At 34.7% G+C, this 72089-nt stretch overlaps 2 protein-coding genes across 3 annotated transcripts; both read right to left on the bottom strand.

The window, feature by feature from the left end:
• Positions 1-39112: 39112 nt before the first annotated feature.
• Positions 39113-42836, bottom strand: LOC120085444 (uncharacterized). Of its 2 annotated transcripts, XR_005483935.2 has the most exons (3): positions 40791-42836; positions 40638-40684; positions 39113-40536 (listed from the first exon to the last, which is right to left on the bottom strand). XR_005483935.2 is itself a non-coding variant. In XM_090317890.1 (2 exons), exons 1-2 carry the CDS (start codon positions 42817-42819, stop codon positions 41190-41192), a joined length of 1428 nt encoding a protein of 475 aa, XP_090174016.1. In that variant the 5' UTR covers positions 42820-42836; the 3' UTR covers positions 41184-41189. The 2 variants fall into 2 exon arrangements, 1 of the variants encoding a protein (XP_090174016.1); XM_090317890.1 differs by lacking the exons at positions 39113-40536; positions 40638-40684 and having other exon boundaries at positions 41184-41261; positions 41464-42836.
• Positions 42837-52155: 9319 nt separating this feature from the next.
• LOC120084482 (uncharacterized) lies at positions 52156-54277 on the bottom strand. Its single transcript, XM_039040275.2, has one exon. It carries the CDS (start codon positions 54142-54144, stop codon positions 52240-52242), a length of 1905 nt encoding a protein of 634 aa, XP_038896203.2. The 5' UTR covers positions 54145-54277; the 3' UTR covers positions 52156-52239.
• Between the last annotated feature and the right edge of the window lie 17812 nt (positions 54278-72089).

The following is a 72089-nucleotide window of genomic DNA, read 5'->3' as shown; positions in this document are numbered from 1 at the left end:
TCTTGGTAAGTCTAGGGTCGAACACAGGGACTTGTGAAAATAGATTGCTTTGAAAATTTTGATGAAAACTTTGCAGTAACCGGGTAAATAAATAAAGTGTTTGGTTTGTTGATTGCATTGATTAAAAATAAATAACAAATGCGGCGGAGTTTGAAAAGAGTTGGTAAACGGGAAATGCGATGAATATGCAGTGAATGGGTTGAGAAAGGCTTCGGTTAACACTCTCTAGAATGTGTTCATGCTTTGCGATCATGCAACATGCATACAATAGTAAACCACCTCTCGACATGAATGCTACGGCTTCTAATATTAGAATGCATGCGATATATATGTGATAAGTCTATAGGGTTTACACATAAACCTCTATTTTTATTTATGCGATGACGAAATGACATCCACACAAATATGCGACCACATAATATCATACCTACTCCTAGGGTGCATACGATGTAGTGTTGACAAACAGAGCTTATCTCTAAGTCCCTATCTCTTGTTTATGCAAGCTTAATCTTGCTCTTTCGAGTCCAGATTCTAATCTAGATCTCTCGAGACATTAGGTTATTTCTTTAGACTCTTTCTCGAGTAACTCTAAAGGGTATTTTGCACAGCATAAAATAAGACAATCGCAAGCAATGAACTTCCTAGGTCATGTTAGCTTAGTTCTTCTCAACCCATTCAACTAGTTTAGCTACTCATGCGTATTAAGAGAGTGAGCAGATGTAGAAATACAACTTCCATTGAATAGATATGAAGATGAAGTACAAATAACAATGCAAGTATAATAAAGAGCCTGGTAGCAATTTCTTGCTGCCAGGCGTTTACACTGTTTCTACTCGTGCTCTAAAGATAATCTCGCTCTCGCGAGAGTTAGCCTGCTTTCTGTTCTTATGCCCCAAGTTTCTCTCTTGAGTTGCGCTGAGTGATCTCCGACACCACCACTCTTCTTTTGCTTCGCCTTAAAATGGAAAGAAAATTATGAACAGAAGCAATTGGTTGTAAAAACGGTGAACCCCTCTTCTAAAGAATGCACTTGGTATTTATAGAGCATCCATGGTAAAAGGCGGCTTCTCTCTCCTAGTTGTACAAATGGGACAACTTTAATTCCTGATTGACGTGCCGAATGATTGTTACTGATAAAGCTGAATGTACTTTGTGACCGTTATCGGCTGTTAACTTAATTTGGATTCGACTGTCATCAGCTTTCTGTCCCATCGCTCTTAATTGGCCTTTCACCCAGATGCGCCCACCATGTTGCACTGACCAAGTTGTGGCGATCCTTCTCGAGTGAATGTTTGCGAGCACGATTAATGCAAAGCCTTGCGGTGAAGTTGCGTTCGACTGATGAATTCCTATGATCGCAATCTTTGCATTGCGTTAACGCATATTCTGCATAAAAATACAAAAATCAATAGTTCTAATGCGTTGAATGCATGTGACCGCAATATTTACGAAATTGATGCTTAATGGACGCAAAGTAATATATTTCATCAATGCAATCTAACATTGTTTAAGAACTTAGAACTATGATAACGTGCATTTCTGCCCATTATCAATTCACTAGTTTGTGTTTCCTTCGGGATTCACAAGTTTGTGTTTCCTTCGGGATTCACAATTTTGTGTTTCCTTCGGGATTCACCAGTTTGTGTTTCCTTCAGGATTCACTAGTTTGTGTCTCCTTCGGGATTCACCAGAGATAGTGGGCATATTTAAGTACAGTAGGATAGGACTCATTCTTCTTTTTGTTTCATGTGTATATGTGTCCCATGAGGACTAGAACAGTGTATATGTTTCACCAGAGGTGGGTATCTAGAGGACATAGATGCCCAGCCTGACCCTAGTAGTGGGGTTACTTACTGAGTATTTTATACTCATTCTTTCTCATGTTGTTGTTTCAGGTAAGGGTAGAGATGCACCGGCGATGGACAAGCGAAATTCGTGATCGAGCCGCTGGGACTAGTTTTTACGCTTCCGCATCATAAAATTTAGAGTTCTTTTCATGTTTCTCTTAACTTTTAGTTTTGATGTTTACAACCTACTTTTAAGAATCGTTTTTCAGACTTATTTACTATCCTTTATGATTTCTGGGTACCCTACTATTTTTTAAATATTTGAATTTAATGAAAGTCTTTTAAACTTACCATATTTAATTAGCATTTATTTCACCATAACAGAGTGTCGTTTAGAGTTCCATGCATGCATGTATTTAGTAACGGCCTAACTTAAGTCCTAGGGGGTCAAGTGGTTACATTCGTAGCGTTGCAACGCTGCCCTGTTCTTCATGGAATGGTTGGCTACTGTCTTTCAGCATCATGCAACACTTAATTCAAGTGTTTCAACGCTCTGGTTGAGCAAAATTAAGCCATTTCTTGGCCTACTTTCTCCATTTGTGCGATTTAACTCCTATGTTGGCCATTTTAACGTCTTTTTGTCCCGAACGCTTCATTTAACCACTTGTACACTTGAATCATACAAAACCATCAATTTAAAAACATTAAATAGGTTAACGATCCCGAATTAAACAAAGGAAGTTAGAAAATTTTTTGTGCTATCAAAGGTTCCAGTCGAAGAGCATTGACGTTGATTATAGAACACTTACTTATAGAGTCATTAGGAGCTATAACTTGTAAATTTCTAATTAGCTAATGATGGGGCGCAAGTGCACACGTCAAATTATAATATAGTAAAACGGAAAAGAGACTGAGTATCGTCCTCTAAGGAATTGGTTTCACTCTTTTACCTATTCAGAGATCCTTCTAATTTTATTTAGGGGACTACACTGTGATGAGATTTTACTAATCTAATCCTAAAAAGCAAGAAAAGATAACACTGGGGTGAAACTAGACAAAGACACGTTCTATGGTATAATTTCGTTAAATGGATTAACCAAATTAATTATTTTGACCTTAGATTGATTTCATGCAAATTATAGACCTAAGAGTCTTTTATCTAGGTATCCTCTCTCGAACTCAACCCTTTCTAATAACTAACCATCGACCCGAATCTCTTCTATCGCTTGATTAGCTATAGCATTAAGTTCCTCCATCAACAATCTCTATTAATCTCTTGTCACTCTCGTGCATACTTGATTAACAGTTTAGCACGCTAGGTCTAACCCAACGTCCTCTCTCTTGGGAAAGACATTATGTAAAGAACATTCAAACAATGACCAATTGCTCAAAAACATTTAGAACAAGCAATCTAAAATAATTATGCATAAATTCAATCCAAGAAATAACCAAATAAATTTTTGCAATCCATAAAACTAAAGCAACATCTTAGAAACACAAATCAGTCACTCACTGTTACAACACAAACATAGACAATTCATAAGGTTTTCAAACACAAAGGACAGAAAATAAAAGAGGGAATAAATTGCAAGTCATGTTCTTGTCTCTCGTCCTCAAATCTGGAATCGCAACCCAACGAACTCTCCAAATCTTCGATCCTTTGAAGCTTTAAGATGCTGCCTCTGTCCAGAATTACACTCCCCAGGGAACCCTCACCGAAATATTGAATTATACTCTCAACTTAGCCCTAAATTTTCCTCTCCAAATCAGTTCGCCACAAACTGCTAATATAATCATCCGTAGCGTGCCTCTTCTAATTGTAGCGTTGCAACATTGCTCGCTACCTTATCTTCAAATGGTCTCAGGTCTGCAACATTGCAATGCTCATTTAACTTTACCCTGCCTCCGATCTCCACATTTTCTTTCCTTTTTCTCCATTGATCATTACCCTAGGTCAAAACTTTGACCTTCTTGAGGGTATTTTGGTCATTAATCTTCCAAAATTGCTTGTTCTCATCCAATTGCTCGATTTCCTACAATTAAACAATAAAAGATCTCAAATTAAGTATAAAATTAACTAAATTCTAAGCCCAAAAAATGCACTTTTGGAGTGTATTTCACCACCCTAAATTTAGAACTTTGCTAGTCTCGAGCAAAGAAAGAACAAGACTATAATGAAATTTAGACAAGCCTCATCATTCATAATAAGCATATTAGATCCATTAGTAGAAACTTTCAAACACATCCCATCATTAAAAGATTTCAAGGCCAAATCTCATCATCTCCCACATGTGTGTGTGCAAGTCATATTTAATTCAAAACACAAAAACTAAAATTTGGTTCAAGAGAGCTTCTCCAGTTTTTCCCCTACTCTAGCTCATGCACCAATCATCAAGCATCCACACATTCAAGAATGTAATATGTCCACTAAGATGCCTTGTTTTTATTATTTTTTTTTCTTAACAACAAAAAGGGCCCTAAACTTGCATCATTTTACCTAGGGGCACTAGCTTTTGCACATCTAATGCAGGAACTATACCTAGTCAATTCTCAGGTGTCCTAACTTATCACAGAAACGACAACTCTTTTTATCCCCATCCATGTATACACATTACAAGTTTAAACAATATAAAGATATTTCTTTCAAGTGCATGGGTATATACTCTTTTTTCTCTCAAAGGCAATAATAATATTCTTCTCTTTTCCTTAGTCTAATATTACAAACCATCATGTACATCAACCCTCAAACTGGTACAACCTTTCGAGTTGACAACCAAATACACTCAACCCAATCCTACTTTTAGTTAAAGTTTCTAAATTAAAGTGACTACATGCTCATGCTATAGGAGACTCAAAGAGGGACTTAAAGATAATTTATTCAAGAATATGCCATCTTATTTCCACAGTATATCATCTAACATGCAAATTTAGAATAACTCATAGGCAAATATAATCACTACATCCTCAGCAAGTTTCACAACTAAAGTACAAGATCATCTTTTCCATTAAATAAAAAATAAAAAAATTTCCTCAAAATGCAGCCACTCAAAACAATTGATCAATAATGATGCATAAGACAATTGTTTCCTAAATAGTATGCAATACGTCCCCCACCCTAAACTTAGAAACATGCATTGTCCTTAATGCAATAAAATAAAGCACAGGGAGTGAGCGAAACTGGCCTAATTAATGAAGTAATCCACGTGTGTCAGGCTTGCAAACCACTGCTTTATTTCGAGGGCTCCTGTAAAATCTGGACCAGAAAAAGATAAGAATTCAAACCATGAGCGTTGAACCTAAAAAAAAAACTAAAACATCAAAAGGAAAATAAAAGCTTGGGTTTCCTCCCAAGAAGCGTTGAGTTTAATGTCCAAGCCAGACGACATGGGAGATTGTCCATCAAGGTACATAAAAATTCTCCCATTTTTTCAGGCCCCTTCTTGCTTGAATCAATATAACCTACAAAGTCTTGTAGGCTTTCCATCTTTTCTAGGATACCTGAAAGCAGAAAATTATTTTTAGTATTTTTAATCTTTGGAAAATAAAAAGACTGAAAATTAAAAGCAGAATCAAACTAACAAGGCTCATAAGAATATAAAAGAGGAAGATCAATGGCAAAAGGACTCTCAAGTGATGGAAAATAAGGCTTCTCAACCTCAACCTTAATCACTTGAACTTAAATTGGGCACAACTTCTCTCTCAATCTCACAAACCAGCTCTTGATATGACTTTAATGCTTCTAACTCATTCCCATCATTAGAATCTACAAACGGACCTCCTTACCTCAGTGGCATTGGAAATATTCTTCTCATACAAGGCTCTAAATGCATCAACCATCAGACTAAGTTGATCTCTTAAACGTTTCAGGGCTGCCTCATTCTCTACCAATTGGGCTTCTATCTTGTCCAACCTCCTCCTTTCTTCCATACAAAAAATCCTAAATTAGGACTCTAAGATCAACTCTTTTAATTGGTCCTCTAAAAAAGGTTTCTCCTCTACTGGGGTTGGATAAACATAAAAATTCCTATGGTCATGGGATGGTAATTGATGGGATATGGAGATGGGTTGAAAAACATTGGTGGTGGTAGTGGTGTTGAACCTAAATTAGGTTGGTAACCCATGAGGCCACCCAAAATTATGATAAGACATTATAAAGCAAACACCATAACAAGAAATCACACAAGAGAAGACTCAAAATACAAAAATCGAAACAAAACAAAACAAAACAAATAAAAATAATCTACACCCTAAATCAAGATCAGTAAAATCTCTTAAATATTTAAAGAAATCAAAACACAATTCCCCGACAGTGGCGCCAAAAACTTGATGGGGCACAAGCGCACACGTCAAATTATAACATAGTAAAACGGCCAAGAGACCGAGTATCATCCTTTGAGGAATTGGTTTGACTCTATTAGCTATTCAGATATCATTCTAATATTATTTAGAGAACCGGGGTGATGAGAATCTATAATCTAATCCTTAAAAGCAAGAAAAGATAACATTGGGGCGAAACTAGACAAAGACACGTTGTAGGATATGATTTCGTTAAATGGATTAACCGAGTTAATTATTTTGACCTTAGATTGATTTCATGAAAATTATAAACCTAGGAGTCTTTTATCTAGGTATCTTCTCTTGAGCTTGACCCTTTCTAATAACTAAACATTGACCTGAATCTCTTTTATCGCTTGATTAGCTACAGCATTAAGTTCATCCATCAACAATCTCTATTAATCTCTTATCACTCTCCTGCATACTTGATTAATAGTTTAACACGCTAGATCTAACCCAACGCCCTCTCTCTCGAGACAGACATTAAGTAAAGAACATTCAAACAATGATCAATTGTTTAAAAGCATTAAGAAAAAACATGCTAAAATATTTATGCATAAATTCAATCCAAGAAATAACCAAATCAGTAATCCATAAAACTAGATCAATAACCTAGAAACACAAATCAGTCACTCATGGTTACAACACAAACATAAACCATTCATGAGGTTTCCAAACACAAAGGATGGAAAATAAAAAAGGGAAGAAATTGCGAGTCGTGTTCTTGACTCTCGTCCTCAAATCCAGAATCGCAACCCAACGAACTCTTCAAATCTTCGATCCTTTGAAGCTCTCAGATGCTTCCTCTATATAGAATTACACTTCCCAGGGAATCCTCACTGAAATATTGAATTATGCTCTAAGTCCTAAAATTGCCTTTCGAATTCAGTTCAACCATAAACTGCTAATACAGATAGTAGTCGCAACGTTGCAATGCTTCAAGGCAGCATTGTAACACTGACGTTAAATCATCCGTAATGCACCTCTTCTAATCGTAGCGTCGCAATGCTGCAAGTGGCGTTGCAACGTTGCCCTGTTTCTAAATGGTCTTAGGTCTACAGCGTCGTGGGGCAACGCTGCAATGCTCGTTCAACATTGCCCTACCTCTGATCTTCGCATTTTCTTTCCTCTTTCTCCATTGTTCATTATCCTATGTCAAAACTTTGACCTTCTTGAGGGTATTTTGGTCATTAATCTTCCAAAATTGTTTGCTCTTATCCAATTGCTCAATTTCTTACAATTAAACAATGAAAGCATCAAAGATCTCAAATTATGCATAAAACTAACTAAATTCTAAGCCCAGAAAATGCACTTTGGAGTGCGTTTCAGCTACAAGAAGGAACAATGCATCTTTTAATGGGCTTGCTAGGTTTCCACTTTTTTCCCTCTCTATTTCAATTCTTTTTCTAGTAGATCGTTTGCCTTTATAGACCTTTTTGCCTTAATTTTTTGAAATGTGTTATTCGAGATTTTGGAGGATCATGTTAATTAAAAACAGGTTTACCTGTTGGGGTTGGTGCCTAAATCTCATGGGTTTCAAAGTTTGTAAATTCTTTGTACACAAATTATTTAATTAATAAAATGAAGTGTTATTTCATTTCACATTTAGTTTGCATTAACTCAAAGATCGAAGATTATTTGATGTGACTTAAAAATGTATATGGTGGACATACAAGTGGATCTTGTTTAAGTAATAATCTAAAAGGTGTTGGAAAACAGAAACAAGTAGTGGAAGAATACAGAATCATTAAGCATTCTAATTCTTTAATTTTGACATCAAAATAAGCATGTTCATAAGTTATTAAGAAAGTTTCAACACATACTTTTGAAGATCCTCCAAATAAAGTTGCTCCTCACGAATCCTCAGCTCCAAATCTTCAGTGAACCACTAAGAGATCTTCTCTACTATTCTCAGTCTTGAATTTAAGTGGTGGAACTCACAATTGAGCTGAATTTGTGAAGGGAAAGGGATGAGTTTTCAGGTGAAGTAGAAGAACTCAACTAGATCTTTTCCTCTAGCTCTTCCAACCTCTTCCTCATCGAATTCACATAAATTGGAGTTGTTTTATTCTTCAACTACATGCAGGCATCAATGAATTCAGTCAAGACACCTTAAGCTTTGAAGATCAAATTGAGATAGATGTGTGAATTAGAGAGTTCCACCTCCTAGTTGGTGGAACATTGGATTTTTCCATTAAATGGAAAAATCCAAATTTCAAACATAATTTTAATTTCAATTAAATCAAAATTTCAAAATTCAATTTCTTAAATTGAATTAAATTTTAAAAATAATTTGATATTAATTAATTAAACAAATTTAATTAATTAAATAATAATTTAATATCAATATTAAATTAATCACAAACCTAATTTTAAACATGAATCCTATTAATGTAATTAATATTTAAATATTATACACTCTCTAATTTCATTTAATTTCAATAATTTAAAAATTAATTAATTATATCAAATATAATTATATAAACTCTAATTTGAATTTGAACGATTCAAATTCAAACCCTAAATTCAATTTGAACACTTCAAACTGATATCGTTTCAAAGTCATTCAATTTATTAATTTGAGATGTTCATGTTTTATGAGCTAGTAGAGGGACCTTATGGACCTACAGATCATGAGCTCCAACAATTTGAGATTAACTGGCTAAAGCTCTTTAAACCAAATTAATCAATATTCGTTAACTACCGAGTTATACCACTATAGCTCAATAGTTCCACTCTCCTCACTATAGATATATTTATGTCCACTTGATTAAACCATAATCAGTAAGTCGACCCTTCACAAGTTGTTTGTAATAACGGCTGGGTCAAATGCTACTTTACCCTCGAAATTACGTCTTGCTCCTTAAGTTCCACTAATCCTCTAATGAACAATTGGTTTGTGATCCAATCACTAAACCGGATCCCTCTCGGTCCAATGAGAGGGTAGGGCCCCTTGTTCAAAACCTGGATTCAGCACTTAAGAGAACAACCTTCCTTCTATCCCTTAAATCAGGTAGGTGTGAATTTCATTTTGCAGAACTATGTCCCCAGCTATCTATCTAATCTTATCCCTAAAATGGGAGGCTTACTGAGCAATGATGTTGAACTACTCTCACCTATGCAGATCAAAGGATAATCCCGAATAAACAGGAGTTCATAGTTAGCTCAAGATTAAGATTCAGTTACCTAGGTCATCTAAGCGAAATAGTCAGTCTTAAATAGTAAATAGCGTTATAAAGTAAGAGTGACTTATTTCTTGTTCCGATCTTATGCAAACTCATTGCATAGGATGCCCCCACTTCTCATGTCATTACATGAATGAATCAGGATCACCTAGTTTGTAGCATCTTACAACAGATTGTAACAACTATAGAGTGGGCCATATCCAATAGTGTTACCAGAATGAGGCACTCAACCTTATTCGTATACTATAGATAATTTTGATTATTTACTCGAACTTGATCCACTTTTATGTCTCTACATAAAGTTCAAGGATTTATATGATAGCCATCGATCTTTAGTTTATTGGATTTAGTCTTGACAAGTGCAATTTACAAATTCAATAACAACTTTATTGAAAAAATGTTAAAAAAAAACATCTTTATTGATAATAGAAAATGTTTAACTCTACAATCTGCGAGTTTTAGGACATACAACCCAACAAAGGGTCTGTAGTATATGGATAAGGTTGCCTTATCTTGGTGATGCTACGGATATGGCCCACTTTATAATTGGTAGAAGAGTTGTAAATTGTTACAAATGATTCGATCCTAATCGTTCATGTGGAGACATGTGAGTGGGGATATCCTATGTAAAGAGTTTGTATAAGACCAGACCGCAAAATGTTTAGTACTTCTGTTGGAATGCCTTAAATTTTTTTGCTGGCGCTTCAAACAATCAAGTACAGAGGTCTCGCTATATTTACGATTATGACCCTCGGGCTTAAATTAGTACGCTATATAAACTCTCTAACCCTAGAGGCGCCATTGGTGTATTTAGAAAACATTCTCTCTAATAATATTGTTCTCCATTTGCTTCATGAACATAGCTATACTGCTAGTGAACCCGAATATCTGTGTGTTGATCTTTTTTACATTTTTATATTTTTTAATTGTTGATTTCGTAACACCTTCTTTATAACACCATTACTAAAAGAGACTAACACTTCAATAGGATGAACATAGGTGACTTGACCTTAATTCTGATTGAGTTGTGAACTTTTTCCTATGAAAGCAATTCTCTTATCTATATGGGTGAGAGTGAACAATTTTGGTGACTCAATAAGCCCACTATTTTGGGGATTTTTTCGAGTGGGGAGCTAGGAACACGGCTACACAAGATGGAATTCACTTCTTCCTGTCTTAAGGGTAAGTAGATGAATTACTCCCTTAAGGGCTTATTATGAGTCTTGAGCAATAAGGCGTCTCACCCTCTCATTACTAAAGATGGGTCTAGTTTATAAGCATACAATATATGATCATATTTATTAAAGTGTTTAATGAATATTAATCATATATTGTTAAACTATCCAATATAAGAGTTATATTGGGCTTATTTAACAATTCACTTAGATAAATTATTAGTCAGATTTACCCATGTAATAAACTCGAGGGTTGAAACACTTAGTGGAGGAAAATGATATATATGATAGGTCAATTTTCTTTTCATGTTCTCCCTAAAATTTCACACCGTGAGATCTATGTTCGGCCTCGTTGCATCATTTTGCTTGTGTTCTCCTTCAGAATGAGTTTGCATATGTCAATATCAAGGTAAATGGAGAAATTGTTTATAATAAGTGGAAGAGGGATGTGTATCAACATACCCCACAGTCTCTTTTATTAGCTTGTAATGAAGTTTCATGCTCGACTTCATGGCACTATTTGCTTGTGTTCCCTTTGAAAAGTGTTTGCATGAAATTGATCCCAAACTCCAGAAATAGATAGGATCACTTTAGTCTTTGCCCCAATCGATTTTTTCCTTTGGCTGGCTCATTGGGGCGAAACTCTGTGGTCTAAAATAAGAAATTGTTAATTAAGTCATTAATTTCTTGATCGAAAAATGCTGACTAATTGTTATAGGAATAAGAGTTATTCTAGTGTAACAACTGGTTGAGAATGTCTCAATTCAGTGAAAGGATGACTGACCACAAACCACCGAAGCATCATTGCAAAATTAGATGTTACATAGGGTTTTGCTAAACTTGCTTGGTTTTAAAGTGTTATTCAAGTATCTAATATAAATAATTTGTATGGTTTCAATGAACTTCAAATATGACAAGCACTACAATCAATCTACTTAGTGCTGATAAATTAACTCGTTATATCTATACTAGCTTGAAAAACATGATTACTGCTATTCTTATTCAGTTGTATTTCCTAAAACTCACAGTTTGTAAAATTAAACATATTCTATTAGTAATAAAAGTGTTATTGAGGTTTATTCAATAAAGTAGTTATTGAATATGTAAATTAAACTTGGAAAGCCTAAAAACAATAAACTAACGACTATAGCATGAACGCTTGAACTTTATGTAGAGACATAAAAGATGATCAGGTTTGAGTACATAGCCAAAATGGTCTATAAGTGTAACGACACACTTTGTATTTGATACAAACGATGTGATCCCGAAATAGTTTATGTAGAGACATGTGAGTGGAGGCATCCTACGCAAAAGATGTTTTCATAAGATCAGACCACGAAATAGTCATTTTTCTTTATAATGATCGTTTATTGTTAAAACGAACTATTTCAATCTGACGACCTAAGGTAATTCAATCTCAATTTTGAGCTAACTATGAACTCCTGTTTATTTGGGATTTGTTGAGTTGTATGTCCTAAAACTCACAGTTTCTAAAGTTAAACATTTTCTATTATCAATAAAGATGTTGTTCAACATTTTTCAATAAAGTTGTTATTGAATTTTGTAAATTGCACTTGAAATCCAATAAACTAAGATCCACGACTATTATACAAATACTTGAACTTTATGTAGAGACATAAAAGGGGATCAAGTTCGAGTAAATAGCCAAAATATTCTATAGTATAGGAATAAGATTGGGTGCCTTATTTTGGTAACACTATCGAATGTGGCCCACTCTGTAGTTGTTACAATTTGTTGTAAGGTGCTACAAACGAAGTGATCTTGATTTGTTCATGTACTGGCATGAGGAGTGGGGCATCCTATGCAATGAGTTTCCATAAGATCAGACCAAGAAATAAGTCACTCTTACTTTATAACGCAGTTTACTATTTAAGACTGACTATTTCGCTTAGATGATCTAGGTAACTCGATCTTAATCCTGAGCTAACTATGAACTCCTGTTTATTTGAGATTATCCTTTGATCTGCATAGGTGAGAGTAGTCTAACATCACTGCTTAATAAGCCTCCCATTTTGGGGATAAGACCGGATAGATAGTTAGAGACATAGTTCTGCAAGATGGAATTCATGCCTACCCGATTTAAGGGATAAGAGGAAGGTTGTTCTCTTAAGTGCTGAATCTAGGTCTTGAACAAAGGGCCCCACCCACTCATTAACCCGAGAAGAAGTTGGTTTAGTGATTGGATCACAAACCAATTATTCATTAGAGGATCAGTGAAACTTAAGGAGCAAGACATAATTTCGAGGTTAAAACAACATTTGACCCAGGCGTTATTACGAACAACCTGTGAAGGGTCAACTTACTGATTATGGTTTTATCGAGTAGATATAATATATCTATAGTGAGGAGAGTACAACTACTGGGCTTTAGTTGAGTGACCTGGTAGTTAACAAATGGGGGTTAATTCATTGTAAAGAGTTTAGCCAATTAATCTCAGATCGTCGGAACCCATGATCTGTAGGTCCATTAGGTCCCCCTACTAGCTCACAAATAGATTAAGCCTTAGAATAGCGTGATAAGTTAATTTGAAATATTCAAATTCGAATTAATTGAAATTAGAGAATCGATTAATATTTAAATATGATTTAAAATTAATTTCATGAATAAAGATTCATGGTGGTGGAATTGGTGTTAAATTAATTTGATATTAAATTAATTGAATTAATTAAATTGTTTAAGTAATTTTAATTATATTAGAAAAATTAATTAATTGAATTAATTTTTGGTAAAATTAATAATTTCAATTTCATTAAAAATTAAAACTGAAAAATATTATTCTCATTTTGAAAATGGTTTATCAAAATAAAGAAAATCAGATTTTTTTTCAAAAAAAACATAAAAGTAGGTTTTTCCCACTTTTAGCAACACCTAACAATCCATTTATTTTCCACCCAATTAGTTAAGTAGGTGGTGTCTTCTTAAGAAGAAGACTCTAAGCATGATGTAATTGAATAATATGTTCAAGATCAGGTTGAAAATGTCATGCAATTTTGACTGAAAAAATGATTTTTCAAGTTTGAAGAAAGAGTTCTTCAACTGCTGCAATTTTCAACTTCTTCTTTCATTTTCTTCCTTTATTCCTACTTGTTTTGAGTCCCACAACTCAATCTAAGGCTCCTAGAGGTTAGTAGAGAAGCTCTAGCAGTGGTTCACGACCAGAAGAGTAGGAAATTACTGCTGATTTCATGGATTCAAAAAGATCTTCAAATGTATTCACTAAACCCTATTTATATTTGATGAGCATGTTTAATTTAGGGCTAAAATTGATGAATTAGAGTACTTAATAATTCCGCTTTCTTCCGCTAGATGTTTGTAGAAATTAACAATTACCCAGATTTATTTTAGCTAATTAAACAACCCTAAGTCTATGTGGTTTATCCAAGTATAAACGCTTATAAATGGATTTTAACCTACAATGTATAGGTGATAAATCGTTTTATTACCTCACACCGCTCACGTATTCTTATAAAACCAGTTAACAACGCTTAATTATTCGACCATAATCCCTAGGTAGGAGGTGTTTCATAGACCGTCAACTTAAAGACCTCCAACCTTAGATAGGATTATATACTGGTTGAGTTTGTAAATGTGTTTAATAAAATAACGACCTATTTTACTATTAAAATAAGTGTTTAACCTACATGAGCATGCAATTTATCTTTGTTATGGATTTTAATGTTTAATTCAATTTTATAACAACTTATAAAAATAGGCATGCTTTGTATCCATAACATATATCAGATATCTCATGGTTTAATATAACACTTATATCAAAACAACCCTAAACATGCATACTATATATTATAACACCATATAACATACTCTCAATACATGTAACATGCTTCCTATGGTGGGATTTTAAATCTATATAGCATACTATATACACATACAAGATTTATTTAATTATAACATAATTCACATGCATAAATAATTAAACACAAATTGATGTGGTTTAGTTTTGGCATTTTCAAGCAAACAAAGGCTTAAATTATTACATAAATCAGCAAAAGAGGCTCCAAAACCCTTTTGAACTACACGAACTGACCCGAACCGGACTTGAACTGCTCGAACTGGACCTCCAATGCATCAAAAGTGGCTGAATTGGACCCCAACTAGTCGAACCGGATCTCCCAGACCCGAATCAACTAGACTGGTTCACTTGGACCACCGATTCAGATTCACGCGCGTGTTCTGGGCTAGAATAAGCAACAATGCAATGCTCTCAACCCAGCGTTACGATGCCATGGGTTCAGATGAGTAGTGTTGTAATGCTCTAAGGGCAACGTTGCAATGCTGCCTGATAGTGTAGACGATGAGATGCTCGTGTATCGTTTAAAACACGCATGCTAGACGATCATTTAAGTCAACAAGCTTCATCGCCTAGTAACTGACTAAACGATAAAAAAAAAGAAAATCAATTGAAGGATCTCATACCGAGAGTTCCATGAGTGCGTTCGGATCGCTCCAATCTCACAGTGACCAAAATATAATATTATACATTCAATACATACAGTTATGCAAATAAATTCTAATTAATGGCATGCTACGAACAACAAAATAACACAGGGAGAGTTTCATACTAGTTGAAGACAACCTTCACACTTCAGAACTCCAACGCAGCGGAAACCTTTCACCGATCTACCAACGGCCAGCAACAGGGTCAACAAAATCAGCATGTAACCGTATGAACACGAACGCCGCGGGGACAACAACACCACTAAAGAGCCCCAGGTATTCTCAGAGTGAAAACCCAAAGGGTGGGCTTTGGTGAATTTGGTAGAGGAAGGAGGACACACGAATCGTGTAGGCGATAAGCAAGTGGGAGAGCAACGACGCTATCGCATAGTAGAAGTGCTTATCGTCCAGAGGAACTACATGATAGTGTAGGATTTACTGAACGATCGTTTAGGAAAAGGTGTATAATCGTTTAGTTAAATCGGCACACTATACGATCGTTTAGAGAAGCTATCTGATCGTGTAAGCGAGAGTGTGCAATCATTTAGCGCGAGGTGGATGATCGTTTAGGCGAAGAAGCGACTATCGTATAGGCTCTTGAGCGATCGTTTTCTTTTACCAATGCGAGCTTCACGAAATCTTTTGGGCGATTGAACTCCTCAAAATGGAAACATTTTTCATTTTAACTCATCGGTTACAATAACCGACCTTGCCCATTAACCCACGTCCAAACGTGAAAATTGGCTTAATTATCATACAATTAACCAATTAATTAATAAATAAATATAATCATATTATATTTTTAACTTATAGTTTGATATCACATATCTACTATAGTATTTTCTCCTCTACTCGATATAAATCATATTTATATCTAATTTCCTCCAAAATGATGTATCTCATACATTTAGCCAATTATATCATATATAATTTATCAGTCCAATTATATCATATATAATCGAACTTCCTTTTGTTAATTTGAACATTTCAAATTAACCCAAATACTAGTTCTCGACTTTATCCAAGCTACCCAGGGACCTAATGGACCTGTGGCTCGAAGCTCCAATGGTTCGTGAATAGCTGACTAAACTCTTTAGCCATGAGATCCACCATCCGTTAACTGTCAGGCAGTCCACTAAAGACCAACAGCCTAACTCTTCTTACCACAGATAAATTTCTGTGTCCATCGAATATAACAAATCATGAGTACGATGACCCTTCACAGATGATCGTAAGTACAGCTGGTCCAAATTACCGTTATACCCTTGTAGTTACATCTCACTCTTTAAGTACCACTGATTCCTCTAATGAACAATGCAACATAGTCCAACTATGTGTGAACACCTCTCGGGCCAAGAGAAAGTGTGTGGCGCCACATCGTTCAAGCCCCGAAATTAGCCCTTAAGGGAGCTATCTATCTACTTACCCATGCCTTGGGGAAGGAGTGAATTCCATCTTGTGTAGCTGAGTTCCCAACTCCCAAATCAGACGAATCCCCAAAATGGTAGGTTTGAATCGGCGAACTAGCCACTCGCACCTATACAAATCAAAGGACTGCTCTCAATGGCAGGAGTTCCCAACTCACTCAGGATTGAGGTCATGTTACCTATGGTCATCCTAGTGAAGTGAAGTCTCTGTCATGAACGATGTTATATAACGAGATGTTAACACTTCGTGGTCAGGTCTTATACAAACTCTTTGTATAGGACGCCCCCGCTCGTATGTCCCCAACACGAATGATCAGGATCAGACCATCTGTGACAAGTCATAACACTTGTGACCATTCCACAAAGCGGGCGCATCCGTAGCGTTATCAGGATAAGGTTTCCCTCCTGTATCCATATACTACAGACCATTTTGGTTATCACTCAAGACATGATCCACTTGTATGTCACCACATACATGCTTGAGTCACATACAGATAACTATGGATTTTATGTTTATTGGTTTGTGGTAAAGCAAATAAAACAAGTAACTGAGCAAAATTACAAGATGTGAAGTAAATATCATATATTAACAACACCAGCATTCGTACAAACTGTTTATAAACTACAGGACACGAGACTTTAGGACATCAATCCTAGCACATATAGTATGCCATGTAGATTTAAAATCCCACTATAGAAAGCATGTTAAATGCATTGAAAGTATGTTATAAGGTGTTGTAATATATAGTATGCATGTTTAGGATTTCAATTGTTTTGATATAAGTGTTATATTAAATCATGAGATATCTGATATATGTTATAGATGCAAAGCACGTCTATTTTTAGAAGTTATTATAAAATTGAATTAGACATTAAAATCCATAACAAAGATAAGTTGCATGTTTACATAAAACACTTGTTTTAATAGTTAAAATAGGTCGTTATCTTATTAAACACACTTAAAAACTCAACCGGTATATAATCCTATTTAAGGCTGGAAGTTTTTAAGTTAACGGTCTACAGAATACCTCCTACCTAGGGATTATGGTCGAATAATTGAGCGTTGTTAACCAGTTTTATAAGAATATGTGAGCGGTGTGAGGTAATAAAACGATTTATCACCTAGACATCATAGGTTAAAATCCATTTATAAGTGTTATACTTGGATAAATCACATAGACTTAGGGTTGTTTAATTAGCCGAAATGAACCTGAGTATAAATATACCCAAACAAAATTTAGAACAATTGAGTGAGAGATTAACAATATATACAATATATCATTTTTAGCTCTCACGTCCCCAAAAGTTCACACCGTGAGATCCATGCTCGGCTTTGTGTCGCTTTTACCGTGACTGCTTCATTTGGGAAGTGTTTGCATGGTTCAATAACAAGGTGAATGGGGAAGTAGTTCATAGTAAGTGAGTGAAGGAAATGTGTCAACATATCCTACGGTCTTCTCCATTAGTATGAACCATGAGATTCCTATGTTGCGTCTGCTGTCAACTTTAGGCAACACTAGCTAGTCATTAACCGCAGTGATCCCTCCGAAGGATTGTAACATAGAATTCAAAACAACCCAAGCTTAAAAAATGAATAGGGTTTTATAGTTTCGTATTGAACATTGTCCTCCAATTCCGGAGAATGTTCATGTCGTTCTATAAAATATGAAAATGGTGGGTCACACTTACAAGAGTTACTAAATGTTAGTGAAGTTCTTGACCGAAAACGGTAACCAAACAAACTATAGGAATAAGAGTTATTCTGGATATAGTATTTAGTCAAGATTGTCTTGCTTTAGTGAAGGAGTATTTGACTACCCCTCGGTAGTACTTATTCTGACTCACTATAGTATCGTTGCAAATAAATAATGATTATGGGTACATTATTACTTTTTTCCTAAAACTTGATTTTGATTTAGTTGTGATAAGAATTTGTTTAAAATTTCAGCATGTCAAATTCTTCTAAAATACTCGCTCTCACTTTAGTTAACGATAATAACAATTCAACATGCAAATTACTAGCAAAAAATGATTCAATTATCCTTCATCTCCCAACTCATCTTAAGTTTTGAACTATATAGATGAGAATGCGAAAATTGAACGATAGAGTAAATAAAATTTACTTGTCATCGAAACATGCTTAGTGAAAACGATAAAAAGACCTGGATAATAGATTCATGTGTCATTAATCATATCTATACTTTCTCTCAGGAAACAAGTTCTTGGAGACAATTTACAGAAGGTGAAGCAACCTTTAAGGTAGGGACCGAGGAGGTTGTTTTAGCTAAAGTAGTGGGAGAAGTTATTTATAGTAGATAAATACATATTTACTTGAAAATTTTTATTACATTCCTTCTATGAAAAGGAATTTAATATCTGTCTCATGTTTGCTGGAACAAAAGTACAAAGTTTTTTTTTGAAAATAATGAAATGTTCATTACTTCAAAAGATATCAAAATTTGAACATAGAGATGTTTAAAATAGTCGAGACTCAAAATAAGAAACAAAATATTTTTCCAAATGCCTATCTTTGGCACTTGAGACTTGGTCACATAAATCTCAACATGATTTAGAGATTGATAAAGAACGACCATCTAGATCAGTTAGAAGACAGTTCGTTACTTCCATATGAATCTTGTCTTGAGGGTGAAATGACTAAAAGATATTTTTTTGGAAAAGGCCTTAGAGCCAAAAAAAACCCTTGGAGTGGGTACATTCATACCTTTGTGGTCCTATGAATGTTAAAGCTAGAGAAGGGTATGGATATTTCATCCGCTTCATTGATGAATATTCTAGGTATGGACATATTTACCTGATACATCATAAGTCTGAAACACTTGAAAAGTTCAAGGAATATAAGACTCAGGTTGAGAACCAATTAGGTAAAAGGTTTAAAACACTTTGATTAGATCGAGGTGATGAGTATATGGACTTAAAATTCCAGGACTATTTGATAGAACACAGAATCCAATCTCAACTCACAGCACTTGGCACACTTTAACAAAATGATGTGGCGGAAAGGAGAAATAGAATCTTGCTAGATATGATTCGTTTTATGATGAGTTATGCTTGGGTTATGCAGTTTAGACTGCAATATATATTTTGAACATGGTTCCCTAGAAAGTTTCTCTGAAACTCCTTATGAGCTATGGAGATAATGCAAAGGTAGTTTACATCACTTCAGGATCTGGGGATGCTCAATAAATGTGTTGGTGCAAAATCCTAAGAAACTAAAACACCGTTAAGAAAATATGCCTATTTGTAGGCTACCCTAAATAGACAAAAGGTGGTTTCTTTTATGATCCTCGGGAAGATAATATATTTGTATCGACAAATGAAACTTTCCTAGAGGAAGACCACATTAAAAATCATCAACCTCGCAATAGGCTAGTAGAAGATGAAATTACCAGAGAAATGACAAATGCATCAATAAGAGTTGTTGATCAAGCAGGCGATCAACAAGAGTTGTTGATGAAAATAATACATCACATCCTTCTCAGGAGTTAAAAATGCCTCAATGTAGTTAGAGGGTTATGCAACAGCCTGACCATTATATAGGTTTAACTGAAACTCAAGTCATCATACCAGATGATGGTTTAGAGGATCCATTGACTTTCAAACAAGCAATGGATGATGTGGATAAAGACCAGTGGATTAAAGCCATGAACCTTGAAATGGAGTCGAAGCACTTCAATTCAGTCTAGGATCTTATTGATCAACCAGAGGGGGTAAAACCCATTGGTTGCAAATGGATCTACAAGAAAAAATGAGACTAAGTTGGTAAGGTACAAACCTATAAAGCTAGGATTGTGGCAAAAGGGTTTACCCAAAGGGAAGGGGTAGACTATAAATAAACCTTCTCTTCGGTTGCCATGATAAAGTCTATTAGAATACTCTTGTCCATAAATGCATTTTATGATTATGAAATCTGGCAAATGGATGCCAAGACAACCTTTCTAAATGGCTATCTTAATGAGAGTATCAAAATGTCTCAACCAGAAGGGTTTATTGAATGGGGTCAAGAGCAAAAAGTTTGCAAGCTTAATCAATCCATTTATGGATTAAAAGAAGTGTCTCGATCTTAGAATATGATATTTGACATTGTGATGACGGGCAAAAATGCACGTCATTATAGGCCTTTTATTTAGAATTATGAGGGCTATTAAGTAGAATATGTGGCGATTATATTAAGAATTCATGAGAAAACGAGTTTGCGTCGATCGGCATTACGAATCTCAGCTAACCCACTTTTATGCATTATTATGCATTCAATTGTTTATCTTTGTAGCTAATGCAGAAAGTGGTCGCATGTGCGGAAGCCAGGCTATCGCAAAAGATGATCGCATGTGGGGAATCTCTTCATCGCAGAGGCGAACGCATACGTTCGATGCATGGATGTTGCGACCATCAAGAAAATGCGGTTATTGCAGAGAGTTTGCGGCTAAAGAATAATAACCATAACAGAGGGATGATCGCAAGGGTGGTGGAATACGTTGATACTCCAGAAACCAAGCATGAACGCATATCTCGGGAGTATCAAAAGGTGATGTTGACATTTCATCTACCACGTCGTTAGCTGCAGAGATTCAGAAAAGAACCATCACGCCGTGAGTGTCAGATTCAGAGCAGGTCCATAAATGTTGTCGGCGATCAAGCTCTATAAATAGAAGCTGTAGAGCGAAATTTCAAATTATCCAAGGTTTTCTGCCTGAGGTTCTCTGCCTTAGGGGATCCTTGTGATCCAGACCAAAGCGTGAAAATATAGCTTGAGAGTTCTTCATCCCCTCAACCATTCCAAGTGACGACCGGAGCCTTCGCTAGAGTTAGAGCTCAAGAGAGTCTACTCAACCGCCCATCCATGGCACCACTGGCAGCCTTGACACACATCTGCTGGAAGCAAGACATTTCTTCCAGCTAGCCCTTCATTTCTCTTCTTTCCTTGTATTGTATTACATTATGCTTTAAGAGATTAATACATTTTGTGATCAATGCATTTCTATATTTTCCTTCGATTCCATCTCCATCTTCTTTTACTTAACATACTTTACTTTCATTCCATCACTGAGAAAGATTATTAGAGTATCGCATATTTAATCATGCGACATAGAAATATGAAGCATGTAGCAAACCACCGGGAGGTGTGCGTTGCGCGAGTGTTGTGAGAAAACCTTATTTTCTTAGTGTGAAGCTGTAGCAACGCTTGTCTATAAGAGGATGCAATGCTTGTCTATGAGTAAAATCAGCAGCAACTAACTACCCGGGAGGGTAAGTGGTTGGTCGCATTAAGCAATGTAAGCAAGTGTTCACTAAAGATAGGAATAATCTTACGTCAGCCAGGTTTATGTGATTACCTTGTCTTATGAGCGCATCATTCATCATTTAGTCATACTTGGGAGAGTAGTCTAAAAGCCAAATCTAAGTCTCCAAAGAGCGGATTGGATCGCATAAGCAAGATTGGGGAATGTAGGAATAAGCTTCGTTTGCTACTACACAGCGTATGCACCCTTTAAGTAGGATATGGTGGTATGCGGTCATATAGAGACTTAGAAATAGGCTTCTCGACACTATTGCATATACATCGCATGCGTCTACGTCAAGTGTGTATAGCATGATCGCATAGCTTGCATTGGCTGGGGTTACCCTTGCGGTCAAGCTTAGTGTTGCAGTGAAGACATCCTCACCTTTTCATCTATTTTTCCATGCATTTTACTACGCGTTAACAGTTGTCACGTCTCTACCTCTCAGTCATACTTCCACCACTTAATCTGTTAGTTAGGAGTAGAAGTAGTGCTTAGCCCATAACCCTCATCATTCTTTTATTTATTCGTCGTATACACATTATCGCATAACATTTAGCTACAAGCCCCTGAGTTTGACCTCGGATCACCCGAGAAACTTGCGATCTCATTATACTTGGCGAGAGTGCAAGAAAACTTGTGACAGGAACACATGGTCATTGCATATGAGATCAACGCATACATTTCATTACAACGCATGACCACCGATGCATGAGAACAAACGCATAACTTAAGACATGCATCGCATAATTGCATCCCTAATTTACATCACCAAGTTTTTGGCACCGTTGCCAAGGACTTGGCAGCTAATTGTTTATTGAGTTTTGTGTTTTCGCAGGCAACCTTTTTATCTTGGGAGTATTGTAGCTTGTGCAACCAAGTTGCAAACCGTATTGAAGTGTAGGCGATATGCCGAAAGCCAATATTGACCCCAATATAGAAGCGCGATCAGTCGCATGAGCTGAAGTCAATTCTAAATACATGGTGGCCAACATGTTCCCAACAATTGTAGGAAGTTCTAATGGTCAGGGCGAGCTTCTTGACCTAAGTAGTTGAGAGAAACTCCTGCATGGAAGACTCCTTGTAGTGACATCACTCCAATTTCTCCAAGGACGTCTTCTACTCTATCTTTACCTTGCTTTCTTAGTTTAGTTTATTGTAATTATTGTTATTTTGGATATGCGGCTGCTTCCTTGGTTGTGGTGCATTTGCTCCTTGTAGGTGCGACAATAATTCTTCTCGGTGCACAGCTACAACGGAAGAATCCTCTTCATCATTCAACGCATGGCTTCGACCACATGAATTCCAAGCATAGTTGCAAGCATTAGTCTACTCAAGGTTCTTTTCTTGTTATCTTTTATGCATTATCCTTTTGAAATTCTCTTTGTTTGATTGCTTGCCTTTGCAATGCATCTATGATGGTACTTATAATTGATAACAGGCAGAAATACACGTTATTACAGTGCTAAGTTATTGAACAATACAGGTTTGCATTGATAAAATATATGAGATTGCGTCCAAAAAGCATTAAGTTTATAACATTGCGGTCGCATGCGTCCATCGCATAAAAACAATTAACTTGTGTATTTTTGTGCAGAATATGTGTTGACGCAAGGCAAAAAATGCGATCACAAGAAAGCAACGGTCGAGCGCAGCATTATCGCAAGGCTTTACGGTGATTTGTGCTCTCAAACATCTGCTCAAGAAGGATTGCCGCATAGAGCCGGCGCAACTTGGTAGGCGCATCTGGGTGAAAAGCATAATTAATCACAACGGGACAGAAAGCTGATGACGGTCGAGTCTGAATTAAGTTGACAAGCTGCTAACGATAGCAAGTACACTCAGCTTTTCGGTGACAAATATTCGACGCATCAGACAGGGAATTAAAGCCATCCCATCAGTGCAATCATAAGAGAGAAGACGTCTTTCACCCCGAAGCTCTGTAAATACCAAAGGCAACCTTCAGAAGAGAAGTTTGGATAGTTCGGATAGTTAGAGAATTTTTCCTTAGACAGATTAGCCTTGTTCTTAGATTTTCTTTTATTTAACGCAGGAGCGAGAAAAGTGAGATTGTGCCGATAGATCGTTCCGGTGAACTTAAGAGAGTTTCAGAAGCGTCAAGATTAGAAAGAGGGCCAACTTCTGCAGAAGTAGGAATATCTTTTGAACAGAATAGAGTTGATAGTGTAAAAGCCTTGGGAAGCAAGGGATTACTGCCAGGCTCTCTATCCTTATCTTCCATTGTCATTTTGTACTTAAACTCATCTATAGAAATGGAACTTACTTCTTTATATCTATTCACTCTCTGTTTATTACTCATGAGTAGCTAAATCTATCGAATGGGTTGAGAAGTACTTAGCTAGCATAACTGGGGATATTCACTCTATGCGATTATCTTATATTATGTATGCATCATTCGTTCATTAGAGATACTCGGGAGGGTAGTCTAAGGGCAGAATCTAGGCTTGAAAAATTCAGGTTAGAATCTAGGCTCGGGAGAGTCAGATTAGAATGCATAATCAAGAGATAGGAGCTTAGGAATAAGCATTATTTGCTATTAACGCATCGAATGCATCCTAGAGATAAGATATGATTGTGTATGCTCACCTTGTCTTTGTGTGCATCTTGCATCATCGTATAGGAAAAGAGTAAAGACTTAGGAATAAGCTCTATGAACATTTTTGCATTCAACACATGTGTTCTAGAACTAGGAGCACCGCATTTGCATTGGAAAATGACTTGTTGTCGCATGAGTGTAGCATGATCAATTAGTTTGACACATTCTCGGGAAACGCTAGCTACGGTCCTTCTCAACCCGTTCCTCCGCATACTCAGTGCATCTACCGCATAATCGATCTTTTCTCAAATCCACCACATATATTTATTTTTATACCACAAACAACAACCCAAACAACTATTTGATTTATTTGGTTTCCGCAAAGTCTTCTTAGAAATTATCACCGCATACTGTTTTTCCTAGTCCCTGAGTTCGACCCTGGACTAACCAAGAAACTTAGTGGGTTTTATACTTGGATTTTGCTGAGAAAACTTGTTGCTCAACGCATTCCATCACCGCATCTCGTTCCATAATTTCATCACATAAAAAAACACATCAATAATTCTCTACATCCGCTAATTAAACATCGCAAGGCTCTCCTTAATTTTAATAGCTTCTTCAAAATTTGACAGTCTAAGTTTTATTATGTGCAAACCTCTGCTCAAACATTTGTTACCGCATTTCTGTTGAATTTTCCTTTAGCTTTCCAACGAGAGCACTACCAATTTCTAAGCTTGGGGGTGGCAACGATCCTGGAGAATTGCATTCACTACATTGCGATGTTATTCTATAAAAAAAAAAATGGGAATAACAACTCCACTGTCAGCACAATGGAAAACCCATGCTAATAAGAGTTAAGTTGTGAAAGGCACTTACCTGTAGTTGGATGTCCGCAAGATACCCGTGGGGTCAAGCCAAAACGAAAGTAAATCGCCAGGATCAACGCATAAGCGCAACTCCTCTGTCTGGAGCAAGCCAAATTAAGCCAAGACAAAAGTTGAGTTGAATATGACACGCAACCGAAGCTGGTTGTCCGCATGACACACGTGGGGGCAAACCAAAACGAAGAGCGTAACCAGGTTCAATGCTGCATTCTAATAAGAAATCGCAAGGCTTTGAATTGTCTTAACGAACGCATTCTTAAAAGTTAAACGCAAAGTTGCGGGGAATGAATAAAAAGTTTTTTAGCAGAGGCTTGTCGGATCTAAGCTTAGAAAAGATCTCTTTCAAGAAGTAATCGAAGTGGAGGAAAGCGTTGTTGCCATGGTTAGAGGTAAGAGTAAATTATATTCTGAGAGGCTAGTCATCGCAAAGGAAAGTCAGAGGGTGAATATTGAATTTCTTAAGTATAACGCATGCTTGAGGACAAGCATGATTCTAAGTTTGGGGGTGTGATGACAGGCAGAAATGCACGTCATTATAGGCCTTTTATTTAGAATTATGAGAGCTGTTAAGTAGAATATGCGGCGATTATATTAAATTCATGAGAAAACGAGTTTGCGTCGATCGACATTGGGAGCCTCAGCAAACCCACTTTTATGTGTTATTATGCATTCAATTATTTATCTTTGTAGCTAACGCAGAAAGCGGTCGCTGCGCTGAAGCCAGGTGATGCTTGATTTTATGAAATGGAAATGTGGATGATATGCGTTGATGAAATTGCGTTGTGCACTCAAGTTTCCCCAGCGGAATCCAAGTGTAAATTCCTCTGAGTTTCTTGGTAAGTCCAGGGTTGAACACAGGAACTTGTGAAAACAGATTGCGCTGGTAATTTTTATGAAAACCTTGCGGCAACGGAGTAAATAAATTATTGGTTTGTTGTTGACTGTGTTAATGAGAAAATAAACAAATGCGACGGATTTAAGAAAAGGTAGTTGTGTGATAGATGCAATGAGTATGCGATGAACGGGTTGAGAAGATCTTTAGCTAGCATTACTTGAGAATGCATCAAACTATGCGATCATGTTACAACCATACACATCAAGTCATTTTCCAATGGAAATGCGATGCTTCTAAGTCTAGGACACATGTGTTGAATGCAAAAGTGTCCATAGAGCTTATTCTTGAGTCTCTACTCTTGTCCTATGCGATGATGCAAAATGCATGAAAGCAAGGTGACCGCATATAATCATATCCTATCTCTAGGATGCATGCGATGCGTTAATAACAAATAGTGCTCATTCCTAAGCTCCTATCTCTGGTATTATGTGTTCTAATCTGACTCTCCCGAGCCTAGATTCTAACCTGACCTTCCCAAGTCTAGATCCTGTCCTTAGACTACCCTCCCGAGTATCTCTAATGGACGAATGAAGTATAATACAAGATAATCGCAAAGAATGAAGATTCCCTAGTTGTGCTAGCTAAATGCTTGTCAACCCATTCAACTGATTTAGCTACTCATGTGTAAATAACAGAGAGTGAACAGATATAGAGAAGGAAGTTCCATTTTTATAAATGAGTTTGAGTACAAAATAACAATGGAAGTTAAAGATTGAGAGCCTGATAGCAATTCCTTGCTGACCGAGGCTTTTACACTGAAATCTCTATTCGGTTCTAAAGATGTTCCTGCTTCTGCAGGTGTCAATTATCTCACAATTGTTTGATTATAAATAAATATAATAACTAACTTATCATATTATATTTGTAACCTATAGTTTTAATATCACATCATATGCAACATATAAATCATAGTCATTTTCTCCTCCACTAGATACAAATCATATTTATATCCCTTTCCTCCAATTAATGTATCCATACATCATGTCAACTATATCATATATAATTGACTAGTTGAATCATATCATATATAATCAAACTCCCCCTTGTCAATTTGAATACTTCAAACTAACCCAAAAACTGATACTAAACTTGAATCCATTGAGCTACCAAAGGGACCTTATGAACCTGTAGCTTGAAGCTCCACGTGAATAGCTGACTAAACTTTTTAGCCACGAGATCCACCATCCGTTAACTACCAGGCACTCCACTAAAAACCGAAAGTTGTACTCTTCTCACCACAGATATATTTTTGTATCCATCGGTATATCCAATCAACAATACGATTACCCTTCACAGATGCTCGTAAGTAAAGCTAGACCAATTTACCGTTTTTCCTATGTAGTTACATCTAACTCCTTAAGTACCACTGATCCCTCTAATTAACAATATCTCATATGATAAAGCACGAGATATACGCAGTGGAATAAGGATCTAATTACACTCTAATTTCTTTTAATTAAAAGGAAAAAAACATGCAAAAAATAGGAAAAACAGTAAATTAAAAAGGAGTAGAGTACAACCTTTGTAGCTCCCGAAAAAAGCTTTTCCTTGCTGAATCTCGACTCGAACTCTTTCGGACCACCACTAGAGTTTACCCGCTATTCTCTGGACTCAGAACCGGGTTGTGGGACCCGGTGAATGAAGGAATGAAAAGGGGAAGAAATGGTGGTTCAAGGTTAATGTGTGAAAGAAAAGAGAAATTTTGGTGAGAATTATTGGAAACCAAAAAAATAGAAAACTTTTTTCAAGAAGAAGAGAAAAAGATTTCAAAAACCTCTTTTTATTAAACAATTACATGCATCTAATGCATGTAAAAACTCACCAAAATTCAATACCTCACAAAACACTAAACCAAAGTGGGCTATGTGTCATTCTATAATGTTTACACATAGTCCACTTAAGTTAGTGGGATTATCCAACATAACTCTTAGTCAAGGGCAAAATGGTCTTTTTCTATTTGGTCAAAGTCAAACTTTGACTTTTAGCGAAAAAGTTAACCCTTTGACTTTTTACAATTTTGACCCTCTTGACTAATTTTGACCTCCCGAACATGAATCTGCATTCATATTTTCGAAATTCAAATCACATTTGAATATAGAGCGCCATACAAAAAACTGATAGCGATATCGCATATACTTGTCAGTTTTAATCCCTTTTCCTAATTCGAACAATTCGAATTAATCCAACATACTGTTCTAAGTTTAAGACTATGAATGGACACCTCTCAGGCCATGAGAAGGTGTGTGGCACCACATCATTCAAGCCCCAGAATCAGACCTTAAGGGAGCAATCTATCTACTTACCCCTGCTTCGGCTACTGATTTTATCTAAGTGTGTTTAATTTGCTCAAAATCAACTCTTGTCTTTGATATTAAACAAGTTCAAGTCAAGTCTCATTAAACTCTTTAACGGATTATCCTCAAATTTGCATGCATGCATCAAATCTATCTAATTCACCTTTCTAGGTAGGTTCCCAGGTAGGGTGTTCCGTTTCCGTCAGCTTAAGTACCCCAGCCTAGACAGAACCCGCCTTAAACAAAAGGTCCCTTATAGATTGATTTGATACATATTTAATCTTTTATTAGTCAATTTAATCCTATTATACTGATTAAAAGATTAAACTTTAGGTTGCTAATCTCATTAGAATCGTGATCTTAGGTCTATCTCCATCAAGTTTTAAAACTCTTTTAAAAGCATGATTCAAGCTTAAGTTTGCATGCATGTCTTTCTTATTGATTTTAGTTCTAATTTCCCTTATAACACTTATAAAAGAAACACCAAAATCATTCCCATTGCTAAGCAAAACTAGGTATTTTAACTCTTATAAATTTAACCTATGTGTCATGCTTTATGTAATGTCCATTCATTACTATATATAACTCTTATATACTTGGTAATGAACTAAACATACATGCTTTCATACACTCTTATACTATAACACTTATAATATAAAGATGATGCATGAATATGCTTAATGCAAGCATAAATATAACTCTTATATTATATGATGCATGAGCATGCTCTTATGTAATTTAAATCATGCAAACTACTATATCATAACTCTTACAATATAGAGATGATGCATGACCAATGCATAACTTATGGTGGGATTTCAACTGTATGGCATACTATATGACATATAATAAAACATACATCTTATATACATTCACAAAATTAATGAACCAAGATGATTAGCCTCAAAAACCGAAAATAAATTATATCTATTACATAAAACCATCGAGCAAACCAGTTCACAAGCGAACTGGGTCTTAACCCGCCCGGGCGAAGTCTTCCTTGATAGTTTAGTAAATTGGGCGAGTAACCACGACTACTTAGCTACGATCGAGTACCATTTACAATGCGATGAAGCATGAGGTCATTCAATCGTTTAGCGCACTAAATTTAAACAGTGCAAGTCTAAGCGATCGTATAGACAACTATAATGTTGTGAGGCATGATCGTCTAGTCGATAGAATAACAAGCGTCAAGTAACGATTACTATGTGATCGTGTAGTCAGTAACTAAGCGATGAAGTTTGCTGAGCTACACGATCATTTAGTGCGTGTGTGTCCACCTTATAGCCGAGTATCCCATACCCAACAATCACTTACCCCCATCATTCACCCAATCTAACCAATGCTTGGTCTTCTTCTTCCTCGAAGTAATATGCATCACCATGCCTCGAAGCTTCATCATGAGCGACTCACACTGACTCAAACACTTTAAAGTACAGACTCGATAGCAAGTTAATATGCCCAAAAACATAGAGACCCTTACAATTAACTTTGAATGTAAAAGAATTCAATAACCAGAGGCAACCATCCCAGAAACTCCATTAATCCACATCCACAAACATATTTAACATTTGAATAGAATGTAGACATCTTACACCCACCAAGAATGTAAATGCTATTATACATCAATGGATTTGGAATATCAGAACCTGGCTCTAATACCAACTGAAGAAACTCTTATCAAAGAGAACCAATGAGTGGAAGCACGATCGATCCAAATTCATTGTGAAGGAATTACAAGCATTTACAAACATACAAACCAGTTATGCATCTTCTAACAAATTACGGCATGCTTTAGAAAGTAAATACAAAAGAAACAAGGGACATACTTTTGAAGAACTCTTCTTTTAAAGACCTCTCGCTCTCGTGAAGACTTGAACCAGCAACCTCTCGCTGTCTTTATTGGGTTTTATGTCCTAAAACTCGTGGTTTGTAAACAATGGAACTTATTCTGAAAATTCAATAAGTTGTTATTGAATATATTAGAAATCCAATAAACCTAAAAGTCCCTTGACTATTACATGAATACTTGAACTTTATGTGGAGATATAAAAGTGGATCAGGTTCGAGTAAATAGTAAAAAATGATCTATAGTATATGAATAAGGTTGGGTGCCTTATTCTGGTAACACTTTTGGATGCGGCCTACTCTGTAATTTTTACAAAGAGTTGTAAAGTGCTACAAACGAAGTGATCCTAATTCGTACACGTTATAAAATGAGAAGTGGGGCCGACCTGTGTAAATGAGTTTTGTACAAGATCGGACCACGAAATCAGTCACTCCTACTTTATAACGTTGTTTACTGTTTAAAACTGACTATTTCAAAGCGATGACCTAAGTAACTTGACCTTAATCCTGAGCTAACAGTGAGAGTAGTTGATGCGTAATCTTATGACGTGGAAAATGGATGATATGCGTTGACGGAATTGCATTGTGCACTCAAGTTTCCCCAGCGGAATTCAAGTGTAAATTCCTCTGAGTTTCCTGGTAAGTCCAGGGTCGATCACAGGGACTTGTGAAAATAGTTTGCATTGATAGTTTTTAAATGAAAACTTTGCGGTAATTGGTAAAATAGATAAGTTATTGGTTGTGGTTGCGTTGATTGAAAATAAATAAAATGCGGTGGAGTTTGAAAAGAGTTGGTAAAGGAGAAATGCGATGAATATGCGGTGAACGGGTTGAGAAAGGTTTCGGCTAACACTCCCTAGAATGCGTTCATACTTCGATCATGCAACATGCATACAACAGTAAACCACCTCTCGGTGCGAATACCACGGCTTCTAAGGGTAGAACGCACACGATAATTATGTGATAAGTCTACAAGGTTTACACATAAACCTCTATTCCTATTTATGTGATGACAAGATGACATCCACACAAATATGCGACCACATAATATCATTCCTATTCCTAGTATGCATGCAATGCAAGTTGACAAACAGAGCTTATCTATAAGTCCCTATCTCTTGCTCATGCCGATTTAATCTTGCTCTCTCGAGTCTAGATTCTAACCTAGTTCTCTCGAGTCATTAGGTTTTTTCTTTAGACTATCTCTTGAGTAGCTCTAAAGGGGTGTTGGGCACAACATGAAACAAGACAATCGCAAGCAGTGAACTTCCTACGTCATGTTAGCCTAGTTCTTCTCAACCCATTCAACTAACTTAGCTACTCATGCGTATTATGAGAGTGAGTAGATGTAGAAATAGAATTTTCATTGAATAAATATGAAGATGAAGTACAAATATCAATGCAAGTAAAGTAAAGAGCCTGGCAGCAATTTTTTGCTACCAGGCAATTACACTGTTTCTACTCGTGCTCTAAAGATATTTCTTGCTTTTGCGAGAGTCGCCTGCTCTCTGCCCTTACGCCCCAAGGTTCTCTCTCGAGTTGCCCTGGGCGATCTCCGACACCACCGCTCTTCTCTTGCTCCGCCTTAAAAATGAAAAGAAACTATGGACAGAATGTAAGGTGATCTAATCTACTGCTTATTCTATGTTGTCCTTCCTTTTTCTGAAGAATGCAATTGGTATTTATATGGCATCAAAAGGTGAAAGACGGCTTCTCTTTCCTGGTTGTTCAGATAGGACAACTTTAATTCCTAACTGATGTACCGGATAATTGTCACCGATAAAGTTGGATGTACTTTGTGACCGTTATCGGCTGTCAACTTAATTTGGGTCCGACTGCTGTCAGCTTTCTGTCCCATCGATCTTAATTGTCCTTTCATCCGGATGCACCCACCATGTTGCGGTGATTCTTTTTGGGAGAATGTTCGCGAGGACGATCAATGTAAAGTCTTGCGATGAAGTTGCACTCGACCAATGTATTCCTATGATCGCATTCTTTGCATTGCGTTAATGCATTATTCTGCACAAAAAATACAAAAATCAATAGTTCCAATGTGTTGACGCATGCGACCGTAATATTATAGATTTTATGCTTAATGGACGCATTTATCATATTTCATTAATGCAATCTAACATTGTTTAATAACTTAGTACTATGATAACGTGCATTTCTGCCCGTTATCAGTAGCCCAACGTCACTGCTCAATAAGCCTCCCATTTTGGGAATAGATAGCTAGGGACATAGGGTGCAAGACAGAATTCACTCTTATCCGATTAGGGTGAGTAGAGAGGTTGTTCCCTTTAAGTGTTGATTCTGGGTCTTGAACAAGAGGCCTCATTGTCTCATTAGCTCGAGAGGGATTCGATTTGTTAATTGGATCACAAATCAATTGTTCATTAGAGGATCAGTAGGACTTGAGAAAAAAAGGTAATTTTGGGGGTAAAACAGAGATTCGACACAACCGTTATTACGAACAACCTGTGAAGGGTTAACTTACTAATCATGGTTGTATCGAGTGAACATAATATATGTACAGTGAGGGGAGTTCAGCTATGGCCTTTAATGGAGTGACCCATTAGTTAACGAATGGGGGTTAGTTCAGTCTAATGAGTTTAGCCAATTAATCTTGGATCATTGGAGCCCATGATCTGTAGGTTCGCGAGGTCCCCCTACTAGCTCGTAAATGGATTAACACTAGAGTAGCGTGATAAGTTAATTTGAAATGTTCAAATTAGAATTAAACGAAATTAGAGAAATATATTTAAATATGATTTAAATATTTAAAGATGGAATTGTGTAAAATTAATTTAATATTAGGTATTAAATTAATTAGAATTATTAAAATTATCTAAATAATTATTTATTAATTTTATTAAGAAAATTAATTTATGAAATTAATTTTGTAAAATTAATAATATTTTCAATTTTATAAAATAAATTGATTTATGAAATTAATTTATCAAAAGTTGAAAAAGAAGGAAAAACACAAAATGAAAAATTGACATTTTTCATTGTCTTCTTCAAGTTGCTCACACTAAACCTACCATCTTGGTCTTCATTTACTCCAAGCATGAGCTGCATCTCATGCAGCTATACTTATTGCATGATGTTCTACAATATATTGAAGAGATTGGAGTGATCTTGAGGCAATGCAATCAGTAGAATTTCTCTGAAAAATTCGTGAGAAGAAAGAGTTCTTCCTTGGGTTGCTGCTATGAGCTTATCTCCATATTCCCTTAATTCAGGCTTATTTTGAGTCTCACAACTCAATCTAGAGCACCAAAGAATAGTAGGGAAGATCTTGGGGTGGTCTACAACAAGATTCAGAAAGATTTGTAGTAGGAATCAAGCTTTGAAGAAGTTCTAAAAATGTATGATTTGAAACCCATTTATTTTTGTTATAGCATGCTTTAGTTTCTGCCAAAATTAATGAATTAGAGTGCTTATGGATCCTTGTTGCTTCCGTTACGTGCTGGTACATTCCAACAATTGGTATTAGAGCATCATATAAGCATTCAATTTGGTTTAATTTTGGTCTGGTGGGTGTTTTATATGAGTTATATGAAACTGTTGTACTGATATGGTTGTTTAAGTTTTGGCTTTTATTTTCTCTTTAATTTCTTAATTAAATTTGTAATTGGCTCTTCTTTGATGAGCTTGAAGCTCCAATGGTACGTGAATAGCTAACTAAACTCTTTGGTCACGAGATCCACCATCCATTAACTTCCGGGCACTCCACTAAAGACTAACAACTACACTCTTCTCACCACAGATATATTTCTGTGTCCATCGGATATAACCAGCCAACAGTACGATAATCCTTCACAGATGCTCGTAAATATAACAGGGCCAATTTACCGTTTTGCCCATGTAGTTACATCTAACTTCTTAAGTACCACTAATCCCCCAAATGAACAATACATCATAGTCCTACTATGAGTGGACACCTCTCAGGCCATGAGAAGGTGTGTGGCACCAAATCGTTCAAGCCCCAGAATCAGCCCTTAAGAGAGCAATCTATCTACTTACCCTTGCTTCAGGGAAGGAGTGAATTCCATCTTGTATAGTTGAGCTCCCAGCTTCCTAATCAGACAATCCCCAAAGTGGTAGGTTTTAGTCGGCAATCTGGCCACTCGCAGCCATGCAAATCAAAGAACCGCCCTCATAGGCAAGAGTTCCCAACTACTCAGGATTAAGGTCATGTTGCCTATGGTCATCCTAGTGAAATGAAGTCTCTGTCATGAACGACGTTATATAAAGAGACTAAACACTTCGTGGTCCGGTATTATACAAACTCCTTTGTATAGGACACCCCCGCTTGCATGTCTCCACATGAATGGCCAGGATTAGACCGTCTGTAGCATGTCACAACACTTGTAACTATCTACAAAGTGGGTCGTATCCGTAGTGTCACCAGGATAAGATTTTCCTCCTATATCCATATACTACAGACCATTTTGGTTATCCTTTAAGGTATGATCCACTTGTATGTTTTCACATACATGCTTAAATTACAACGAGAACCAGGGATCTTAGTTTATTAGTTTGTGGTAAATGCAACTAACATATCTCATATTTCATAGACAACAGTGAAGAAAATATCTCATATTATTATATCACAAGCGTTTGTTCATACAGGTGTTGACAAACTATAGGACCCTACAAGAATTTAAGGCATCAACGCCAACAAAAAGATGGCATGGAAGCCTAAGCCTGCTAAAAAAGAAGACAAAGACTTTTCTCAACTTCGACAACCAGTAACTTTGGCAGAATTTCTCCCAAGAAACTTCCTCGATATCATCAAGAAGAAGTATCAAATGATATTGTATGTCACGCTGTTAGCATAGTAGAAGTCTACAACAATCATATAACTACTAAAGAAGTCAACAACTCAAAAGAAATGAAACAAAGAGTTTCTGTCTTCGATCGTATCAAGCCTTCAACTACTCAATCTTCAGTCTTCCAAAGATTGAGTATGGCCACGGTAGAATAAGAAAACCAATGTCCAACGTCTACTGCAACTCGAACTTCAGCTTTCAAGAGGCTAAGTATCTTCACATTAAAGAAAGATCGACCTTCAACGTCTTCTTTTGATCGTCTCAAGACAACAAGTGATCAACATAAAGGAAGGATGAAAAGTTTGAAGGCAACATCATTTCATGAAGAAAACAACAACGATAAGATTCATAGTCGTATCACTTCACGCATGAAAAGGAAGTTACCTATTGATATAAATACAGTAGATTCCTTGATGGTGAAGCCAAAACTCATCATATTATGAATCCTACAAATGAAGAGGATGATCAAAGACATTATGAAATAAGAGCTTCTGATATTTAAATGCAGTAGTTCCTCATCGCAAGAGTCTAAACTGCATGTTGCTCTTGGCCCGCATGAGCTTAAAAGGTGAACGGCTAAAAAAATCAATAAAAAATTATTTGAACTACATTATGACTTGATCCCTGTCAATGTAAAAGGTACGTAGGCAGCTTGAAAAAAACTTCAAGTTCAGTCCAGAAAAAAAAAAAATTTGAACTACGTCATGACTTGATCTCTTTCTTCAAGGGCACGTAGCCAACTTAAAGAAATTTAAGTTCAGTCCACAAAAAAAGAGTACCACAATCACCCTACATATGACGCTACATGACAGATTGAAGATGTTCATCCCTATTAAGGGCAATACAACAAACTGAAGATGTTCATCCCTTTAATGAGCTAACACAGTAAATTAAAAGCACACAATTGGAATAGCGCTTCACTTCCTCTTTGAAGTCAAGTTCGGAAGCTTCATCACTTCCTCATTGAAGTCAAATTTGGATGTTTTGTTTCTTCCTCTTCGAAGTTCAAGTTTGGTGCGCCTGCTTCCCCTAAAAAATATTATTCCTTGCAGCTCCACTCCTTCTCTAAAAGTTGTTGCCGTTCTGCCTCCTCTACAAAGATATTGGTCTGATGTTTCTTCATCTCCAAGTTCGAGTATCAATCTGCTGCTTTGACGGTTGCACCGCTGTTTCTCCATCTCTGAATTTGATGGACGCACTGTTGCTTCCCCATCTCCAAGTTCGACGGTTGCACTATTGCTTTTACAACTCTAACTTCGATGGTTGCATTAATACCTCTCCATCTCCAAATTTGATGATTGCACTGTTGCTTCTCCGTCTCCAAGTTCAAGGGTTGGATTGCATGCCACTTCATCTTCAAGTTCAGAGGTTTTATCGATGTTCCTCCATTTTCAAGTTTAGAAGCATCGTCAATTTCCCTCCATCTTCATGTTCAGAGGCTTCTTCGATGCCCATCTACGAATTCGAAGGCTTCGTTGATACTCCTCCATCTCCAAGTTCAGAGGCTCCATTGATGCTTCTCCATCTTTAAGTTCAAAGGTTTCATCGATGCTCCATCTTCATGCTTAAGTTTGGAGGCTTTGCAATGCCATCTTCATGCTCAAAGTCGCAAAGTCAAGCCTACTGCCAATGATTCATCGATGCTTCATCAAACTCAAATGTGGAGCATTCGCCAATGTTTCGTCAAACTAAAATGCGGAGCATTCGCCGATGCTTCGTCAAATTTAATTGAAAAGGATTCGTCGATACTTCAAGCTCAAGTGTAGAGGATTGGTCGATGCTTTGTCAAGCTCAGATGTCGATGATTCATCGATGCTTCATCAAACTCAAATGCGGAGAATTTTCCAATGCTTTTTCAAACTCAAGCGCGAAGATCTCGTCGATGCTTCTCCATCCTTAAGTTTAAAGGCTCCATCGATGCTTCTCCATCTTCAAGTTTAAAGGCTCTGTCGATGCTTCTCCATCTTCAAGTTCACGATCGTCGTACATGGCCCGCTTCCATCTTCAAGTTCAAGATCGGTGTGCATGGTTCCACTTCCATCTTCAAGTTTAAGATCAGGGTGCATGGTTCCACTTCCATCTTCAAGTTCAAGGTCGATGTGTCTGGCTCCGCTCCATCTTCAAGTTCAAGGTCGGTGTGTGTGACTCTGTTTCATCTTTAAGTTCAAAGTTGGTGTGCATGGATTTGCTCCATCTTCAAGTTCAAGGTCGGTGTACATGGCTCCCTTCCATCTTCAAGTTCATAGTCGGTGTGCATGGCTCGGCTACATCTTCAATGTCTCCGTCTACAAAGTCATGACGGGGCTTCTCTTCATCTCCAAAGTCGTGACATGGATTCGCTTCATCTCAAAGTCATGGCGTGGCTTCGCTTCATTTCCAAACTGATGGTGCGGCTTCACTTCATCTCCAAAGTCTAGCGTGACTCATTTCATCTCCAAAGTCTAGCGTGGCCTACTTCATCTCCAAAGTCTGGCAGGGCTCACTTCATCTCCCAAGGCTGGCGTGGCTTGCTTAATCTCCCAAGTCTGATATGGCTTGCTTCATCTCCCAAGTCTGGCATGGCTCCACTTCATCTTCACAATTTATGTCAATGTAGCTTTTCTTCTTCTCTAAAAGGTTGATACAACTTCACCCCTTCTCCAAAATGTTGGTGCAGCTTCGCTTTCTCTCCAAAAATATTGGTGTGGTTCCACCTTATATACGAGATCAAGTTTGGTCTGCTAGCTCCACCTCATATGCAAGGGAAACTTTGGCCCATCCAACTCCGCCTCATATGTGAGATCGACTCTGATCAACCTGACTCCACTCAAAAGCTTGATAGCATATATACCTCATCTTCAAAGTCAGATCAAGAAGTGATATAATAAGGTAGACCTTTCTGGGGCCATCCCTAAGTTGATTGAATGGGAGGGTTGTAAGCATTACCAGGGCCCCCCATAAGGATTAAAATGTGCAAGGGTAGACCTTTCCGGGGTCATCTCTAGTTGATCAAATTGGGGGAGGGGGGGGGGGGGGTTGTAAGCCTTTCCGGGATCCCCGACATGACGATCAAAATGTGCAAGGGTAGACCTTTCCGGGGTCATCCCTAGATGATCGAATGAGGGAGTTGTAAGTCTTTCCAGGGCCCCCCATGATGATAAAAAAGGTATATAAGTAGACCTTTCCGAAATCGTCCCTAGGAGATCAAATGGGAGAGTTATAAGTCTTTCTAGGGCCCCTCTCATGACGATCAGGAAGCATAAGCACTAGCAACGATACAATGGGTAAACCTTTTTGAGGTCGTCCCTAGGAGATCGAATGGGAGAGTTGTAAGCCTTTCTGGAGCCCCTCCCATGACAATTAGAAAGCACAAGCACAAGCGACTAGACCTTTCGGTGGGGGGGTTCTTAGGTGATTGAATGGGAGAATTGTAAGCCTTTCCATGGCCCCTCCCATGACAATCAGGAAGCGTGAGCACGAGCGACGATATAATAGGTAGACCTTTCCGAGATCATCCCTATGTATGTCAAAGAGACGGTCACGCAGAGAGGCATTGCTACAAAAAAGAAAACAAAACAAAAAAGATCAAAAGAAAGAAGAAAAATAAGGAAAAGAAAAAAGAAAAGAAAAAGAGAGAGAGAGAGAAAAGGAAAAGGAAAAAAAAAAAGAAAAGAAAAAAACGGTGGGAAAAAAAGACAAGAAAGAAAGAAAATATTAAAAAAAAAGTTGGAAAAATGAGAGGAAAAGGAGAGAAAGGAAAGTGTAGAAGAAGATAAGAGAATGAAGATAATGGAGGAATTTAGGGTTTTATTTATAGAGGTTTACAGGTTACATAACAAATTAGGAAATCCAAATCAAATAAAAATTTGATTAAAAATATTAGATTTTTATTATATTTCCTAGTTTGATTCTATTCTAATCTCAAATTGAATTTTTTTAAAAAAATTGAAATTAAACAAATTCTCTATTTAATTCAATTTTATTAGATTTTGTCCTTAAATTTATTTTCAAAAAATTTGGACATATTCCAATTTTGTTCAAAATCAAATTAAATTGGAGATAAAATTTGAATTTTTCTCTTAAATTAAAAAATTGGTCAAATTCCAAATTTCATACTAAATTCAATTTTCTAAGCTTTTATCTCATAACCAAATTAAATTGGTTTTGCGACTTCTTCATTTGCTAGACACAAAGGGCACATGGAGGGAGATAAACAATGATCCCAGAGTTGGTAATGTAGAGTGGCTCAACAGTTTAGCCAAGAAAACAGAAACCATATCAACAATATGTTCCTACTGATTACTAAGTGTGCAAAGGAACCTAATTTATTCCAAATCTTTGAAATGCTGAATCCAAGGGCTTCTCAAATCAACCCAAGCTTGCCGGAAATGTGCCAATGGTGATTATCTGAGCCGAGAACACTTTAACAACCCAACACCAAAATGAATCTTACTCTTTGATGAATCTCCACTTCCATTTAAACAGAAGTATTACAATGTTTCTATTTTTTAGATTGTTGCCTTTTGACCTTCCCACAAAAAACGCGCTAAAACCGGATGTTAAATTTATAAGAATGACTTCAGGGCTGACTTCTTTAATTTATCATTAAGGCCCCTAGTGTTCCATGATATGATCTTCAAAATTAAGCCACCTCCTGAGGAGATGGAGATGCTATGTCCTGCAATTGGAAACCCCAAGCCGCAACTAACGATGTAAACTTGGATGGAATTTGAGAAAGGGATAGAAGTGATACACTTACTGGAAACCACAAGCCGCAACTAACGATGTAAATTTGGATGGAATTTGAGAAGGGGATAGAAGTGATACACTTACTGGGCCTTGTTGTTGCATAAAAAGCGTTCTGTATGCTTCCCCCAAATCATCTGTATTAATTTCTTCTTCAATCATAATGTTTTCTCTGTCGAAAGTTTCACTACTGACACTAACATCGGACTCATCTTCCGATTCCCGATCCCAATGCTTCTTGTAACCTTGAGAAAATGTACCTTGAACGAAGGAATTTTCGAACCTGGAATAGTGAACTTAAGCTATGGATGAGTGTCTTGACTTTGGATTCTTAACTTCATGAGGAATGAGGGCTCGAACAAAGTTGTCCTCTAAAAAATCCGGGTCTGATGAATGATGTACCAGAGCATTAGCTGAATGTTTAAACCTTTGAGATCTGAGCTTTGGTGTCAAGCTCGGAGGAAAAGTATTTTCCACCACCTCAACTGTGTCCTCAAGGTACAAATGGTCTGACTCTTCCTCTACAACCTGTGGCGAGGGATATTCCGATTCTTTCTCAACACCAGAAACAAAGTGAAACTGAAAGGACGGGTCTTCTACATTCAAAACGATCGCCTTAAAGATGTCCTTTATCCAGCTGTAAATGCTATCTTAAAGATGTTCAGAAGTTCTATCGGCTCAATTGATTGGTCATTGGCACTGGATCTTGTCCTTTATCCAGCTGTAAATGCTGTCTTAAAGATGTTGGAACCGTTTCAACTTCCTCCTAGGATAGTTGTCTTGTAACTGAATTTGAATGCAATGAATCCCAAACTGCAAAGTTAATTACATAAACAATCAATCACAGTTCGGTCAACTAAATTAAACAAACAATGAAGAATATAAACACAAATTCAATGACTAAGAGAACACACTAATCTGTTCCATGTTGGTTTATTTGCTCTTGATGAATTTGATCCCCCTGAAACTCCAATAATGCATGTCAGAAAATCACAGCAAAAGGATATATAAAGGCAAACAATCTACAAGAATAAAAATTAAAACAGAGAGGGAAAAGAAGTGGAAACCTATCCAGTCCATGAAACGATGTGTCATTCCTTCTTGAAACTGATTAGAAATTTCCAAGTCATATAGCTCCTAATAAGTCTATCAATAGATGTCTTATTATCAGCGTTGCCGCTTTTGGATAGGAAACTTTCGAAGCAAGTCTAGACATTCTTGATATTTTTCATCTTTGCAAACCATGTCTACGACTATGGTGCAAATGCCAGCTTCTGGCAACACATCCTTCTGAACCATCTGTTGAACCACCTCATCTGATTTATTACTCTCGCAGAAACCACACAAAAGGGTACTATACGTAATTATGTTGGGAGTACAACCGTTTTCTTTCATCTTCTGAAATAAAATATTTGCTTTATCTACTTGTCCCCCTTTACAAAACCCATGGATCATAATGGAATAAGTCACAACATCTGGTTGAAGACCTTCCTGGGATAGTTTTTCGAATTGCTCCCAAGCAGTTTCAAGTTTCCCCGCTTTGCATAGGCCATCAATTAGACAACTAAAACTTTCAATGTCCAATTTCAAGTTGTATGATTTTAGCTCATTAAAAAATTCTATCGCTTCAAATAAACAGCCATTCTTACACAAACCATCTAAGAAAATACCATATATATATGAACCTTCGGGAATACCATAAGCTTTAATGACACCAAATAGTTTCTTTGCATCACCAACCTTACCTGCCAGAAAAAGCCCTGTTAACAAGGCACCATATGTTTTCACATCTGGCCTCTTTCCCACTTGAAGCATTCCATTATAAAGTTTCATTGCTTCTTCCACCTTCAAGGATTTACAATACCCATTGATTAACACAGTGTAGCTAATCACATCAGGTTCACATCCCTTGCTTGGCATACTAACGAATAGCTCATTGGCACCATTTAGGTCACCAACCAAACAAAACCCCTCAATCAGTGAATTATAAGTAAACAAATCAGGAAGGGTACCTCTGTGAGTCATAATCTCTAGCAATTCCTTAGCCTTGATAACCTTTCCTGCCTTGCAAAACATATCAATCAACACATTGAATGTGACCACGTTTGGTTGAACACCTTGATCCACCATCTCATTTAACAAACGTTTAGCCTCCTTCCAGTTTCCACTACAACAAAAACTATGAATCAAGGAGTTATAAGGAAAAACATTGGGAACCATTCCCTGAGCTTTCATTTTGTCAAGAAGTTCTTTTGCCTCATCTTCCCGTCCATCCTTACAAAGTCCATCTATAATTATATGATAGCAAATAACATTAGGCTTACAATTAATCCCATATTGACCAGTGTCATTGAGCATTTCTTGATGCAACTTAAGTGCAATGTTAACATTCCCCGTTCGACAGAGCTCCTTGATTAAAGTCCCATAAGTAACCACATCAGGCATACAACCTAACTTTTGCATTCTCATAAACAGTCGTGTCGCTTCATTAATCCTAAGCTCCATACACAAGCCCTTAATCAAGGTCGTGTAAGTCATTTTATTAGGAACATAACCACACCTGAAAATCCTCGCCATGGCTGCAAGACCTTCGCTAACCCGATTCACATTACAAAGGCAATTCATCAAAATATTGAGCGTGAAGAAGTTAGGGAAAAATCCAGCAAGGTGCATTTTATAATACAGCTGAAAAACCTGAGAGTAGTGCTTAATCTTAGCAAGTCCACCAAGTAAAAGATTGAATGAAGACATGGGAGGAGTAGGACTGGAGTGCATCATTAGGTCAAAGAAATGTAATGCTTCAGTTGGGGTAATCTTACCTGTTCTGCAGTTCTGTAGGAAGGTGTGAAGCCGGCGTTGAAACAAAAGCCCTGTATTGAAGTTTTGCGGCGAAATTTCCGGTGATGCGAGGGGTTGGGGTGGGCATTTAGGATGATTTGATGATGGAATTGTTGGAGAGCGAGTAAATAGAGAAGAGGAGAGCTTACCTTTGGAAGAAACTGAAACAATGGAAGAAGCGGAAGCCACACTCTTCGAAGCCATGTTTTGATTTGAATTGGGGTTTTTGGAAGAAATTGGCAGTGTCTTCCCAACCATCTCCAAATTTTGCTTGCCCCAAAAGTATTTTAAAACTTTTCATTTTTTTTATTATTTTTTTAAAAAAAATAAATAAATAGTGGCATCGATGGAATTTTCCAAATATGATGTGCCCCGTGATCTTTGAGGGTTGGATCACCCCTATCTCCTTCCATGAATTTTGAGAAATAGGTGCATTAGCGCCTAATGTTTCGAGTTTTCAACACTCGACATACTGTCCGACTTGTCCCATTCGTTAGTCACTTTTGATTGCCTTTAATCCGCATTTAATCTTCCCAATGCTTCACCTACACTCACATGCACATTAATCCCTCCAACTTTTTAAACCCCCACATTAAGCTTCCCAAATCACATTTTCTTCTGCCTTCCGTTGCTCTTTGCCGGTCTTCTTCTCCTTCCAAAACTTCTCAAAAGTTTGTTCTATGCTCGTCTCTCTTTTATTTTGAAAACTTATAAAAAATCACTTTCCCTTTCTAGTTCTTTGTCTCTTAGATCATTTTTTTCCCTTTTTCTTCTTCCAAAATTGTTACTAAATCTTCTTATTCCCCACATTTGTCCATCAATTTGTGAGGTTTGTACATTTACTATACAAAATTTCAATTTTTTTAATATAATTGTAAATTTTGTTCCTATTCTCGTACTATTATAGTTTTTTTTATAGTTTTTGTTGCTGTTTGGGAAACAAATAACAAAAAGAGGTAACGTTCACTCAACAAAATTCTTAGTTTTTTTAAAAAAAAAAAAATTAAAAATAAGTTATAGATCCATATTCTCATTTTTCTTTTTTTTTTTTTTTTTTTTTGTAGTTTTTGTTGACAGATAACAAATAATAAAGAAAAGAGGGACCACTGTCACTTTGAGAAAAAAAAGTAAAATCGCTATTAAATTTGTGAGTTTACTTTTTATTTATTCTAGTTTTTTTATATTTATATTATTCTAGATCTACTATCTTAATTCCTTATATATTGATGTTAGTAGATATATCATGTTAATTTTTTAGTAGTTGTTGAATTCAAGAATATTTACATATTGATGTTAGTAGTTTTTTCTCTATAAAAGTTTTTTTTTTTTGTTATTTAATATATATTTTTATAATACTCTATTGTTTTAATATTGAAGTTTGATGTTTAAAGTTTTTTTTATTAGTTTTTAATATTTTTAATATCTTGTTTATATTTTTGTTTGTATTTAAGTTTGATAATTAGTAATGTTTAGTAGTTGGTTTTTTTTATATATAATATTCTACTTTTTGACTATTATTGCATTTTAAAAGTTTAGTGGTTTTTTTTATTATTTAATACAAAATTACTAATTTTACTGAATATATATATATATATTATAATATTCGATTGTTTTAAGTATTTAAGTTTGTTGTTCGATTTTTTTTAATTAGTTTTTAATATTTTTAATATATTTTGTTTGTTTTTGTTTGTATTTAAGTTTGATAAGTATTAAACTAATTAGTAATGTTTAGTAGTAGTTTTTTTTTTATAATATTCTACTTTTTAAGTATTATTGCATTTTAAAAAGTTTAGTGGTTTTTTTGTTATCTAATACAAAACTTTTTATACGATTTGATTTTTTTAGTATTAACTTTAAAAAAAATAGTTTTAAAAATTTTAGTATTAATTTGAAGTTTAAAGTTTTTCAAGTATAAAAAATTCTTTTATTCGATTCTTCTAGTTTTTAATAATTTTGATGTTCAGTTTTAAAGTTATTTTAGTATAAAAAGTTTTTTATTCGTAGTTTTTAATAATTTTGATGTTGAAGTTTAAAATTTTTTTAATATAAAAAGTTTTTTATTTCAATTCTTCTAGTTTTTAATAATTTTGACGTTGAAGTTTCAAACTAAGTTTTGTTTTTAATATTTTTTAATATTTTTGTTTGTTTTTTTTTTCATTTAAGTTTGATAATTAGTAATGTATTGTTTGTCTTTTTTTTTTTTTTTAAATGGTGGACAACCACCACAAAATTATGTTGTTTACAAATGGTAATGTGATTGATGGTGTCGATGGAGTTGATTATGATCAACCACCATGTGGGGGTTTTAGCATAAATGTGAATAGTAGACTTGTATTTGAACAATTCATTGAAATGGTAGGGATGTCACTTGGTGTAGATATGAGAACAAATCAGTTAAAAATAATATATAGACATCCTAATCTAGCACCATCAGGATCTATGTCATTCCCTATTCCAAATGAACAAGCAATGAACTTAATATTCTCAATCGCGATGCCACTCCCGAATGTAGTGCATTTATATGTTAATGTAAATATGACATGGTTAGATATAAACTTGAATGCACCCTTTAGTCAGTTTGAAGATCCAACTCAATGTATTGATCCGGAATCAATTGCATCGCCATGTGATGATGAAGATATGGTGACTAACAATCAGTGCAGAGATTTTAGAACAGAAACAGATGATGAATTTGAAGAGTTGGATTTTGATAATCGTGAATATGAGTTACCTTCACATACATTCAACGATTGGATATGAATGTAATAGATAGCATTCGAGAACACGACCCAATTGTAGCCCCGTGGATGTTGGCAATACTCAATTGTAAAAGGGGATGATTTGTCAAGATAAAGAAATGCTACAACACGCGGTCAAATGTTTTTCTATTAAATGTCACGCACCATATGAAGTTGTGGAATCGACATCGACGATTTAGACAATTCGGTGTAAGAAGTGAGAAAAATGTTGCAAATAGAGACTTCGTGCAACAAAGAAAAAGTTGTATGGCTTATTTGAAATCACTAAGTAAGCAACATACATGTTTTTATTAAGAACTGAGTCAAAGTCATGTGCAGTTAGATTCATTAATGATTGCACTAGAGTTTTATGATGCCGTAAGAGAAAAACCATTTATCAGCGTGACACAACTGACATAAAATCAAAATTTGGATATCATGTTCCTTATCATAGGGTGTGGGAGGGCAAAAGAAACGCGTTGGCTAAAATGTTCGGTGACTGGGATGAGTCATACAAATTTTTACCCAGGTGGCTGTATATGGTTAAGCAAATCAATCCCGGAATACGTATAAAGTAGAGAATGAAAGAAATGTCTATTGAAGGTCATGTCATCATAACTTCTGTATTTTGGGCATTTGGTCCTTGTATATAAGCTTTTAATAAATGTCGGTTGGTAATTCAGATAGATGGAACCCACTTGTATGGCAAATATCGAGGAAAGTTACTGACTGCTATATCAGTTGATTCAAACGGGCATATTCTTCCACTTGCATTCGTCGTTGCAGATAAGGAGTTTGTAGACTCATGGGGATGCTTCTTGAAACAGTTGAGAGAAATTGTAACACATGAAGAGGTGTGTTTAATTTCAGATCGACATATTAGTATCATCGCAGCAATGAACAATCCAGCAAATGGTTGGACGGGACCAAAATGTCATCATCGTTTTTGCTTACGATATATCATCAACAACTTCAATAAAAAAAAATACAAATTTAACACTATAAAAAAAATTATGTTTATCGTGCTGGGTGTCAATTTTAAATTTGAAAGTTGGATATCAAAGGAATAAATCAGAGCTGTCTGAGTTTTTTTTACAACATTGGTATAGAGCAATTGACTCAAGCACACGATGGAGGGTTCAGATACGGGTGCATGACGACAAATCTATCAAAGTGCATAAATGGCATCCTCAAAGGAGCTTGAGTGTTGCCAATAAATGCTCTTGCTAAAATAACATTCTTCAAGTGAGTAAATTATTTCGAAAAAAGAAGTGAAGAAATAAGAGCTGCTTTAGAGCGTCAAGATAAATACACCTGGTAATATTAACTTTTTTTATATATGTTATTAATAATTTCTTTCAAGCATATTTTATAATACTAAGTGCAATAAAAGTTCAGGTATGCACACGAAAAAATTAATAAATGGACTGCAAGATCTAGTTAACATGAAGTACAGTCATTCGATCGATATGAAGGTATATTTCATGTGAAGATTGGACGTCACAGCCTCAATGCTAAAGGAGACAATGTTCAAATATTAAGGCTAAATGTGTCCGAGTGGTACTGTTCATAGAACAAGTGGCAAGCCTTCGGCATTCCATGCTTGCATTTTATGGCAGTTTGCTCATATTTTAACATGAACTACGAAGATTTTACTGAGGACTACTATAAACTGTCAACGTATGTTGCATGTTACTCTCCTCAATTTCAACCTGTACCACATGAAGATTACTGGATCACGCACCCTAATATGTCTGTCTTACATGCTGACCCATCGTTCTTGAGGAAACCTGGTAGACCAAAAAGTTCACGATACCATAACGAGATGGATTGGACAAAACCAAGTGCTCGACTATGATGTGAGTTTTGTAATCAACTAGGTCATAATCGAATGAGTGTCCTTTGTTACTAAGACAAACTCCAGACAGATAAGGATTTTTATTATTAATACTTTTTATCTTGTAAAACTATTTCAATTGTGTAGATGATACTTTTTGTATAGTTAATTTTTTTATTATAATTTATAAAGTTGTACAATATCTTTTTAATTAAGTTGTACATTTTTTTTAATTAAGTTGTACATTATTTAATTGATAAATAAATATTTTTTTCCTTTTAGATCATGGCTTTAAATCCAAAACTTATTGATCCCGATGTTATGTACGACCAATCAATTCATCGATCATCTGTTGTATGGTAAGATCGTACCACTGGCGAAATATCTTGTAGACGTCGAGAGGCCGTTATTCGACACACTATCCCACTTCACCCTCAAATACTACTACTACTTCGTACATCTGGATTTTATGAAGTTGCCAGATTGGGATTCATTCAGTTAAATTGACATCTCATCACAACATTGGTCGAAAGATGGAGGCTTGAGACACATACATTTCATATATCATTGGAGAGTGCACTATCACTCTATATGATATAGAAGTGTTGTTCGAGTTACCTGTTGATGGTGAGCCGGTCTCTAAAGTGATGTATGATGACTGGTGACAAATTTGTCAACTGTATCTCGATGTGACCCCACCTGTCGATAAAATTAAAGGATCGAGGTTAAGTTTAATATGGTTAGGAACACAATTCCGTGAGCTCGCTGATGAAAAGTCATTTTGTTCACTTAATGTTCCTGTCACTGTTAGCTAACCTCTATGATGCGGGACGGTATTCTTGGGGGTGGAGCATGTTTGGCATGGTTGTATAGACAACTGTGTAAATCAACAAAACCTGAAGTTTGCGAGATAGCTGGGCCTCTGATACTTTTGAAAATATGGGCTTGGGAACGATTTCCAATAATGGCTCCACAGCTACAACATGTGAATGACGCTTATTAGCTGGACGAGCCTACGGCTCTCGATATGTTATTTTAATTCAATTTAATTTTTATATGACTGATCTAGTTAATTCAGAATCTAAATTATCAATTTAAAAATTTAGGTAGAGAGACAAATTTTGTGTGACTAGGACATCCACACATGTAGTCAACCAGTATAGATACATGTTTGATCTACTTCAACCTAATTAGGTACATTAATACTGAACCAAATTGATTTTTCTATACAAATTGTATTGCATTTGTCTTTAATATTTTTCAATATAATATTTTGTGTTTTAGATTATTTGGGAGTCTTACAAACTTATTATGCATACTTTGCCCAATTTCTATACAAATGGTCAAAATGTATGACAGACGATAAGTCCTCTCATATGTTTTCACATTGGTGAATAGCATCTTCCTGACAGGCTAATGAAACAATTCGGTTTTCAACAGGATGTCCGTTGTAATACGAACCCCTACTACATGACACTAACTTAAGAACTGGAGATTGGTCCAAAAAAGTTGTGCATTTGATAATATGATGGCACTATCGTGCAAGGTTTATTGTAATAGGGGTTTTTATTGGGTAGTTTGAGAGGGATGTCACTCAAAACTACATCAACTACCACAAGGTGCTACGTTACTCGTCTGGGAGCAGCTGTGAGTCATCTGGTAAATAAATGAATATTATCTAATTAGTTTTAATTTAAATTTATTTTAAATATTGTCTAATTATTTTATAATTCACAGAGATCGAACAACAATAGACTCTGTGATGTTGCGAATGATCCGAATTAGGTTCTTGCTATATGCAGTGATAACCAGAGGTATATGGAGGAGATACATTATATGTACGATATACTATTGTTCCTCCACCATCTCCTAGACGTAGAGGACCTGCTTGAGAAGAAGAAGATGAGTTCGATGAGGTTGCCCACAATGTGGAAGAATTGCTCCCTATGATGCAGACGCAGAGCCAAACTGATTATATTAGTTCGATGATGATGATGCCAACATTTGGTTTAAGATATTATGATTTAGAGGTTGGTCTATCATTTTCATACGTGCATGGACATGGTCGCGGCCGTGAAGAGCATAATAAATATTTATATTATGAGGTGTCTGGAGAGGTACCAGAGCAACATCAAGAGGAACCGGAGCAACCTCAAGTTCGAAGTCGACGACGACAATCAGCTCGAAATCGACGACGTCCGCTTTGCGGAACACATTGATTTTTTAAAATTATTTTTATATAAATGATATAATAGTTGTATTAATATGAATATTTTAATTTACACTTTATTATTTTGAAATTATGGAAGAAAACGTGAATGACATATTATTTTCTATGATATTTCTTAGAGTTAAGTTAAGAAGATGGTGATAAAAAAATAATAACAAAGTGAGTGAGGTGGAATATAATAAATAATAAAATGAAAAAGGGGGTGGAATATTAAAATAGTAACATGGAAAATAAAAGGGAGTTGAGTGTTCAAAACTCGACTTACTTACCTTTGTCGAGTTTTGAACACTCGACATCCTTTGTCGAATTTTCAAAACTCGACATATTGAATTAAAAAAAATACAATATTTTTCTAAATTGTTTTGAAACAACAATATTTTCTAAATAGTTTTAAAAACCATAATATTTTTCTAATTTTATCGGATGATGAGGGTAAATTTGAAATTATATTGTAGTCTTTTAAAATATTTATGAAAATGTGGTACTTTTAGAAATATTTAGAAAAATATTGTAGTTTCTAATAATTACATTCTCTCTCTTCTTTTCTTTTCTCTTCTCTTCTCTCCTAATTTCCAATAATCTTCGCTAGGGGTATTCATTGAAACCGCTAAAACCGAACCGAATGTTAAACCGAACCGAAATCGAACCAAAACCGAATTAATGTGGTTCGGTTCGGTTTGATATATTTTCAAACCGAATTATTGTTGTTCGATTTGGTTTCAAATTTGAAACCGATTTGAAATCGAACTGAATTGATTTTTTAATAAATATATTAAAAATAATATATATAATTTAAAAATAATAAAAAGAAATAAAAACTAAAAAAATGGTAAAACCTAACCAAACCGAACAAAATATAATTTAGAAATTATGAAAAAGCATAAAAGAAGTTTAAAAAAAAAACATTGAAACCGAACCGAATCGAACATGCAGCTTGGTTCAGTTTCAGAAAGTACAATTTTTAAAATTTGCGGTTCAGTTCGGTTTGAGTCCCAAACCGAACCAAACCGAATCGCGAACACCCCTAAATTCTTCGCTACTCACATTTTTCTCTCTTTCTTCTTTCCCTTTCTCTTTTTATTCTCTCTCAATCTTTCTTCTTTATTCCACCATTTCTCTTCTTCATTTCTCCTTCATTTTCATCAAATCAATTTAATTAATTATAAAACCCAAATATCATGGGTCAATCGACTTTGGATTTATTTTTTTAACTTCTAATTTTTTGTGTGGAAGTTCTAATTTCAATTTGATTTTATGATAGGGAATGATAGTATGTTTTAAATTTCATTAAAAAAAGAGAGAGAGAGAAAAGAGAAAAGATTTTGGTGTCAAAATTTAAATGTTTTTAATCAATAGGTTAATTTAGAAAATTCAAATGGAACCATTTTACTTATATACCTTTAAACATAATGTAAACACAATTAAAAATTATGGCAAAATCTAAAATTAATCAAATATTGTAAATCAAACAAACTTTATGGGTTGGTATAATTAGAAATAAACGCTAATATACAAGTCAATAATTACTAATTGCTAAATTAAATTAGTAGCTCAAATTAGTAATATTACAATTTCACTTCAAATTTGAATTTTGTTTCAATTTAGTCCCTATATAAATAATTTACATTTTTAACCACAATTAATCTAAAATAATTTGAAGTAAAATATTGAATTTGATTTTAAAAGTGAAGAAAAATAGTAAAATTTAATTAATTATAATTCGTTTAATTAATTTAAATTTATTAACATACATTAAAACTGAAGAATAAAAATGAGTATTTTATTGACATACATTAACACTAAAGACGAAAAATGAGTATTTAATGAAAAATCAATATTAAAAATATAAATTTTGAAATCTAAGGATGATAAAATTGTAACTTTCGAAACTGTAGACTTCTTTATTTATTTTGATTTCAATGTTTTTATTAATCTGATTAGTTTCAAACTTTAATTTTAAGCAAAATATCATTGTTTACATTTTTTTTAAAAAAATTTATGATCTCCACTATGAATTATAAAATAATTAGACAATATATAAAATAAATGAATATAAGTCTTATTTATTAAGTGAAGTAATCGGGATAAAAAATTTAAGCATAAACATAAGAATCTATTTTTTGATGTAAAGAATCTAAATCATTTATATTTTTTTAGTATATAAGAAGAGTGAAGGATTCGATACAATGGTACCTTAATACATAATTTATGTTAATATTGAACTAAGGTCTAAATCTTGTTGCGAGCGCTTCAATCCGATATTTTTTTTCTCTTTAAACTAATCTATCTCTTGGATCTATGTGAATTAAACGTGAAAATGGATAGATTTTGAGATTTTTTTATTTTTAACTTTTTGATAATATGATTTTTTAAAATTTTTTAATAACCATCTCTTGAAACATAATTTGATTAGATTTCATTAAAAGGGACGTTTAACCAAATTTGATAGAGTTTTGAGGAAAGAAATCAAATAAAAACCTAATTTAAAATAAAATCCACGTGAATGATAAAGTAAAGTATTTAATATGGGATTTTTAATCCTTACCATCAAGCACACATTCAATAAGCTAAATTAGACAAACAATGAAGATTGAAGAATATAAAATTGATCCAATGACTAAGAGGGCATACTTAGTTGTTCCATGTTGGTTAGCTTGCTATTAATATATATGATCCACCTAAAATTCCATTAACACAAATAAGAAAATTAAAGTTAGGATCTATAAAGGCAAGCAATCTACAAGAATTGAAAGTGGAACAGAGAGGAAAAGAGGTGGAAACCTATCGAGTCCATGAACGATGTGTCATAGATTAGAAATTTGCAAGTCATATAGGTCCTAATGAGTCTACTAGTAGGTGTTCTATTATCAACATCAACGCTTTTGGACAGGAAACCTTGGAAGCAAGTCTAGACATTCTCGATATTTTTCGTCTTTGCAAAGCATGTCTATGACTATGGTGCAAGTCCCGACATCGGGCAACACATCCCTTTGAACCATCCTATGAAGAAGTTCAACCACCTCCTTTGATTTATTACTCTCGCAAAAACCACGCAGAAGCGTATTACAAGTAATTACATTGGGAGTACAATCATTTTCTTCCATATGTTGAAACAAAATGTTTGCATTATCTACTTGTCCCTTTCTACAAAACCCATGGATCATAATGTTATAAGTCACAACATTTGGTTGAAGCCCTTCCTGCGATAGTTTTTTGAAAAGCTCCCAAGCAGTTTCAAGTTTTCCTACTTTACATAGGCCATCAATTAGACTATTAAAGATTCCAATGTCCAATTTCAAGTCGTATGATTTTAGCTCATTAAAAAATTCCATCGCTTCAAATAAACAACCATTCTTACACAACCCATCTAAGAAAATACCATATATACATGAATCTATGGGAACACCATAAGCTTTCATGACACCAAAGAGCTTCTTTGCATCACCAACCTTGCCTGCCTGAAAAAGCCCCGTTAATAAGGCACCATATGTTTTCACATTTGGCCTCTTTCCCACTTGAAGCATTTCATTGTAAAGCTTCATTGCTTCATTCACCTTCAATGTTTTACAGTACCCGTTGATTAGCGTAGTATAGCTAATCACATCAGGTTCACATCCCTTACTAGGCATACTAACAAATAGCTCCCTGCCACTGTTCAAGTCACCAACCAAACAAAACCCCTCAATGAGTGAATTATAAGTAACCAAATTAGGAACGATACCTCTCTGAATCATCACATCTAGCAACTTCTTAGCCTCGATAACTTTTCCTTCCTTGCAAAGCATATCAATCAACACATTAAATGTGACCATATCTGGTTGAACACCTTGATCCACCATCTCATTGAACAAACGTTTAGCCTCCTCCCACTTTCCACCCCAGCAAAATCCATGAATCAAAGAGGTATATGAAATGACATCGGGTATCATTCCCCGAGTTTTCATTTCCTCAAAAAGTTCACTTGCCTCGTCTTCCCGTCTATCCTTACAAAGCCCATCTATGATGCTGCTATAGCAAATAACATTAGGCTTACAATTAATCCCATATTGACCAGTTTCATTGAGCATTTCTTGATGCAACTTAAGTGCAATGTTAATATTCCCTGTTCGACAGAGCCCCTTGATTAAAGTCCCATAAGTAACCACATCAGGCCTACAACCTAACTTTTGCATTCTCATAAATAGTCGTGTCGCTTCACTAATCCTATACTCCATACACAAGCCCTTAATCAAGGTGGAATATGTGATTTTATCAGGAATATAACCCCTCCTTAAAATCCCCGCCATGGCCGCAAAGCCTTCACTAACCCGATTCACGTTACAAAGGCAATTAATCAAAATATTCAGCGTGAAGAAATTAGGAAAAAGTCCAGCAAGGCACATTTTATTATAGAGAGAAAATACTTGAGAATAATGCTTAATCTGAGCAAGTCCACCAAGTAACAGATTGAATGAATACGTGGGAGGGGTAGGATTTGAACGCAACATGAGGTCAAAGAAATGTAATGCTTCAGTTGCAGTAATCTTACCTATACGGCAATTCTGTAGGAAGGTCGGAAGGCGGTGTTGAGAGGAAATCCGTGTAATGAAGTTTTGCGGTGATGGAAGGGGTTGGGGCGGGGATTTAGGATGATTTGAAGGGGAAATTTGGGGAATTGATGATGGAATTGTGGGAGAGTGAGTAAATAGAGAGGAGAGCTTAGGTTGGGAGGAAATTGAAACAGTGGAAGAAGCGGAAGGCAGCGTCTTGGAAGCCATTGACAGTGTCTTCCTCACCATCTGAAGTTGCTGATTCGTCCGGTGGAAGTATAGGTGTTGCCGCTACCGGCTTCCATTCCAAGTCGTCTCAAGTATAGATAGGTGTTTCATTTAGGGTTTTTTTGTTACTAAGGGGTAATTTCGACACTTTCTATGTCCAAATTAAAAGTTTTTTTTTAAAGGAAATATTACAATGATAATTACAACACTCGTACCAAAGGAAATGGTGTTACTCCAATAGAAAAATGAAACAATAGTTGTAAAAATTAAAATCAATTTTTCAACTATGGTAAATCCATAAGGAGGAGGTTGATTCTCTTAAAATATTGTTGAATTGAAGGTTGATATATCGTTTACTGAATATCTGAACATGAGAAAATCAAATACAATTATATAATCAAAATATAAAAATCAAATCCTTAAGGGTCAATTTAGACTAAAAAAACCTATAGGATTTTGAGTCATGCTAAAGTTGAGATATTTCTACAAAATTGACCATTGTGAAATATATAGTTGAAATGTTGCTATTTCTTATAATTTCTGTTACTATTTCCTAATAACATTAAAATAGTCACATACATGCAGTCACAATTATGATCTTTATATTTTCATATACTGGCCACAATTATTTTCCAAAGGGGTCTACCTTGAAGCTAAGGGCATGGGTCTGACAGATGAATGGTCCTATTTGAGAAGCCCAAATGAAAAATGACTCAAGATATTCAGAAACAAATGAGAAATGGTTTTTTGCTTATGTCATCATTGTGTGAAATTGCCAACTTGACCCTAGATGCGTGGGAGGGCTTGCCACTTGAAGTCATTCTTGCTCTTGATTCTCGCTCTCGCTCTCAATTCTTTATCGCGCTCGCCGGTTCTCGCTCTCACTCTCGATTCCTCATCACACTCCCAGGTTCTCGCTCTCGATTCCTCTCGTGCTTCTTGATTCTTACTCTCACTTGCTGATTTTCGCTCTTGATCTCCATCGTGTTGGCTGGTTCTCGCTCTCACCCCTCATAACGTTCCCATTGCAACAAAAGAAGAAGATGAATGCAGAAGAAGACCATGATGAATACGAACTAACCAAAACCGGAAGAAGAAGAATGAAGAAAAAAAAACACAAAGAAAAAGGAAGAAGAAGAAGAAGCACAAAAAGAAGGAAAAGGAAGAATAAATGCAGAAAAAATGAAAAAAGAAAAAAGTTGCAAAAGGAAGAAGAGAAGTTTCAATGATTCTACAGTCGCACAAGAAAAAAGAACAAGGCAAACGCGTAAAACTCCAAGACCCAACAACTTGTTCCCTTGACAACAAGATTGCAGGAGTCCTGTTTCCATATTCTTTTAACCAACTTGACATATAATCTAGTTAAGTAGTACTTGTACTACTGCTTCCCTAGAACATTATTTGGTGTGTTTCATTGACCAAATTGACATTTAGAAGAGAAGAGAGCGATTGGTTTTTGTTTGTGTGTCATAGATAACCAAAACATGATGAGAGACCTAAACTTTCACTGAACAGAGATAAAAACACAAAAATGAAAGAACGCACATGATGGTGAGCAGGCTCCATTCAATTTCAAATCCATTGTCCTCTTTAATTTTGCCTATTAATTTCAAAGGGTCCTTTTGTCATTCCCCCTTAACTTAGCAGTTAGCACATAATAAAAATGTACTCATGAGCCCTAACATGTGATATCCCCACATCAAGTTTCTCCATAAAATTATGAAAGTTTAGAATTGGAAGCCTTATAACTTTTCAAGGGTTTAAGGGTTTTGTTATTTGAATACTATGGTAATAATGAGAAAATACATAACCTTGTATACATGAGAGAATTTAAGCCCAATGACTTCGCGTTGTCTCCTAAAGATAATTCTACTCGCTTTAGTGCCTCAGTTTTATGAGTAATTGTCTCCTAGGATAGAACAAATTACCTTTCTTATGGAAGCAACACCTCGTCCACAAGACCCATCGAACTATATTTTGTGGAAATAAATCAATCTTGGACAAATTTTACAAAAGGGAGAAAGGTTATATGGGAGAAAAGTGCTTGTGAAAAAGTTCTTAAATGCAATTTGAACAAGAGGCACGTTTACAGACTATACGTGGCCATCCAAATAGTCATGTCTCTTCTTCAATTAAATCTGTTAAGGAGATGTTTAATTTGGTCCAAGGAGCTTGAGTTGAGGGGAGTAGAGTTGCTACTGCCATTCTTTGTTTGGCCAAGCAGTTTGTGACTCACAACTTAAAACAACAATTTCATGGCTTATTAACTCCTTATACTATGGGTCCACAATGTCTACACTCTTTGCTCCAAATGTTCTCTTAGTTGTAACACAATACAACAATAATCCTTTATGTAATGGTGACCATGATTCTCATCACTTCGATGACCTTGTGCACTATCTTGTTGTCCTATCATTGAATTTGGATGAAACGACGATCAAATTACACAGTTGATTACATAATCAATCAATGAAAATTTTAATAAACTAAATTAGACAAGCAAAGAAGAAGATAAAGATAGATTTTTTGGTTTTCTAGCTCTTAATCTCAAATTAATCAATTTTAGTTAATTAATTAATTAATATTTTGATTGTAACAAACCTACTTTTATTTATTGTGTTTTGAAGTGTCAATTTCATAGAGATCAGAACAACGATTCCAACGCAATTTGAATCACCAAAATCGGATCTCAAACGAAGAATATATGGCCGAAATAAGCTTAATGGAGAAAACTCGAGTGGATGATGTGGATGAATTTTTCTCATCAGAGTGAACCAATTAAAACGTGCCACTTGGAGTGATGGAGAAGTGACATATGACGAACTTTTGATTTTTGGATCGATTTAAAAAAAAACTAATTTAAAAAAAATATAAATTTAATATTATTATGTTGTGTCTAATGGCTAGTTTTGGACACATTGTGGACTTTTGTTTTTTAGTGAGTTTTAAAAGAAATGATTTTAAAAGCTATAAATATTATATTATTTTTTGTGTTTGTGGCTAACAGCTAATTGAATTTAAAAACTTCACCATTGATTTTTCTTTTCCAAAGATCCAATGACCCAAATAAAATGTGGTTTTCAATAATTTTCCTCTCTATTTAAACTAATCTTCTTCTCCAAGTCAAGACAACAATTTTTTTATTATTTTCAATCCTCCATAACTCATTAAACCACCATTTTTGCTCTATCTCCAAACTTTAATTTTCTTTTTTTCATCTTCTTCTCGAGAGAGATAATTTATGTTGTGAGGATTGATTCATTGAGTACTAACTTTGTAAATATACTCTTCAAGAGAGTTTTTCTCATTTCTAAATTCATTGTAAGGGTTGCTTTTGATCCCTAAAAAGAGTGGATGTAACAGTTTGATCCTCAACCGTGGAAAGAATCGGGTTCGTTCTTGCTCTCGAAAAAAAAAACATTGTAGCTGTTTGACTCTAAGTCGTGGAAAGAGTCAAGTTCGTAGTGACATATCCAAGAAAAGTTTGGGAAGTGGATGTAGGCCAATTGTGCCGAACCACTATAAAATTTATGGTGTAATTTCTCTATCCCTCTCCTATTTAATTTTGTAATTAATTTATTAATATATTTCATTGCATAGAATTAATTGCTATAGTTTGTTTTTGAATTTGTTTATGTCAATTTATTGATCTTTTTGAATTGAATGTATTTGCATACAATTTTTTTGTCTAAACTACTAATTAACAAAAGTTTGTTAATTTTTTTAATTTGGTCCACATTAGTAAAATTTTTTTATTAGGTTAAATAAACACTATTCACTCCCCTCCCCTTCCTGGTCTAGGGTTGCTATACAAATCCATCAATTGGTATCAGAGTCGGTTGCTCTCTTGTGATAAAATTTTTATAAATCATTTTAGATTGATACCCATTGTTTGAGTTCTCATTCTTACAATTGTTATTAGAGCAGGTAGCTCTTCTACATAAATCAATTTTCAAATATCCCCCTAAGCTCTTCTACATAAATCAATTTTCAAATATCCCCCGGTCTAGGGTTGCCATACCAATCCTGTAATTGGTATAAGAGTCAGTTGTTCTCTTGTGATAAAAATTTTCATAAATCATTTTAGATTGATACCCATTGTTTGAGTTCTCATTCTTACAATTGGTATCAGAGCAAGTAGCTCTTCTACATAAATCATTTTTCAAATATTTTGATTTTGAAGTATCTTTTTAATATTTTGAAACATTATTTGAAAAGCTTGATTGCTAGAGGTATGACAACTTTAGAAGATCAATGTATTGATACACCTCCTTTCTTTAATGGTAAAATTTTTGACGTTTGGAAAAAGAGAATGAAGATATTTTTGCTTGCTATTGATTTTAATATCTTGTATTTTTATGAACATAATTTGTCAAAATTAAAATTGAATGATAACTTGCTCTCTTTTAGTGCCCAAGCCATATCATATGTAGTGCTTTGGATAGTAAAGTATGTGATAAAATTGCACAATTTGATTATGCATATGATATTTGGAATTTTCTTGACAATATATATAGTGCACAAAATTCTCCTTGTACTACTAATGGTTTATTTAATGTGAATGAGAATTATTTGCAAAATGAAGGAAAAATCCATGTAGTGAAAAAAGAAAAATGTGATGGATCCTTTTTGTGTATAATGGCTCATTCTGCTAATGATTCCAAAGATGAAAGTGACCAAAATGAGATAATTAAAAAAAAAAAACTTTCTATGATGAACTATATGATGCATTTGAAAGCATGCAATGTGATTTAGAAAAAGTTAGCTCTAAATATCTATCAAAGAAGTTTAAATCATTGTATATTGAGAATAAATCTTTAATTGATGAAAAATCTTATTTAAAGAATAGGGCTAATATCACATTGTTACATGATTCTTTTTGCGATGATAAAAATGACTTAAATGGTAGAATTTTCTTGATATTGAAAATGGTAAGCTCAAATCTTTAGCATGTAAATGAATGTTGAATTGGATGATTTGAAGAATGTAATAAGAAAATTGAATTTTGTTCATTGAAAATGAAAGACGAAATTGCTAGTTTGAACAATACAATAATTGAGTTGGAAACTAGTAACACATATCTAGAAAAAGATAGACTTTCTCTTGTTGATAAAATTAAATTTCTTGAGCATGATGTCTTTGATAGTAATGAATTTGTTAAAGCTCTAAAAGAAAAAGAGTCAAACCTTGTGAAAGAGTTTAAATGTGCTAAAGAAGGTATTAAAAAAAATTGACTATAAGTGCACAAAAATTGGATAAAATTATTGACTTAGGTCAACCGTATAATGACAAAAAGGGATTACACTATATAAAGCAAAATTGTTCATCTACTTCTAAAAGCACCACTTTTGTTAAAGCCATCTCTATTATGTCTAAAGATGTTTTACCTGATGTGCCCAATTTTGTTGAATCTAAATTCGTGCTAAAACATGAAAAATCTAGGAATACTCATGGTAAATCAAAATCTATGCATAAACAATTTCATGCTAGATCAAAATGTGCTCATAGTATGAAATTTGTTAAGAAGCATGAAAAAGCTAGACCTATGCATGCAAAATCAAAGTTTGTGCCTAAATATGTTCATGAAAAATCAAAATGTATGCATAATGTTAAATGTGTTCATAATCATGGTAATGCTACAGATATGCATATGAAATCAAAATTTGTACCTATATATAATTTTTGTGGAATTAAATGTTATATTAGACCAAATTGTTTTAAATTGAAAAATGCTCCTAACAAGAATTACTTGAATAAAAATATTGTGAAAAAACAACTAGTTAAAAGTAAATTCTTGCCTGATGTTACTTGTTATTCGTGTGGAAAAGTTGGACATAAATTTGATACTTGCTATTTATAAAAAATCAATGCTAGTAATTTTGAAAAGAATATGAAATGTTCCAAAATCTTTGGTTACTAACAACGAAAGGCCCAAGAAATAGGTACTAAAATCCTTTGGTTGAGTTTTATTTGTAGGTGTGATTCAAGAAGAAATCGTTGATTGGACTGTAATTGTGGAGTTAGTTCAATTTGGAGCAACTAAAAGAAAATCTTGCTTGAATCCTACAAAGGAAATGACTTATTTTAGTAACCTTTATTTTTAAAAAATTCTTGAGATAATTATTCTTTTGTTATGTTTATGAAAATTATATCTATTGAATGATTTTGGAAGGCTAGAATTTGAGATCTTGTGAATTACATTGACTATTTGATTTTTATGTGAAAAGTGATTATATATCTATCTATTTGACATTTGTCTTTGTTGCTTAATATTTGGCCGTTTAAATAACTACTCTATCATTGTGTTTTTCTTGGAAAGATTTGAGTTAAAAGGATAACGAGTTTGAAATATGTTAACTATCCTTTGAATGAAATTGATTAGAATTTTTATTAAATGCCTTTTGAGCATGAAGTTATGCATATTCTATGGTTTACATTGTTAAATGAAAATAATTTTGAGTATTTTATTTGTCCTATGTTGAAAGGAATTGATCATTGAGTATGTTGTTTTGCAGACGTAAATTCTTTTTCATAGGGGAGTAGTTATTGAATTGTTTTACTTTCTTCATCTCCCGTTAGCATGTTTGTCCAAAATTGGATATGTTGATACCATACTTATATTGATATTCTAATTTGACTTTGCTATTATTTGGTATCATTTGTTTTTCAACAATTGATATTTTTTTCTTCATAATATTTAATTATTTTTATTAGAAACGAAATGCTTGTTTTTAGGGGAAGTTATACACTTTTTATAAATGAATTTCATATTTGAATGAAATTGATTCCCATATTAGTTTATTGATGTGTGCCCCTATTGTGCATGTTATTTATCTTTTTAGAAAATTGACCTATCATATATATCATTTCTCTCTCACTAAGTGTTCAAACCTAGGGTTTATTACTTAGTAAATCAGGCTAATAATTTATCTAAGTTAATTATTCAATAGGCCTAATATAACTCTTATATTGGATAGTTTAATAATATATGATTAATATTCATTAAACACTTTAATAAATATAATCATGTATTGCATGCTTATAAAATATTTGTCTAATTCACCTTTCAGGTCGGTTTCTAAGTATAGGTATTCCGTTTCCATCAACTTAAATACCCTAATTTTAGTTAGAACCTTCATGGACAAAGTCCTCATAGACAATAATTTTATAAATTTAATATTATATATTTCCAATTAATCCTATTAAAAGAAAAATAAAAGATTAACTTATTTCTAATAATATAAGAAATATCTTTAACATAAATCTAGGTGAATAAATTTTAAACCATTTAAAATACAAATTAAGACCTATATTTGCATGCAACTTTTGATCATAGATTTTTATCTAATTCATTAAACTTATAACTTTTATAAAATAATGAAATATTCAAACCTGTAACATACATCTGATGACATTACCAATTATAACATTTATATTTACTAAGTAATGTCATGCTCAATGCATTACTATTTTCATCATATAATATAATAATTATATTAATCACTAATGAAAATTTAAACATATCCATCATACAATATTACATTTATATTAAAGTATGATGCATAGGTATGCATAATGAAACGTGCATTCATATAATATAACATTTATATTAATATCATGCATGTGCATACTTATAAGATAATGCAACTATATAATATAACATTTATATTAAATATGATGCATGGTTAATGTATATCCTAAGGTGGATTTTTTTTTTTTAAATTATATGTCATACATTATGTAACATATAATATTTAATCATACATCAAATGCATAAATTAAATAAAAAGAAAAATAGACTAAATTTTGGCACCCCTAAAAATTAATTAAACAAATATAATCATATTATATTTAATTTAGGGTTTAGGGTTTAACTACATTGCTGCCAAGCGTAGCTACATTTATATTAATATCATGCGTCGCAACGTTGCTGCCGAGCGTAGCTACATTGGGCTTTCTGTGCCGCAACGCAAAGCACAACATCGCAATGTTGTGCCTTATGCTCCAGCACATAATGCAACTTTTTGCTTTGAGCTTTAAACAAAAATTTCCGTTATTGCTCTCTTTATTTAGCAACACTTGCCAAAGGCAAGGACACAAACTTACGGATTCGGTAACGTAATTTAAATGCCTAAAAAACAATGGACCCTTACAACTCTAATCGAATTAAAATAGTAAAACTAAGTGCCAAAATTTGAAATATCTATTTGCAAAACCCAACATTCACAATGCAGAATTTCACCCACCTTTTCTTCTCCGATTTTCATTTCAAATTAAAAAAACAAAGGCACAACCTGACTTTGATATCAATTGAAGGAATGGAATTCCTTTCTGAAGCATGTGAACGCCATGGAATTAATTTCCAGTTTTGAAAAACACAAATTTAGAGAACATACATAAAATAGAGGATAAACTTTTAAATTAAACCTAGAAACTTGCTTTTTCTACAAAGAGGTAGAGGGAATAGGAGGATTACTTACCTTTGAAGTTCTACTTCTTCTCAAAATTCCTCTGCAACAACCATGAATATAGGAACACCTTCCTCTGCACAAACAAGAAAACCTTTAAACACCACCACTCGGTTACCTCGTTATTCTCCGACAAGGAAGAGGAAGAGTGGTCTCTTTTAAAGTTTTTGAGAAGGGAAGGTATGTTGGAATGCAGAGAGACTAAGAGAAGGATTTTAGAAAGAACTCTTTCACGTTGAAGTGTTCACTTATTTTTCTATATTCACAATACACATACCCATAGGGAGAGGGAGGAGTTAAAAGTATGTATTATATATATATTAAAGATATATGTATTATTAAAAGTATGTATTATATTATCATATAATATAATATATTATATGATTAATTAACTAACTTAATTAATCATATAATATGCATTATAATCATATTAAAACATCTCTCTTATAATCTATAGTTTTAATATGAATCATATTCACATTAATTTTAAGCTATAGTATTTATATGAATCTTATTCATATAATTAATATTTGAATCTTATTCAAATATTTATCTCTCACATATTATAAAGTTTTAATTATAAATCATATTTTAAATTAACTACGTATTATAATGTATCAATATACATTATACTTTAATATAACTAATGTATCAATCACATCAATATAATTAATACCTTTAATTCTCTTAAATAATTTGAACAATTCAAATTATTCCAAAAACAATTATTCCTCGTTTTATCCTAACTGAGCTAACGAGTGGATCTTATGATCCTACAAATTAGAAGCCAATGATACAAGATTAATTAATTAAACTCTTTAATTAAATTAATCAACATTAATTAACTGATGATGACTCCACTAAAGACTGATAGTTGCCTCTTCGCACTGTAGATATATTTCTGTGTCCACGAATATAACCAATCAACAATAAGTCGACCCTTCTCAAATTGCTCATAACTACAGTTGGGTCAAATTACCGTTTTACCCCTGTAGTTACATCTAACTCCTTAAGTATCATTGATCCCTCTAATGAACACTCAATTGTAGTCCAACTATAAACTAGATCCATCTCTAGTTAGTGAGAGGGTGAGACATTTTATTGTTCAAGACCCAGAATAAACCTTTAATGGAGTAATTCATCTACTTACCCTCAAGATGGGAAAGAGCAAATTCTATCTTGTGTAACTGTATTCCCAGGTCCACACTTGGACAAATCACCAAAATGATGGGCTTAGAGTTGAAAAATTGGCCACTCTCACCCATATAGATCCATAATTGCCCTCATAGGTAGAAGTTCACAACTCAATCAGGATTAAGGTCAAGTCACCTTTGGTCATCCTATTGAAATGTTAGTTTCTTTTGGTAATGGTGTTATAAAGAAGGTGTTATGAAATCAATAAAAATAATAAAAAAACGTAAAAAAAGTCAACAAACAGATATATGTGGTTCATTAACAGTGTATTAGCTACGTCCATGGGATAGAGGGAGAACAATATTATTAGAGAGAATGTTTTCTAAATACACCAACAACGCCTCTAGGGTTAGAGAGTTTATATAGCGCACTACTCTAAGCCCTAGAGTCATAATCATAAATATAGCAAGATCCCCGTACTTGGTTGTTCGAAACGCCAACAAAAAATTCAAGGCATTCCAACAAAAGGACTAAACATTTTGCAGTCTGGTCTTATACAACTCTTTGCATAAGATATCCCTACTCACATGTCTCCACATGAACAATTAGGATTGAATTATTTTGTAACAATTTACAACTCTTCTAACAATTATAAAGTAGGTTGTATCCGCAGCGTCACCATGATAAGGTACTCAACTTTATCCATATACTACAGATCCTTTAGGTTATTACTTAACATAATCCACTTGTATATCAACCACATACATTTTAAGTTACATCAAATAACCTTGGATCTTAGTTTATTAGATTGAGTTAATGCAAACTAAATGTCAAATGAAATAACACTTCATTTTATTAAATAAATCATTTGTGTACAAAGAATTTACGAACTTTGAAACCCACGAGATTTAGGGCATCAACCCCAACAGGTAAACCTGCTCTTATTAATATGATCCTCCAAAATCTTCAATAACACATATCACAAGATTAGAGGAAAAAGGTCAACAAAGGCAAGCAATCTACAAGAAAAAGAATTGACACAGAGGAAAAAAAAAGTGGAAACCTATTGAGCCCATTAAAAGATGCGTTGTTCCTACTTGTAGCTAATTAGAAATTTACAAGTCATAGCTCCTAATGACTCTATAAGTAAGTGTTCTATTATCAACGTCGACACTCTTAGACTAGAAACCTTGGAAGCAAGTCTATTTTAAAATATGCTGAACGAATAGATGACGATATGATCTATTAGTTTAAAATATAAAAGGATAAGAAGATGATCTTGGTATGATCTTGGGTCAGAGCCCCTTTTGTAACTCTTTTTGTTGGTTATCTTTTTGTATATATTGGTGTCTTCTCTCATTTTCCTTGATGATATCTCAGCTTTCCATTAAAGAAAACACTTGTTCTTTTGTATATTTAAATTTCATGGTATAGAAATTTCCTTTTGTATGTTTTGGTCTGATGTTAATCAACACCAAACTTCCATTTGTTTTTAATGGGAACTGATGTATTGGCCTGTACAACTATTTCCCAATGCATGACAAATTTAGAAGCTTACGAAGAATTGGTAATCACTCAGTTCAAGTCAAGTAATTCCCTAAAAATCAAAACAGAGTAACAATAGAGTTCAAACTGTGAAGTATTTTCCAAGTAGAATCTGTTGAGAAGCTTCTTTCCCAACCAAGCTATTGATGAAGGTATTAGCGCACACAACCTAAAAAACTAGGAGGAACTAATCGACCGATTGTATAATAAGTAATAACAATGAGAGTAAATATGAAATAAGTGCAAGCATATACTAATAATGAAGTAATAAATCTTGGAGTATTCCAAGTGTTGAAACTCAGGGACTAGTTTTAATTTATTCTTTGAAGACAATGTGATCAAAGTAACCAAATGTGAATAAGTAGCGATTGGGCTGGATGTGACTAAAAACAATAAACAAGATTGAGTGAAGGGGATACAATATGCTTCAACCAACTGGACAGCATGTCTTGAACAATGCACTCACATCATACCAAGATAGTTACTTAGTCATGGGTAGGAAACTCCTTCTATTCGGTCTTGTGTCAAGATCTTTTAGAAGCTCCAAGCAATTAATGCCTATATTTCTATGGTTAGTTGGATCCTAGATGAATTCATGCAATTTCTTTACCCTATGGTGTACCTGATAGAGCGAAGGAGTGGGCTTCATAAACCTCTCTCCATCAATCAAATAAATTTATAATTCACTGAACCAATTGCTTATAATACTAGGTAACACAAGCGACAAGTTCGAAGTCGAACCATAGGGATCCTAAGATAGAAGCTCTCTAAGTTAAATAAGTTTTTGGAAAGTAGTAAAAACGGGGGGAGGGCAATTTGGTTTGGTTTGATGGGAAAACTAAATGCGAAAATTTAAAGTGCGGGAAGTAAAATAGGTTGAGAAAGAGAGAGAGCAAATACGAGATTACTTTCGCCCATTAAGAGATTATTGGGCTATCTATGGAACCAATTCATTGATTAATCATGTAAATGTTCATGGGTTATCTACTTCTCAAGCCCAATTGAATGTATAAAAATCCAGACAAACTCCCTAAGGAAAACCAATATAATATTGATTCTTAAATTAATTAAGTAGTCATGCAAGCCTATTTACTTAGCTAATTACATTAAGCTCTTGGATTGATTAGGACATTAAGTTAAATTGGCCAGATCTAGAATAATATATTTCCATTCGTTAGGTTTCATTATCTTTTGCTACTGGGTGATCTTAGAATCCTAACAATCAAGCCATAGCATGATTAAAACCTATTGCTACTCAAATTAAGCATGATTTAGATGCAATTACGGACACCTAAAACATACATAACATGGGCGAATGAACATACAAGTATTAGCAATTAAGTTGTCAATTTAATCTACTCACATGCTCATTCTAGATATTTAAAAAAGAAAAGGATAACAAGAAAAACCCAATAAGAATACATCAAAATCTCAAAGATCCATAGAAAATGGCCAACATACCTCAAAATTGACATTTGGGCCTTCAACCGTTCATCGAATCTGAATCCCGTGCCAAAATATATAAATAGACCTTTTGACCATGGATGGCCAAAACCGAGCTTAGAGCTCTAAAATCGAACTCTCTCTCTTACTTAGCCTAAAAAAATGAAATTCACTTATATATAGTCATGACAGCACCGCGGCACTATGCCTTGCATGCGCCCGTCAAAATTTGAAGCGTTGTGGCACTGCACCAAAATTGATGCTTTTGGAAAAAGTGTCGGGCGTTGGCGCAGCTGCACTATACTACTACACCTCCAGGGGCATTTTTGTCACTTTTGCTCCTTTGAAGCCCTGTTGCTCATTTTAACTTTTAATTGCTCAAATTAACCCCAAATGGCTCATAACCGTCGATTCTACCTCCTAGGTGCTCGAAACCTGTAAATACCCTAAACAAACATATTAAACTCAATAATGACCTTGAATTAAGTGGAGCGAGATAGCACATTTTCGGTGCTATCAGTACTTATTTCTAAGGTTACATGACAGTTAAGCTCTTAGTCCCATATTTCTTTGTAACATCAGTTTATATCCTAACCTTCTCAACTTTAAGGCTTCATTAGGTTGCTAAATTAAGTGACCAATTTAACACAACAATTTTTATCCATATCATCAGTTATGTGAATAGCTTCTTCCTTTGGTGGTTGTATTCTCCAATTACTTTCCACTGAATCTCGCAACTTTGCGTCTTCGGTGCACCAGCTTCAGGAGAGAAAGGTTGAAGTGGATGAGAATTTTACTGATCATGCGGTCCATTTTGTCCATGGATGCAGGAGCTTCCTTTCCTCAACCACGGAGTTGATGTTTTTGGGCATTTTTTTTACAGCTAGAAAGGGGGAGTGGTTTTTTGTCCGAATGTTGTTTTTGGGGTTCTGGATTATATTCATTATTTTGGTTTGTTTTGTGTTTTTCCTTTGAGGACTAATATGTGCTTACTTCGTGTTATAATGTTGATGTTATTTTTCTTTCAGACATCTGAACTTATTTTTAAATGGTAGTTTGTTTTGTTCTACTTATAAAAGAAAATTTAGCCGAATGGGGAGTTTGTTGGCTTTATAATTTTCTCTAAGGTAGTGATTTTGTAGATGTCTCAAATAAAGTATTAACATCCAGTTGTGACATCAGAATATTTTTCTATAGAATATTTTCCTTATCTGAAAATATCTGGTTGTGATATTTACTCCGATATGTTCCTTTTTTGAAGAGCAACTTTTTATTCCAAATGAGAATTTGTTTCCTTTGTTAGATTCGATTATTTAAAGAGAGTTTTGCATACCTTTTAGGGTTGCTGCATTTGTTTAATTAAGCAAAAACTAAGCGATCGTCTAGCAAAAGCTAAGCGGTCGTTTAGTTCATCGCTTAGTTCCATGTCTGTTGCTTACAAAACACTACACGATCATCTAGCTTGCTCAAGCTGTCACTTAGTAAATCCTATTTACTTGACAACTTCTTTTTCGAGAGAAAATTCACAAATTCAACCTTACTAAAATTAGGAAAACAATTTTTCTTTTACCTCACGGTTATCATGAACCACCAATAACCTCCCACTCAATTGGTTATTAGAGAAAAAGATTTAATTATCCAATAATTAATATTATTATAAATATAAATGATAACCACTTATCATATTATATTTATAACCTATAGTTTTTATATTTCATCTCATGAAACATATAAACTATAGTTCTTTTTCTATTCCATGGTACTTAATGTAAATCTCATTTACATCAATCCTCCACTAGATGTATCTCATACATCATACCAGTTATATCATATATAATCAAAATAACTCTTGTCAATTTGAACATTTCAAATCAACACCAAGAACTGATCCTCAACTGAATCCATTGAGCTACCAAGGGGACCTTATGGACTTGTAGCTCGAAGCTCCAACGGTACGTGAATAACTGACTAAACTCTTTAGTCACAGGATCTACCCTCCGTTAACTGCTAGGCATTCCACTAAAAACCGGCAGCTGAACTCTCCTTACCACAGATATATTATGTGTCCATCTTAACCAATCAACACTGCGACAACCTTTCATAGATCGCTCGTAAGTACAGCTGGGCCAATAACCGTTATGCCTCTATAGTTACATCTAACTTCTTAAGTACCATTGATCCCTCTAATGAACATAAGTCATAGTCTTACTATAACTGAGTCCTCTCTTCTAAAGAGAAACTGTGGCCACTATGTTCAAGCCCCAGAATCAGCTCTTAAGGGAGCAATCTCTCTACTTATCCCTACTTCGGGAAAGAAGTGAATGTCATCTTGTGGATTGGGTTCCCAACTCTCGGATTAGACGAGTCCCCAAAAAGGTAGGCATTGTGAGTTGGCAATCTGACCACTCTCACCCATACTAATCAAAGGACCACCCTCAAAGGCAGGAGTTCCCAAAACACTTAGGATTGAGGTCGTGTCACCTATGGTCGTTTAGGTGAGATGTAAGTCTCTAGTATCAACGACGCTATATATAGAGTCTAATCATCCCATGGTCCGGTCTTATACAAACTCTTTGTACAGGACATACCTGCTCGCACGTCTCCACATGAATGATCAAGATCTACCATCTGTAGTAGTTTACAACACTTGCAAACCTCTACAAAGTGGGTCGTATCCGTAGTGTCATTAGGATCAGGTATCCCACTTTAATTCTTATACTACAGACTCATTTAGGTTATCACTTAAGGCATGATCCACTTGTATATCACATATACATGCTTAAGTTCATATAAAATAACCATGGAGCTTTGTTTATTAGATATGAGTAAATGTCAGAATTAAATAACAATTATTTTATTCATCAAACAATGTGTATCTTTACAAAACAACGAGACTCCAGGAGAATTAGGACACCAATACTAGAAGAAATTCGGGCTTTAATGTCAGTTGGAAAAAGTGAAATCGGATGTATAATGTCGGTTTTTTTTAAAAAAATGGATCTTTAATGTCAGTTTAAAACCGACATTGAAGATGGGCTTTAATGTCGGTTTAAAACCGACATTAAAGGTGTAATATTTTGTTTCTTATTTTATTAAATAATAAAACCCTATACCGCCGCCTTCTTCTCGATCTTTTATGCCCAAACCCTATCTCACTCGCGCCCATCCTTCACCCTCCTTCACGCCGTCACTCGCCCGTGTCCGTCGATCTCCTTCATGCCGTCGTTCGTCCGTGTTCGTCGATCTCCTTCACGCTGTGCCCGTGTCCGTCGATCTCCTTATCTTCCGTGAGAGGTGATTATTTAAACCTCTGATCATTTGCAACTTCTCTTCCGTCTATTTTGATCTTCTTCATGCCATCGACGTGAATGAGGACTGTAGACCTCGTAGTCTTCGACGTTGAATGAGTTAAGTTTGAGCAGTGTTGGAATTTTTATGTTTTTTTTGATTTTCATTAGTTTTTCAGTTCCCCCAATTTTTGCTGTTTAATTTCTTTTTTCCTTTCCATACACATTCTTTCACAAAACCATTTACAGGGTTATTCTGAATATTCTTTGATTTCAAATAATAAAAGTAGCAAGTGAAATTTTCGATACAATGTAAACTATATACGTGTTTGTAAGCAAATTTCTTTTGAATTCAACGTTTAGCTTGTAAAATGAGTCTATTATGTTGATGACATTTTGTTCATTTGATTTTGGTTGCTACAGTTTTTCAAGGATAGAACCAAAGGGGAAGGGAAAATTTTAATAGGAGTGTTAATTACTCAACAGATGATGTATATTTTACTTTTTCTTATATAAATTCATAATTTCTATAGATTATGTTAATGTCATTAATTTGACTTCTCAGTTGTTGTTTGTGATAATGCCTGACTGAATAAAACCCAATAGTTTTAGTAGAGAGAGTGTGAGATTGTTGGATGGTTAGGGTTGATAATTGAAGTCATTTTTAGCTTGTCCATTTGAAGAAATGACATCTCCCAAACTTATAGATTAAGCCCTCTGGTCATTGAGACATGTTCAAGCTTTTACTTCTAAGTTCTAAATCTTTGTTTGGTTTTTATGAGTCATTATCAGGTGTGAGCTTCTAGAGATTGAAAGGGCTAAACAAGTAAGAAAGACGAAAGTTTCTTTTTCTTTTTCCTTTTCATAAAGCATGGAAAATGAGGTGATGTATTATGTAGCAGTTATCAATGTAGCTTCTAATTGGTATGCCTATTTTATTTTGCTTAATAGATGTGTGAACTAATTGGATATTGGTTTCACTATCTCGTTTTCTCTATGATTAATTCGCTTGAAATTAAAGAGTGCAAACTTTGGATTGTTAGTGAAGTACGTTTTTAGCCTTTGAGTTTGCTTGTTCAACTGCATATTTAGAATTAAACATTTGTTGGTTTCAGTTAGATATTACTTGTATTTTCTGAACACAACTTCTTACTTTATTATTCAGAATAACCCTGGAATTTTGTTTATTGGCCTTTCTTTTCATCGATAGGAATTTAGTTCTTGATATTAACTCATATAAAATACGGTCTAAAGACATGACTTATTGTGATATTTATTTGGATTGATATTTGTTTTGATTCAATACTTGATTTTGAGTGAAGTTTTTCATTTGTTAGGTTTAAGTTTGACGTGTAAGGCTAAATTTTGATTCTTGGGGATTTGGAAGGAAGATAGGAAGATTGCATTGGCCGTGTTTTAAGAAGGTTGACAAGTGGAGAAGATGCACCCAACACAAAAAGGACTTCATAACAACATTAATAATAAGGACAAGGTAATATTTATAAGATACTTATCTTAAAAATCTAGTTGTTTTAAATTTGTTAATGTTGCATATTTTACAATCATAATTTTATGCTTTTAAATTTTCCTTTGTTATTGTTTTTTTTGTAGATTACGTTGCATATTTTACAATCATGGATAATTCATGGATAAAAATGAATAGAATGTCAGCTGAGTATGGTTTAGGGGTCGAGGTGTTTATTAAAAATGGTGTACAATATTCAAATATACCGAATGTCATGAGTTGTCCATGTTTGAAGTGTGTTAATGCAAAGACTCTAGATGTGAACAAAATAAGAGAACACTTATTTTTTTAATGGTATAGATCAAAGTTATCAGACATGGATTTTTCACGGTGAATCATTACCGATTAAGAGAAACAATGAAAATGTGTCTACTAGTGAAAGAGACGAAGTTGATGAGGATGATGTTGATGTTGATGACACAATTGGAATGTTTGAGGCGGCATACAATAACTATTTTAGTGGAAAATCCGATAATTTTGAAGAATTATTAGATGATGCGAAGAAACCATTGTACCCAAATTGTAAAACTTTTTCCAAAATATCTACATTGGTAAAGTTATATA

Source organism: Benincasa hispida, chromosome 9 (genome assembly GCF_027475165.1).
Source record: "Benincasa hispida cultivar pf3 chromosome 9, pf3_genome.v1.1, whole genome shotgun sequence".
NCBI lineage: Eukaryota > Viridiplantae > Streptophyta > Magnoliopsida > Cucurbitales > Cucurbitaceae > Benincasa > Benincasa hispida.
This window is presented reverse-complemented; position numbering and strand designations above follow the sequence as displayed.

Bases quoted from the DNA above. Each gene is read 5' to 3' on its own strand.
- LOC120084482 (XM_039040275.2), bottom strand. From the start codon at position 54,144: ATGGTGAGGAAGACACTGTCAATGGCTTCCAAGACGCTGCCTTCCGCT.
- LOC120085444 (XM_090317890.1), bottom strand. From the start codon at position 42,819: ATGGTTGGGAAGACACTGCCAATTTCTTCCAAAAACCCCAATTCAAAT. The intron at 41,262-41,463 runs GTTGGTGATGCA...GCCTATGCAAAG, and splicing joins GGCTTTTTCTGGCAGGTAAG to CGGGGAAACTTGAAACTGCT.